The sequence below is a fragment of the Myodes glareolus genome, chromosome 5, assembly GCF_982192425.1.
Source record: "Myodes glareolus chromosome 5, mMyoGla1.1, whole genome shotgun sequence".
NCBI classification, from domain to species: domain Eukaryota; kingdom Metazoa; phylum Chordata; class Mammalia; order Rodentia; family Cricetidae; genus Myodes; species Myodes glareolus.
The window spans coordinates 114449441-114512177 of record NC_142030.1 but is presented as its reverse complement, the minus strand read 5'-3'; the positions used below and the strand labels follow the sequence as shown (position 1 = coordinate 114512177).

The 62737-nt window shown below is 41.0% G+C and overlaps 1 protein-coding gene and 1 long non-coding RNA gene across 3 annotated transcripts; one reads left to right on the top strand and one right to left on the bottom strand.

Annotated features, from left to right (window-relative positions):
• The first annotated feature begins 8071 nt into the window (after positions 1 to 8071).
• On the top strand, positions 8072 to 23598 carry LOC146895021 (uncharacterized). Its single transcript, XR_015001479.2, has 3 exons — positions 8072 to 8107; positions 11625 to 11872; positions 18849 to 23598. It is a non-coding gene; the product is annotated as an uncharacterized LOC146895021 (long non-coding RNA).
• On the bottom strand, positions 23216 to 46941 carry Serpinb12 (serpin family B member 12). Of its 2 annotated transcripts, XM_085688408.2 has the most exons (9): positions 46809 to 46886; positions 42459 to 42514; positions 33326 to 33511; positions 31078 to 31212; positions 30671 to 30808; positions 29533 to 29650; positions 25890 to 26032; positions 24765 to 24932; positions 23216 to 23881 (listed from the first exon to the last, which is right to left on the bottom strand). In XM_085688408.2, exons 3-9 carry the CDS (start codon positions 33491 to 33493, stop codon positions 23477 to 23479), a joined length of 1275 nt encoding a protein of 424 aa, XP_085544534.1. In that variant the 5' UTR covers positions 33494 to 33511; positions 42459 to 42514; positions 46809 to 46886; the 3' UTR covers positions 23216 to 23476. The 2 variants fall into 2 exon arrangements, with proteins under 2 accessions (XP_085544534.1, XP_048299680.1); XM_048443723.3 differs by lacking the exon at positions 42459 to 42514 and having other exon boundaries at positions 46809 to 46941.
• Positions 46942 to 62737: the final 15796 nt, after the last annotated feature.

Genomic DNA, 62737 nt, shown 5'->3' with positions numbered 1-62737 from the left:
AAACACTGTGCTAAATACTAAAGCTTATGAATGCTCAACAGCCCCATGGGGTTTAGGAAAACAATCTACAAAGTAGGGAAAGCTCGGTAGGAAACTGCACCTCCAAAATCCAGTTTTGCCAACCCTGGAACATTCCAACTAGTTTTACCAGTTCATCAAAAGAACAAGAGAAATACTGAAGACTGGTACTCAGCTTCAGTCTTAATCAAGGATGTGAGTTTGTCACGGTTGCTAAGCAACTGCTCCTGGGAAGACAATGTAGCTCCAGCAAGCCTGAAGAGCGACCTTCTGAGAGACGCGACCTTAAGACACAGCTCATGTACCCATCTTAATATTCACAATTGGCTTTTCTATTTCTTAAAAAAATAATTATTATTGCCTTTAAAGCAAATTCAAAGCAGTATTTAATTAGTTTCGCCTTTTTGTCACTGGAAATATGCAAGTTGAGTAAGGATTAGAAAGAATTAGCATTTAATTATAGTTAACCCTGACATCAGTAAAATGGAAATAAATTAGGGGTTTTAATTAATTATGGTTAACCCTAACGTCAATGACACAGTCATGTTATGGGTTTTGATGGCATAAAATTCTTGAGTGTACAATAATATTTCATGCTTTAATATGCCTATCCACTTTTTTGGATTGTTTTGTTTTTAATTTATTTTTTCTTTACATGTGCAATGGTGTTTTGCCATGGGTGTCAGGTCCTCTAAAACTGGAATTACAGGCAGTTGTGAGCTGTCATGTGGGTGCGGGAAATTGAATCCAGGTCCTCTCGAGGAGCAGTCAATGCTCCTAACCATTGAGCCATCTCTCCAGCCCCACCTATTCACTTTAATTCTGTAATCTTTTCTCTGTGGCTCCTATACTCACTGCCCCATTGTGTAGAGACTTGAAAATGCCCTCTGCTTCTATTGAGAAGCATTACCTCTGTTTTTGCAAAGAAATCTGTCTTCCCCTGAGATCAAACATTTCACAGTCTTCTCAGGGAAGAGTCATTCATATCCTGGTATCAGAAAGCATAGTTCATTTTGGCTCCATCCCATTCTTGCTACTTCCAAGCCATTCTCCCTTCACTTACTTTCAATGCTCCCCTTTGGACACCTTCACCATCTTTCTTGTACTACCCTTTTTCAAACAGTAGGTTCCTCTGGTCCTCTGTACCTGGCCTCTCTGTCCTTTCTAACTGCTCCCACCACTCCATGGCTTCTTTCTATGTGTCTTCTTGGCATCTCCCATTTCTCTGACCTTCTTTGCTGTCCTTTAGTGGCCTCCTTACACAGTCAGACATTAACAATTGCCATCCACAGGAACTGCTCCTATTATAGACTAGTAGACACTGAGATATCTCCACCTGGTTACACATTCCCATTCCATTTTCCCAGTATTGTTATAATCCTCAGTCGTGAGATTCCTTCCATATCTTCTACTTTATCGGTCTCTTCTTTCTGGTTTGAAAACAGCCTCAGTGAAGCAAATGTTTGTGCCAATGAATAAAACGATAAAATGGGCACACTGTGAAGCAGACCCCACTGAATTCTCTAACTTCTTCCACAGTTCACAGCTCTGTTACAGCATCTATTTGTCTGTTATTTTTACTTACGGCATTGTTCTTCAAGTTTATAATGCTGTTCTAGATGCTATTGATGTCTCAATCAGATTCATTACCCAGCCTGTACATCTACTCCTTCATCTGCCCTTTACTAGGGTCAATGATTCCTATCTGAATGGAATCTGATTACCAACTAGCTACTTATAACTCAACTGTGGTTCCCTAGAAAACAGGTGTGAAATGATAGTTTCTACCCAGTTCCTGACCACCATCTGAGGTTAGTGGTATTCAGCCTTCTTCTAAGATACTTCTTATTTCAATGAGTGGTGGTTAATGCAAGAACTTCATAACTAGTCTAAGTGTCAAGAAGAAAATTATTGTGACATGGTCGGCACTAAATGAGGTGTCTATAACTCCTTTCCAAGGTGCGGGAACACTGGGCCAGATGAGACAGAAACAATGTAAGTGCCAGAGGATGGGGAGATACACAGCTATCTTCTTGACCAGTTACGGCCACTGCACTCATGAACTTACTACAGCTCGGTTATCTGCAAAAGACTGTAAATAGCAGCAGAGCTTTTCTTTTATCCCTACCACCCAGTCCCAAATAAACACATAAAAGCTTATATTAATTATAGAATGCTTGGCCTATAGCTTAGGCTTATTACTAGCTAGCTCTTACAACTTAAATTAATCCATTTCTATTAATCTATATTTTGCCACAAACCTGTTCTCTAGTATATCTTGTTCCTCTGGTGGCTGGCTGGCATCTTCTCAACTCGACCCTTCTTCCCATATTTTCAGTTTGGCTTTCCTGCCTAGTCTTATTAGGCCAAACCAGCCTTATTATTCACCATTTAGAGCAATACACATTCACGGAGTACAGAGGATTATCCCACAACATAAGACCTTCACAAGACTGACCCTATCAACATCTCATCGTGAATAGGACAGGAGTCTGAGACCTCACCTCTCCCTGAGAGACCGTTGCTAGCTAGTGGTTAATGGGAGAAGTATTATCTTCTCCAGTGGCACAGTAACCAGTGCTCACATCTGATTATCTCCCACCCATGTTCACACAGTGATTCTAGTTAAACTCAGTGAGTCATGCACAAAAGAAGGCACGAAAGCAAAGAGAGACTAATGAAAAAAGAAAAGGGTTTGGTGGGAGGGAAGGAGAAATGAAGGAGGTGGTGGGAGTAAAATGACTAGCCCTCATCATACCCTTGCATGAAATTGTAAGCAATCTTTCCATGGGAATGAAAGTGCCCACCGCCCGCATCAGGCAGCACTAGCTGTTACATAGCCTTGGTTTTATACTTGCCATGTGGTAGCAGAGAAACAAATCTCTAGTGGAAACATGCTAATAATTAATGCTTCCCCTTGCTCCAAATTTCTGTTCTCAAAGCATCTCCTCCCTCCAAAAAAATTGCAAGAACAAAAATAAGTGTCTTTGGCTTTGCTTTTAAGGTTCTTGACCTAAGACAAACATGCTTTTATACCTAGTCCAAACACCACACTGTTTTTGCAAAATTTACAAAATTCTTCAGCGACTCATATATATATATATATATATATATATATATATATATATATATTTCATTTACATAAATTCTGGATTCAACAAGACTTATAAAATTCTTTGGCTATAAATTGGGATTATTTTAAATTGACATATTTTCATTTTTGCACCTTGTGCAACAAGTTTATTCTTTCATATTCCTTGGTAGTGCTTAAAGGGAGACAGAAACATATAGAAAGAAAGAGTTTTCTCCTTGTGATCAGAGAAAGGAAATTAAAGTGAAATATGACTTGAAGAATTTTTAAAATGTAAGATTTTTGTATATATCATTTGATCACTATAATGTTTTTCTTCAAATAACTTAGCTTTGATACACAGAATCTAAAAGAAAGAACTATGATCCAGATGGGAAATAAATACTATTTATATATACAATAAAAGGGAATGAAAAGACTGTGCACACTATCACTGCACCCATTCAAAACTGTATCAGAGATCCTTAGAAGTACAATAGAGATGTTAATTAACTGATAAATTAACTAATTTTTCAAAAAAATTATATTTACACTTACAAAGAATTAAAACAAACATATAATTAAAGGGCAAACCTAGAAAGATTACTCAAAGCAAGATCAATATATAAATCAAATATATCGACAACATGTATTACAAAATGTTAGTATATAATTTAAAGAGCATCAAAAGTTTATTGAATGCTGGATATGATGACATGTATCTCTAATCCCAGCACTCAGAAAACTGAGGCAGGAAGAGGAGCCCAGGCTAGCCGGACCATACTGAAATAACCTTTCTAAAGAAAAAGAGAGAGAGAGAGAGAGAGAGAGAGAGAGAGAGAGAGAGAGAGAGAGGTGTGAGACTAAATAGCTGGACACAGCCATTGCAATGCACACCTATGAAAATCATCATGTTGTACACAACACACACAATTTATCTGTCAATCTGTAAAACAAAATTTTAAAAATCATCATATACTAGGTAAATACAAGAACTGTATAAACTTTTAAAAGAAAAAATACAAATACTTTTAAAGGAGTTCAACAGACTAAGTAAGTGGAAGCATGTGTTTAATTTATGGTTTGAAAAATTCTGTATCTTAAAGATGTCCATTTTTTCCAAATTCATCACTGTAATCTTGGTCACAGTTCCGGTTTTACTTCTCAAAACACCCAAATTTATACCAAACTTAGAAACTAGAACTTATACCAAACTTATAAACTAGAAAAAGACCAAGAGTAGCCAAACAACCCTTCAAGGGTAGAAAGGAGGCCAGCGGAGCAATGCTGTCAGACAGGAGACCTATTATTACAACTGAACCTGTCTGGTGTGGCGAAGGCTGGGCTGGGAAAGTCGCATGTTCACACTTGATTTGAGCTGTTGCTGCAGGGCAATGAGGAAAGAATCGACTTTCCAACAATTATACTGAGTCCATCAGATACCCCCATGTGGGGAAAAAGAAATCTTGACTATATTCCCAGAATCGATATGCAAATTTCCACTATCAATAGGTTACTGGGCTACAAAGACACACAAAAGCACTAGCAATAATACTCAAGATTAACAGACTGTACTGTATAAAATTTGAACACTTTCATTAGTCAGAAAATACTTTTGAAATTGAACATATGTACCCCATGACCTGGTACCTGGCAATTCCACCTCAAGCAAGCATCTAGTTAAATGCATGCAGGGCACCAAGAGTCATGTGCACAAGGGTTTACAACAGCCCTATTCCCCAGGGCTCTTCTGAAGAGGCAGGCGGCTCCTTGCCTCTTCTCACTCATCCTCCTTCTCTCTGTCTCTCTTTCTCCCTTCCCTCACCTTTACGCTTCTCTCAATAAACTCCTCACTTAAGCTTTAAAACAAAACAAAAGTTAACTGTGATCTACTCACATTGTGGAAAACAGCAGAAAGTAAAATGAATTGGTTCACTAATAGTATTTTATAAAGTAGCTGAGTATCAAGGAATACTAGTACATGGTTGGGTTCTGTACGAGAACGCTACAAGCCTGTAGCCGAGGAAGAAAGACACCATCAGCAAGGGGCACGTGGCAGACATTTTGAAGAAATGCTTCGTCTTTTTACCTCGGTAGCAACTACAAACTCTCTACTTTCTGACAGTGTTTAAGCTATACTTGAAGTTTCATTTGCTTTTGGGTTTGTATTTTAAAACAAATTCTCTCTGTGTAACTCGGGCTCTCCTCCACTTTGCGGTTTGCCGACCTCAGCCTCTTGAGTACTGACTGAGGTTCCAGCATGCACAGCCATGTCCAACTACACATGCGTATTTTAATGGCCCCACATTGTTGTTATTCCTCAGGCTGGTGGTTTGAATGAAAACAGTCCCTATAGGCTCATAGGGACTCTATTTGTAAGGATTAGGAGATGTGGAGGATAAATTGAGGGAGGGTTGATGTTGGGCCTCATGAGGCCGGGGTTTGAGGCTCAGTGTGACTTCCTGAGCCTAACTCGAGTTTGGTGACCTGTCTTTGGCCATAACTTCATAACTGCGTATGAGTGACTCAGCACAGCCTGACCTAAGACTGCCTCTGCCCAGCCACCATTAATATGGTGAAACATTACTGGCCCTTATTCCCCTCTCCTCCTCACCCTGTCCCAAGACTCCCTCCTCCATCACAACCCCCTTCCTGAAACAATAAAAACGAGATCCTGCTTCGGCAGACTCCTGACTCCGAGTGTTTCTCTCCGGTGGCCGGGGGAGGTCTGGACCATTGATAGACACTTCACCATCCTGCTCAGCCCCAGGGAGAGACCAGCGGGACCAGCTCTGCCACTGCCCTATCCCGACAGACTGGTGCCCACTGTGAGGACGAGTTAATCAGTCCGTGGGTAAATGTGCCCTCATAAGAAATGGGGTAGTCTTCTTCTAGGCAGAATTCTGCCTTGGAATCCCTATGGGTACTGCTTAAAAGCAGAGGCCTCGATCTATCTGATAGCCAAGCCCTCCAGACATAGACATAACTCCTTAGGGTTGCTCCATGGCTTCCTCCGGCAACCTCTCATTGGAATATCTGGAACAGGGTAGAAATCCTGCTCCATAGAGCTCAGGTAGAGAAAGGGGAAATTCCCCCTCTGGGAGCCATTCCAACTGTCACTGCCTTAAAGGACTGCTTTCCACCAAGGCCCTCCAAAGAGAAAAAACAGGCCACGACCTTTGAGAAGAGTCAAGGAGAAGGGAAACAGACTTGGGAAAAGAAGGACATACAGGCACAATCCGAGCCTAGCCCGAAACTCCCCAACCAGCCTAGTCAGCATAGTTCACAGGTGCAACCCGAGCCTAGCCCAAAATTCCTGAGCCACCCTAGTCAGCATAGTTTGCTATACCCACCCCTTGATCCCTTCAATAGCACCCCTTGGCCCTCAAAGGGCCCTCTTCCGTGCCCTCTACTAACCCTTTCCATACCCATTCGACACCTCCACCCTATTGTGGAGGGAGCACATCTGGAAGGAAAGTAGCCAGTCTCTTTCCTGTAAATATCAACACCAGGGGTAACTGGCCTAACTGCCAGTACCCTGGGAGGCTCAGGACCTTAAAGAATAAAGGGCTGTTTCTGAGGATGGACCCAATACACCACGGGCTGAAACCATGCTCCAGGGGCTGGCCCATCAACCATGTACCGCAGGCGACTGGAGAGACCTTGTGAGAGCTGTACTCCCGAGTTCACAGTTCCGAAAATGGCACGCCTTCTTCAGGAAGGAGTGCCGGGTTCAGGCTGAAAGAAACCAGGCCACTAACTTCCCAACCCCCCTCAACTACAGGATGCTTCCTGGCACTTCTGACCAGTTTTTCACAGGCCTTCAGCAGGCCACCATTCCCGCCCCCATCAAGATCAGGCGCTGGGGCTGGCTGCTTGAGAGAAAGTGGAGGAGGGTCCCACTGAATCCCGATCGTGGGGATCACCCGAAAGTCTATTGAGGATGTGGCCTCTTTCATAGACGGAGTGTCAGAGAGCCTCAAGAGAAAATTTCCTCCTGGTGAGCTTCCCGTGACAAGTTTGTTAGAACACTAGTCTGGGATGGGATGAACACTGATCATAAATTGGCCTGCGCTGGGCTGAGAGACCAATCCAAGGGAAGATGGATCAAAGGATGTAGGCTCCACCACCTACCAAACGAGGGCTATGACATCTGTTATACAGGCTGCCCATAAGGAGGAAATGACCACCTTGGTCAACGTTCTTCAGCAGGTTTTAGTAGGGGAAAAGTAGATATGCTTTGAATGTGGTAGAGAGGGCCATTTCAAGAGAGAGCTCCCTAATAAAACCAAGGGCTCCTCGTCGGCCTCTCCAAGAGATGGTGCACCCTGTACCTCGTGTCCCTGCTGCAGAAAAAGGATTTTATTGGGCCAGGGACTGTAAGTCCAAGTTCAATCTCCAGGTGGAGCCTTTAAACTCTCCCAGGGGCCATCCCCAGCCCCATTAAATAAGAGGAAAAGGTTGGTCAAAGCACACTGGACAGTGCCTCTGATAACCGGACTGAGACCAAAGAAGGCCCTAACAATAGGAGATAGGACCTTTAGGTTCCTTATAGACACTGCGGCCAATCACACAGTCATCAGAAAAGACAAGTTTCCCCCCCCACCCCAGCGCCTCTACTTGGTGTGGGCAGGCAATCTACATCATGGGAGACAGGCTGCCCTGGGCTGATTCCGAAGGCAATTGCTGGGAGGTGCGCTCCCTAGTGGTCTCTGGCCTGACTGCTAACCTCCTTGGTCAGGATATCCTCAGGGAGACTGACGCCTATATCACTACTGACCATAAGGCCTTTTATCAAGGCTTGCTTGATACTTGGTGCAGGAGAATTGTCTGTATTCTGTCAATCATGTGTTTTAATAAAATGCTGATTGGTTCTGCAGGAAGAATAGGTGGGTCAACCAGACAGGAAGTAGAGATGGGGCAATGAGAACAGGAGAAGGCTAGGAAGGAGGAAGCTCCCTCTGCCATTCCTGCCCAGATCACCAAAGAGGCAACATGTGAGCTGTCACACTGAGAAAGGTACTGAGCTGTGTGGCTAACATAGATAATGATAATGGATTAATATAAGTTACAAGGACTAATAAGAAACCTGACCTAATGGGCCAATCAGTTTATAATCTTATGGAGTCCTGTGTGTAATTTTCTTTGGGGCTTGTGGGCTGTTGGGTACCGGGTGGGACAGAAACCCCAACAAGCTGGCCCTCATGCTACAGATACTGAGGAATATGAGCAACAATTTGAAGTGGGAGGGGCTGTCCATCCCAATTATCAGGATGATCCATATTTTGATAAACTCAGACAAGATTTTTCCCTATTTCACCCCCAGTTCTAAGGGCCACTACTTGCTCTCCAGTGCCAAAGATCCAATGGGTGTCTGGCAATCCCGTATGAGTTGAGCAGTGGCCTCTACCTTCTTTTAAGTCACAACAACTTGAGGCCTTGTTTAAACAACAACTGTTATTGGGGCATGTCTGGCCATCTGTGAGTCCTTGGAATTCCCCTGTTTTTGTCATAAGAAAAGCCAATGGCTCCTAGAAACTCTTACATGACTTAAGAAAAATCAATGGAAGAATGATCCCATTTGGGACCCTCCCAGAGGGAACTCCCCTGGATACCTGTCATTCCCAATACTTATGACCTGACAATTGTTGATATTAAAGATTGCTTCTTCTCCATCCCATTACATCCAGATGACATGGAGAAGTTTGCATTCTCACTGCTCTCAGCTGACTTCCAAGGCCCAGATCAGAGGTTGGAGTGGACTGTGTTGATAGGGGAGTTCAGTCAATCACATTCTGTCCGTGGGGCGTGTTGCCCTAAGGCAAAAATTTACCTATAAACCTGGCGCTTCCCCTAGCTCTCTCTCGCCTGGCTCCCGCATCCAGACAGATCGTTGGGATTCTGGTGTAAGCCTTCCTTCTGTTTATTAAAGCTGTATATTTTGTATTAAGCTAGTCTGGCGGATCATTAATTACCGATCGCACCGTGCCCCATCACTGTGTTATCTCAGGGGTGGCTAACAGCCCACCCCTATGTCAGTATTATATGTTACATATCTTTTCCTCCTTAATAGAATGTCTCAATATATATATGACATTATTTTAGGAAGCCCCATTTCATCAGGCCTTTGTGACCTCACAGCTAATTGCCTTACATTCTAAAGAATAATAACTTCAAGGTGGCTCCAGATAAAATTCAGTCTATCCTTCCCTTTAAAATTTTGGACTCCATTTTGTCCCTCAATTCAGTTTCTCCAGCCAAACCCCAATTACACATTCAGGATTCCTATACCCTACCTCATTTCCAAAAGGTACTAGGAGAAATAAATTGAATGAGACCATAGATATCTGTTTCAATGGAAGAGTTAGCTCCATTGTTTAAACTCCTAAAGGGCATCAATCTTTCCTCTCAAGTTACTTTATCCTCTCGCCATTGACAGATCTTATGCCAGGTCCAACAGCCCATTGACACAGAGGTTTGATCCTGACCTGCCTGTCTCCCTATATATCTTTCCTGGGGAAACTTTGTGTGCCAATCAATTAGCACAGGAGGGGGAGCCCATTCATTGGGTTCACTTCTTGGTGGGTGAAGTTCCCATGGTCTACTCCATGACCAATCAGATAGCCAATTGCACCATTAAAGGCAAGGATAATTCTGTCAGGACATTTGGCACAGAACCTCATTCCCTTATTGTTCCATTTAAAATCACTGATTTCACCTGGCATCAGAGAAATAATACCAGGATTGCTATAGCCCTTGATGGAGCCATAGGAAAAACTGATTGGTATTATGGCCCTCGCAAAAGGATGAACTCCTTTTCTGGACTGGAGTGGAAGCCCCTAAGCTTTTTCTGTCTCAACCCAACCTTGATTTTCTGACAGTGTTTACCAATGGGTGTAGTAAGAGGGGGAGAGTCACGTCCACCGGCTTGCTTAACCCCCGAAATAATCACACAAAAATTGAATTAATTAAATTACTGCCTGGCCTATTAGTTCTAGCCTCTTATTGGCTAACTCTCACATCATGATTAACCCATTTCTATTAAATCTATATATCACCACATGACAGTGCTTACCAGCAAGATTCTAACCTATGTCTGTCTCAGGCCAGAGATTCATGGCGTCTGCCTGTCTCTGCTTTCTTTCTCCCAGAATTCTGTTCTGTCTTCCCCACCTATCTAAGTTCTGCCCTATCAAAAGGCCAAGGGAGTTTCTTTATTCAACTAATGAAAGCAACACAAATACAGAAGGGCCTCCTATACCAGATGGGCAGGATCTAGGGACCTCCCTAGTCTTATGCCCACCTCTCCTGTGGGGGAGAAAAGCCAATACCTATAAAGTCCATCTCCCATGAGGTGGAGGGATCTGCACAGTTTAAACAATTATTTGCCATCATTATGGCATTGAATTCCATACCAGAACCATTTAATCTATTTTCTGATAGCCTTTACATTGTTAATCTTTTGCCCAGACTGGTTGAGGCCCATATTAAATTATACTTCAACCCTATATCTCCTCTTACGATTCAAGCTTGCCTTTTACTTAAAGAATCAATCTCATCTTCCTACATCATCTTAGAGGCCACCAAAACTTACCTGGACTTCTATTCAGGGGAAATCAGCTGTCTGTCCACCTGGCTTCCATGCCTCAATGCAATACTGTTATGGAAGCTACACACTTCCACCTTTTGACCACGTTAACTAGAGTAGCCTAAAGCAGAGGTTCCTACAGGTACCAGTTAAAGACTTCAATAGGATAGTTTAGACTTCTCAGTTCTGCAAGCCTTTCCTCCAGATTTCTCCCCTTCAAAATGTGGGGAGCAATTCCCAAGGGCTTCACCCCAATTATCTCTGGCAGATTGATGTCATGCATTATACTCCATTTGGAAAGCTTAAATATGTCTTTCTTTCCATGAATACCTTCTCCCATGCCTGTTGGGCGTTAGTATATGCTAGAGAAAAACCCAAACATGCTATTAGCCATATGTTTCAATGTTTTGCCACCCTTAGCTTACTTAGCCAAATTAAAACAGATAATGACCCATGCTTTATTGATAAGACCTTTATAGACTTTTTACAAACCTAGAAAATGTCTCATTCCACTGCATTCCATATAATCCAAGGGGCCAGGCCATCGTAGAAACGTACAACCAAACACTTAAGTCTCAATTACAAAAACAAAAGGGGGAGTCTCTACCCTGCATGATCATTTGAGATAAGGCACTATTGACCCTAAATGTTCTAAATATTTCTAGAGAAGATAAATATCTGTCTCCTTTTCAAAAACATTGGTCTTCATCAGTTACCTGCAGTTCTATCTGGGTTAATTGGAGAAACCCCCTTGACTGGTGCCTGGAGAGGACTAGACCCACTCCTTACTGTAGGAAGAGGGTTTGGATGTGTCTTCCCTCAAAATGAAAAGATGCCCATCTGTGTGCTGGCTAGAGATATTAAATATTTACCCCCAACAAGGAGATGATGATAATGATGTTTCCAGGGAGTGTGCCAACCTTGAGTGTATTTCTGCTTCTCCCCCAGAAACAATCAGAGATGTGGATGCTGCCACTCATCCTGATGCTGATGACAACTGCCCAGACTGGTGATGGAGGATTTGGAGACCCACAGATGCCATCGACATACTCAATAAGCATATGGGAAAGCCCTGTGATTGTCAAGGAGGAACATATAAGACCCAACCTGTAAGCGGGCAAGTCATCCGTGGCTCTAAGATAGCCACCAACCTAATTGTTACCTCTGGATCCATGGTCTCCTCATCCAACAAATGGGTATGTATAAAAAAACCAAAGATCATACCCCAGGTAGACGACAAGCCAGGACCTTGCTCTTGCACTGTCTTTTATCAGACTATCCATTCGGCATGTTACTCCACTGTAGAGCAATTTACATGTAGTTCCACAGGACAAATCTATTGGACTGCCAGAAGAAATGGTTTGATGTCCATAGGAGAAAATGAAGCTATAATGGGAGATGAGATCCAGGACCCCAATTTTCTACCTGCATGGGAGCCCCATGAGCCACAGTATGCTGGGAGCTCACCACTGACTGACAATGGGAGCTCATCATTGGCTACTCTGATGATGGGGGTGTCCAGGACAAGGTTAGAGAACAGGAAGTCCAACATAAGAGAGAGCAGCTTATCTTGGCCCAATACCCAGAGCTAAATTACCATCCCATTGCCCTTCCTGAGAGCCCGGTGATCTTGATCTTGATCTGAACACAGAATCTCTTCTCCACATGGCTTTTTCTATGCTTAACCAGACAACCCCTCGCTTTCAGAGAACTGTTGGCTCTGCCTCCAATCAGGACCCCCTTGGCCACTGGCTTTAGCTTTAGATACTACCTTTACTACACTTAAAAATCGCTTGCCATGTTTCCCATTTCACCTATGCCCCCTCTAATGATGTGGGATTTCCCTCTATGCCTTGGCCCTGTTGATAGGGCAGAACTCAGGTAGGCAGGGAAAGTTGGACAGAATGCTGGGAGAAAGAAGGGTGGAGTTAAAAGATGCCATGAATTCACCACTGGAGATAGATGTGTTGAAACTTTGCCAGTAAGCCACTACCACATGGTGATACACAGATTAATAGAAATCGATTAAATTAAGATGTAAGAGTTAGCCAATAAGATGCTAGAGCTAATGGGTCAAACAGTGATTTAATTAATACAATTTCTGTGTGATTATTTTTGGTGTAAGCTACCTTTGCAGTCAGGAAGAACAAGTGGCCCCCTCCCTCCAACACTTTAATTCTTGTATCTGGGCTCCTCCCTTCTCTAACAGTTTTGGCACAGATGTGAGCTACGTTTATCCCTCTTTCTATGATCTAAACATAACAGCATCCAATACTTAGTAATGCCCTCCTTCTGGAATAATCTTCATTTGTGGGAGGAATGGCCTATGATTTCCTGCCTGACAATTGTACAGGCCTTTGTGCCCCTGCCATGTTAATCCCTGATGTAGATATCATCCCTGGGGATAAGGCCGTCTCTGTGCCCTCCTTTGACTACATAGGAGGAAAATCTAAAAGAGCTATTCAAATGATATCCCTCCTTGTTGGGCTGGGGATGACTGCTGGTATGGCTACAGGGGCTACAGGGATAGGCCTGTCCTCACACCTTTTTAATAAGCTATTTCTTCAGTTAATTGATGATGGGAAGGCCATCTCCAGTACCATCCTTGACTTGTAACACCAGTTAGACTCACTAGCAGAAGTGGTCCTCGAAAACAGAAGAGGACCAGACCTACTAACTGCAGAAAGGGAGGCATCTGCTTGTTCTTTCAGGACAAGTGCTGCTTTGATGCCAGTAAGTCGGGAATCATCTGAGATAAGATCAAAAAACTCCAGGAAGACCTGGAAAGGAGACCTTCAAGACCCTGTGGATGGTCCTTCACACATGCCTACCTTACCTCCTTCCCCTACTCAGACCTTTTCTTCTCCTTATTCTCCTCCTTACTGCTGGACCTTGTGTGTTCAATAAAATCACACAATTTATTCACCAAAGATTGGAGATAATTTAATTACATCAGGTTGAGGTACACTATGAGAAGCTGACCACTCAGGAGTCTGGCCCCTCATATGACTGGTTATTCTTCTATGAGTGCCCCTCCCTGCCCTCCACTTGACCAGTGATGAGAGTAAGATCTCAGACAGACTGGAATGACCTAAGACAGGTCTTGGAATAGATTCTTTATAGATAAGATACATGGTACTCAATAATAGTAAAATCTCCATGTGGGAGACAACTTAAGACTGGGGCCATGTCTTCTATCATGTTGGGCCTCATGAGGTTCAGTCATGAGGCCCAGTGTAACTTCTTGAGCCTAACTTGAGTTTGATGACCTGTCTTTGGCCATAACTTCTGCAAAGGAGTGACTCAGCACAGCCCAACCACCACAAACATGGTAAAGTATTATTGGCCCTATTCCCCTCTCCTCCTCACCCCATCCCAAGACTCCCACCTCCCTCACAACCCCCTATATAAGTTCCTGCCTGATACAGTAAAACAAGATCCTGTTTCGACAGACTCCTGACTCAGTGTGTTTCTCTCTGGTGGCCGGGGGATGTCTGGGTTGTCAACAGACACTCATCATCCTGCTCAGCCCCAGGGAGAGACCAGCAGGACCAGCTCTGCCACTGCCCTATCTGCCAGAGGTCTCTGCAGGTTGAAGTTTCAAAAAGCTAATTCCAAGTCCAGAATTCCTCTCTTCCTGCTGCCTGTGGATCCAAATATAGAACTCTCAGCCCCTTGTCCAGCACCATGTCTGCCTGAATCCTGCCATGCTTCCTACCAAGCTAATAAAAGACCAAACCTCTAAAACTGTAAACCAGTCCCAATTAAATGGTCATGATATCTCTTCACAGCAATAGCACATTGACTAAAATACCAAAGCACTTGATTAGATTCATTGGCAAGTACATCACAGGTTTTTTTTTTCTATCTTATGAATCAGGCTGGGAGTTTTCCATCATTTACTCAACATTTGAGCATCCACTCTACATTAGATCCACAGTAGGTACAGTAATGGATCTGATTCAAGGGTCTTTTATCATTAAATTCACATGCTTTTGATAAGATATCTACAATATGATACCAAAAGACTGTTTCTAATAGACTGCAGTGTTATAAATTAATTAAAGGATTGAATTTGTAAAATCATTGCTAGTGAGTAATCTTTTTGCAAGGGATAACTCACTAACCACTTTGAATAATTCTTTCTTACTAAATTTACAACTTGTTCATAAGCATTTTTCAAAAATGAGTTATAAATTATCAACTGTCGTCTTTGTATCCCTTTACCAATATTTATTACTGTGATAGAACTGAAACCACTTCACTTCAGTCTCAGTGAACATAAATTCAGTAACAGCAGCAGTCTTGAGAAAACCACACACACACAAACACACACACACACGAGGTTTAGATAAACGTGGACGTGGGGCAACGATTCCTTCATTTCCTCTCAGTTGGAGTCTTCTTTGGTGTTACTTGAAACTGACCTCCAAGAATTTTCTACCCTTGCTGTGAAAAGTCCCACGGGAAAATACCAGCCCTGTTCTAGAATCTGAAGGTAGAAATACCCTAGCTACAGTTTTTGCTCTGTTAAACTGCTGGCTAGCTTTACTTCCCCAGTAACTGCCAACCCAGGAATGACTTTCTGTGTTCTTTACCTTTAAAAGCTCCCTGTAAAATGCATTCAAGTATGCTCCTTGAAACCATGCTTCTCTGCAAGCAGTTGTTGGCTAGCTTAATACTAATTCTAAATTTGGACTTTGGTCAAGCTTGGTGGTCTCCAAGTCTTTATTTTGCAACATTTTTTGTGTGTGTGTGTTTATTCATGTATGAATATGTGTGTATGTATGTATATATAGTCCAAAAGTTTGAACTCTGAACCTCACACACACTAGGTACTTAACACATACTAGTACTTAACTCTCCTGAAGGAACTACATCAGCATATTCTGGGCATCCTTTCTAAAACCGCACTTGTCTACACAAACAGAAGAGGGCAGTCTTGAACCAAGAAAAACAAAGTAACAGAACGTGTCCCCTTTATAACATGTCAATCACTTCTAGCCTGAATATATTCCACAGTTTAGCACACACAGGCAACTGTATCTTTAAAATCTATTTTAAAAAATCAAAACTAAAATAAATTCTAAATCTAGACATTAAAAACCCTGAGAATATGAACCTGGGGAAATCTGACAGAGAATAATGAAGTCTGAATCAAGTCCTGAAAATTAATAGGTGGGAAGCAGCAAAATCAGCATTTCTGGACTCGGGAACACCGCCCAGCAAGTTGACCACAGGAGGAAAGCCTGAAGTCCAGAATTTCTGAATAACATCTGACAAGAAATAAGGATGTTTAGGATGCCCCCAAACATGATTTGGAATATATGTGAATAACAAAAATAGCAATAAAAAGAAAGCTATGAAACTGCGGTTGTCTTAAACTAAAAAATTAAGTTATAGAAATAACTTCCCAGAAATGAGATGAAATAAGTTGCCTACAGGGTGCAGTACCATAAGGGGGATAGAGGAGAAGTAGAAAAATAGAGAACAAAAACAAAATATGGAGTTAAAAGGTCAGATAGAACAAAAATAAAGAAAACAAAGAAGCGTTTAAAATGTGAAATTGTAGTCTCTAAAAAACAAAAATAAAATCTTTGGGCAGAAATTTTATTTAAGCCTGTGATCCAAGAAAATATTTCAAAAATAAAATAAATCTTGAATCTATACATAGAAATTGCCTAGAAATATGTACTGGGAAAACTGACAGCACACGATGAAAACTAAGGTAAATCCAGTAAGTTTGTCCTTTAACATTTCCAGAGAAAGAAAAAAAGAGAAGGATTGGGGGAGGGAGGTTTAAAAGAGTCATCCATTATAAAGTACAGAAAAGTGACTTTAGAATTCTTGAAAGCAAATGGATATCGATGGAATGCATGAATATTATACAGTGTGTGTGTGTGTGTGTGTGTGTGTGTGTGTGTGTGTGTGTACACGCGCGCGCGTGTGAGCGTGCACACACGTTGGGGTTACAGATAATCAGGCCCTCTTTATGAGGTGCTGGGGGTCAAGTCCAGCACTCTTGCCTACTATGCAAGCCCAACCACATCCCCAGCACCTCAGAGGAACAGCAGAGTTTAAAAAACTCTACACCAATCATTCTACACCCCAACAAGTATTCTTTAAAGAAGCCGGTAAGAGGAGTCCTGAACTGTCAGCAATTTAGAGGACGTACTTTTGGACAAGAACTTATCAGATTAATTTGAAAAATCAGATTGCAGAAACTTCAGCAAGAGTGGCACCGGGAGTAACATGTGCTACAGTTGCACGGCTAGCCTGTGACAACGGAGCTTATCTATGTCTTCAGCGTGCACACACAGTACGTGGGCCTTCTCCAGGAGCAATTCCTCACCGAGCATTTTCTCTACAATCATCTGTGCTCCATGCCTTCATCCTCTCGGTTCTGTCTCCCTGGAGAAACCTAAGCACCGCCTGTCTCCTCTGCATAGTTTGCCGCCAGATCCTTGTCACTGTAACGCAGCTTATCTTTCACCCGACCAACACAGCTCAGTCACTGCTTCAGCCAGTCCCGTATGGACGTACTGGCCACTGTGTGTCTGTGTGGATACTCCGTGTGCATCCTTCTTTGTTTTTCAGTATTCTTTTTCTAATAGTTTTGGAAATGATCTCAGTTCTTCAGAGATTATCCACAGTTCAATACAAATCCTGTACTTCATTTTCTATTAATTTCTAGAATTAAATTATTCTCCCATTGCCTCTCAAAATATAGCAGTAACCCCAAAGGTTTTCCCTCCGCCCCTCTGCTCTCTCTCCTTCCCTTAGCATCACTAGTGCTGCCGCACACCACCTCTCACGTCCAGATCACATAACTGTAACTGTTAATGCCTTGCAATTCTTTCCTTGTAATTGCTAATTCTACTTTAATTTGAAGCCATAGTTTCTCCTTTTGCTATTGTTACTCTTATGTCTTCTTTTTCATAACTTCTGCATTTTTAGGGTAAAACTTCTAAATTCTTTTGAAGGTTGGGGTTAGCAAATAGTTAACTCAGAGGCCTTCTTTGGTGCCTTCGACCTTAAATAGCAGTCTATATGACAAACATATTAGTTGGTTTTGTTTTTTATTTTGTTTGATGTGTTTGGTTGTTTTGCCTGCACGTTTATCGCATATCATTTACATGTAGTTCCTGCAGAGGCCAGAAGAGGGCACTGGAGTCTCTGGGCCAGGAGACAATCCTGAGCTTTCCTGGGGTTCTAGGAGCAGACCTGTCTTCGGGAAGAGCTCTTTCATGCAGTCTGCCTTCTCTTCAACCCCAACATAAACCCATAATACTATTCTGTGTCTACAAGACCAAAAGACCAAAGGAAATCCTGGTTTTCATTCTCTTTTATGAATTATTTCTCTTAACTATAAGTGCTTTTAGAATGCTTTTTCTTTTTCTTTGATCTGTGTAATTTTGCCGCAGTATGGAAGTTTAGGTTCCTGACGGGACAGTTCTAGGCAAATGTTCCTACCATGGAGCTCAGCCCCCGGTTCTGCAGATATATTTCTTATGCTTGCCCTCAGTTCCTTCTTCCCTTATTCTTGAAATGCTCGGTGATGGATGGTTATATTTCTTAAACCACCGTGCACATGACTCTTAGCATTGTTTCTGAGACAGGATTTCACTGTGTAGCTCAGACTAGCCTCAAACTTACAGTGATCCTCCTGTCTCAGCCTTCTAAATGCTGGGATTGCAGACGTGAGTCACAATGCCTGATTACCATTTCTGATTTCTTTCCATTTTTATTTATTTACTTTCTGCATTGTGTTTTATAGATGGCCATGGAGCTCTTACCTGACTGACTCTTTAGCCCAGTCTGTTACCCTGTTCAGGTTGTTCTCTTCGGTAACACTAATGAAATTCATAGGAAGAACGAACCCTTGGTTAGTGAGTGTTAGGACTGCCGTTTTTATATTTTTAAGTCTTTTGTTTGATCTACAAACTGTGTTGAAGTTGTTTTCCCTGTCTGAGTATTTCCCTCTAGTATTGGGTTGGTCTAGGGGATAGACTGATCTTCGCATATGTGATCCCTCATCAAACTGAAAGAGTACCCTTCAGGGCTTGGCCTCAGCCCGCCTTGGAGATTTAAAAATGGGAGTCATTGTGTGTGTTTCCATGTAAGTGTATTGGTGACTCATAAGCTTTCTTGAAACATCTTGTCTCCCTTGAGATTACCAAGTACCACGGAGGCACCACAGCTCCAGCTGGCGCGCTGACCCGGCCTTGGCAGATGGGCCTGTGCCATTCGCTGTCTGACACTGCAGTCCTGAATCCGGCAACCACAACGGAACTCTGCACATTCCTGAATGTTCCATCCCGGAACTTCAAGAACACTGGCACTGCAAACCCAGACCCTATTCCTATACCCAAAACTTTCAAGTGAGTTCTGAGCTCTCCTAGGTCAAGTGAGTAAAGTAAAGAGATGCAAGTGAATGATTCCTTGTATCCTCGATTTTTTGCTTAGCAGAATGCATAGAGCAGTGGCTGTCAACTAAGAGACAGAATCAAATCTAGATTCAGGCACTTTCTTCCTGCTTGACCTTGCTGAAATTATTGAATCTCATACCCCAGTTTGCCACTTGCTCTCTGTGAATAATAAGATTGATGTGGATCTCAGAATGAGGGAAAGGCACGAATAGCCGATAGTTTTATGGAATGGAGACCACCAATACTGCAACACAATCAATGCAAGAAGTATTAGGCTTATCCTAATTCAGACAGTTTGTGACTGCACTATCATTCTGAAACTTGAAGTTCACCCCAAACATGGATCCAACATCTAAAACCCATAGACAAATGGGAAGAGTTATAGGTGCTTACAACTATTAGGGATGCAAAAATTCTCAATAAGGAGTTTCTTTTCTTCTTACGATTGTAAATTGAGAATATATTTTTACTGAAAAAAAATTCTTGGCTGGATTTTTGAGTCTTTTACTGCATTAGAGTCCACTCAAGCAACACGTGTTTCATTTTAATTTTCCTGATCTTTGCAGCACAGTGTCAGGTGTTAGGGTTAAACAAACCCACATTTACATACACAGAAATATAAGAAAAGAATTTTCTATTGATTTGTACCCAAAAAAAGTCAACTTGGATTTGAAAATTTTTAAATGTGTATTTCCCTTTCAAAACTACAGACTAGGTTTAATTATTCTCCAAAATACAACACAAAATAACGTTTTAACCTGTGAATGTAGTTGGACAGAAATTGAGGGGAGGCAGTAGGTTGGGTATGATCAAATTTTATTTTAGTATGAAATTCTCAAAGACTAAGGAAAAATATGTTTATGTTTTTATCTTTTATATATAAAATATTTTAGTCACTATTTACATCATTATATCTTTCTCAGACTCTTGTTTGTAAAGTTTCTTGGCATTGCCATTTTTCAAGAATATCATAATTCATGGGTTTGCTTCCTTGTGTCTGTCTTTACATCTCTGTCTCTACATCTCTGTCTCTTTCTGTCTTTCGTGTGTGTGTGTGTGTGTGTGTGTGTGTGTGTGTGTATGTGTGTGTGTGTGAAAGGACAACTTCAAGTGTTGGTCCTCTTCTTCTTGCTTGTTCTGAAACTGGGTCTTTTGCTGTTCTCCAATATGTTGCAGAAAATTAGTTGAAGATGTACTTCATTTGTTCATGGTGTGGTGCATTTGTTTAATAATGCAAAAATGTGTTGCATTCTTTTATGTTACATTTGTTTAACTCTGACATCAGTGTTACTTTGTCTGCCTAAAGCACCTAATTTGTCTAATCAAAAGCTGAATGGTCAATGTTAAGTCAGAATAGGCAGGCAGAGAGAATAAATAGGAGGAGAAATTTGAGAAGAAAGATTAAAAGATCAAGAAAAGGCAAGAAGAGGGCATCAGGGGCCAACCACCCAGCTATACAACCACCAACAGAGTAATAAAGAAAGAAAGGTATATAGAAAAGAGAAAGATAAAATCCCACAGGCAAAAGATAGATAGAATAATTTATGTTAAGAAACACCAGCTAGAAACAAGTCAAGCTAAGGCTAAGCATTCATAAGTAAGAATAAGCCTCTGTGTGATTTATTTGGAACCTGGATGGTACCCCCCCAAAAGAGTAAAGCAAACAACAACAACAACAACAACCACTACACACACCACACTAGCTACCCTAAGACCCTGGGATTCTTTTCCATTTCCTATTGTGAAGTATAAGCAGTAGACTCTAGATAGACTACTGCTGTGTGTCCAGTTGTCTGTGTATGAAGATCCTCACCCTTCCACGACAAGTGCTTTACCCACAGTGCCATTTCCCCAACCTCCATTCTTTTTTATAGGTGTCGCCTCCAGAACCCTCATTTATATCTTCAACTCCAACGTTTCCCATAAATTATAAGAGTAACATTCTTATTTGACTTATTTCACTAACTATGTTTTCGGGCTGGTTATTTTTCTTTCCTTTATTTGTAGGAAATTTTGGAAGTGCATTAGCTGGGAACCGACTTGGGCCTCCTGTATAGCACTCCCACTGAGCCACGAATGCTGCCTCTTGCCACCTCTAACATCTACTTAGTCTTACATTACACTTTTATCTCTCTAGCAACTTTATATCTCAGCACATTTTATCTTTGAGTTCTGCTTTATTTGGAACTGTCTCTCAACTGCAGATCTAAGAAATCCACCAAAACAATGTACATCTCCCTCTCAGCTTCCCAGGTTGAAGCAGTCTTGAACTAATGATAGACTGGCTTTTAAAGTACTACACATGTGAAAAAATAAATAGTAATTATATGAAGTGACAAGTTCTGGTTTGCCCAGATCATGAAGAAAATTTGAGGAGGTGTTTGATGGGGGAAAGATGCAGTAGTCCAAACAGGAATCAGAAAGAGGGGGTTGGTCAAAGTAAGATCATGGGGAGTCTGAAGCACATGAGAGAGAGATAGGGCTATTAAGACCTCTGTAAGATCATGACAAGTCTGAAGTACATGCAAGGCCTGTTAAAGTCTCTGAACCGAGAGTTTTCTCACAAACACGGTAATGGTGAGAGAGGAAGCAAACGTCTATGAAGGACATCTCCCATCTGTTGCCCCCATCAATACTGCTGGGCTGAGGGAACTGCGCCCTGGGAAACAAACCGATCGTCATGATTATCATGACCTACTGGGCTTCCTAGCAGTCACACAACTCACTGATCTGAATGTTCTTTCTGCCTCTGGGGAGTGAATCTTATTGAATCCTTCCTAGACCTGGAGAGATGCCCCAACAGTTCAGAGCACTTGTTCTTCCAGGGGGCCTGGGTTTGGTTCCTGTCATTCACACGTTAGGTAACAACCATCTGTAACTCCAGTTCCAAATGATCCAGTACCCTCTTCTGATCTCCATGGGCATTGTACACAAGTGGTACACAGGCATAAATTGCGGAAAAAGCACCCATATACATAACATTTAAAAATCAATCCTTTAAAAGAGTGAGCTCTTTCATTTCAAGCATTTAAAATTGTTTTGTTTCATAAATAAGCATACAAGATGAGAAGTATGTATAAAAATGTAAGGATTGTTCCTCACAGCAATGAGAAGTCACGAGGAAGGGAGGACGAGGTCAACATCAGATCAAGCCAAAGTGATCAGCTTCCTGAAAAACCTGCTGCAGCCACCCTCCCCGTGTCATGACAGCTCGAGGAGGAAAGTCACAGTGCAGGGTAGGGAAGCTGGACCACAACCAAAAAGAGTCCTTATTAAAGTAGAGCCTGACATATTCCCCATTTGGAAGTGCCAGTGGCCATTCCAGAACACCCAGGTAAAGTTGAGGCCATAAACTCTAAAAACGTGGGCCCAGAACATACATTCATCCATCTTTTAGCAGCTTGGAACTTGACATGGAACCAACAGTTTTCCTGAAAAGTCTTTTATATACATGGTATCCATCCAGTCAAGGACTGTTCTCACTGAATGCCCAGCAATAGGCCTCTGGAAGGTTAAATAGCAGAAAGAGCAAACAGAGGAGAGGTTCTCCCAGCCATTTATAATGGTGGCCAGTCTTGTCCGAGCCTCAGCACTCTGGTCTTCAGGATCAGCTAGTAGTAAATGGGTATTCTCTGAGGGAGAACAAAGAGATAGAGGGAAGCTCATGGTAATGATGCCTCAGAGGCATGATTATAAAAGAATCCCTTATAGAAAACTGAAACCAAACCTTTAGAACAGACTTGCCACTTTCCTGGATTAGGGTCAAACACATAAAAAAAAAATCACTCTCCTGGTCAAATGAGTATTGGCTAGGACATGCACACATCCTTGATCCATCACTTAAATAAGTCTCTAGCTTGCATTGTATCTTCTCTGGACTGAAAAGATATCACAAGACATTTCTGTGCAGTACAGCACACATAAAAAGGGGTCAAGAGTCTTGCCTAGGAGGTACCCATGATTATAACTGCCCTAGAAGCAGAACCAAGTTTTCCAAATGCATTGAATCACATTCTGAGTTTTCAATCTCTCAGAATGATTTAATGGCAAACTTAGAATATTTCTTCATAAGGAAGGAGGTAACTTAAATAAAAGCAATAACAGTCTGTGTTGTGTTGACCTCCAAATCATAGAAGGTGAATTTATATGCTTAAAAGTTTAGGGTAGTAAAGATTAGAGAGACAACAAGGCTACTTCATTCACAGACAGGGGAGAGTTGACTTCTGGCGGCAGAGGTTATCACCAGAACTCAGGGGAGGCTTGAGGGTCTGGGCATGCAACTGCACCAGAAGGCAATCAGCTTCTGGCAGTCAGCAAAAACACAAGTGCCCAAGTTTAAAAGGGGGAATAGTGTGTATTGCCAGAGGGCATTCAAGGAGAGTAGACCCTGCCACAGAAAAGAATTGTGTGGGTTGGATTGTGACGAATGAAGAAGAGAAAGGGGTGATTGGCGTTAAACTCCACCCAGGATGGAAGGGCCTTCTCGGCAGCGACAGCCCCACTGGCTGCCGCTGCCTCTGTGCCCATCTCATCCACTTCCACAAAGCTCTTGTGGATAATTCTGGACAAATACAGATTGGGACTCTTGGAGATTCCACTCAGGTCAGCCTTGGATTCATCAAAGATGTCCTTAATGCCCATGTCTTGTAGAACAGAGTTGAGATCGTAGCTGTCTTCCATGATGAACTGGGGGAAAGAAATGGCTACTGATTTTTCCGGCATATTTTCTGAGCTGCTCCAGGACATGATTTTTTCATGGTTTATTTTGTTTTCAAGCTATAATAAAAAAAATGATAGTTAAGGTCAGATTACAAGCCAGCAAAAGTATCTCAGTTACTTCAAAGTTCCCAAGTTAATTTGTTTAATAGTCAGTTACATAGACTCCAAAGACTTTCTCTAAACTTCAAAATAGGTTCACTTCAATCTTTCCTCTCTAAACTTTGTCTAACTTCCCCCCTTGAAATTTCAGGCCAATCGACAGCCCAGTATGTTTTGGTATTCGACAGATTCATGCTCAAAGACCAGAAAAATTCAGTGGGTAAGCCCAGGCCAGCCTGGCCACTGTGAAGTAAAATTTCCTTTTCCATAAAGCAGAGATAACACGATAAGGCTCTTCTGAGTACCAAAGTAATGTGTGTAATGCGCTTAGCATACAGTAAAATAATGCTGGTGTGTCTTGTATTGTGAACAATGGCAGTTACTATAACTGCCCTGTTGATATATTTCTATTTCTATTTATCTGTCTCCCTATCTTCTCTTTACCCCTCTTCCAAAAACAGAGATATCTGGACTTCCACAGCATTAATTGATTCCTTTCTGTTAGTATCAGTATTTCTACTTCTACCAAATGGCACGTTTCCAAAACACTTGTAGCTAAAATGTCAGATATGGCAAAGACCAAAGGTCAAGCTACTTTAAGAAGAGGAACTGTTCCATCTGTGGAAATTCTCAAACTACTTGGCATCCAGATTCTTGTTCTGACATTCCTGGCATTTACTCATTGCGTTGAAACAAATAAAAAATGGATATCTATTCTCATTCAGATTCCACATGTCTCCAATGTCTCTACTAGCTGAGATAGCATCCTCCCTGGATGACGGGTGCCAATACTACTCCTCTGTGATCTGGAATCTGTGCAGGCATGGCGAGGGAGCTGTACCTCTTGCAGACTCTTCACATTGTCTTCTGAGCAAGATGGAAGCAGGACCAACATGCTGAGCTTCCCCATGGTGTACTTCATCTCCAGAATCTGTGCCTGCAGCTCCTCAATGAAGCCAATTCTGAACTTCCCCTTCTGATTCATCATCTTTACCGTCTTCTTCTCATTCTGCATGACATGGAGGTAATCACAAAAGGTCATGAAGAACTCCACCCATAACCTCAACATCCCTGAGAATGAGGGAGCTTCAAGAATGGAAGAATCTACCCCAGAAGTCCAGAGTCAAACCAGTGACCCAACCTCCGACAACCCTCTGCCTACCAATCAATGAAGCAGCCCTGGCTTTGCCAACTCTTTGTCCTCCCATACCCTTCATCAGTTCCTTAGCTCACAAGACTACTTATGTCTCCACAAATGTCTCCCAAGCCCTAATTCAGCCCAAGCAAGTCCAGAAAGAACAAAGTCACCAATGTACGTCCTGTTAATATTCAGGAACGACCTGACTGATCTGCTCTATTTCCTGGACTGCCTACAACACCCAGACCACTCCCCCGCAAAAGCTCATTGTTTACAATCTCTGACTAGGGGATATAGGATAGATAAAAATTGGGGGAGATGGTCAGGGTTGGGGACAGAAAATTTAGAGTAAGTTGAATTGTCTCATGTGTTATCTATCTGAGATAAGAAGCAGATTCAAATGAATAGACCTATCTCTTTTCTTAAGTGTATACATTTGTTTTGTTTTATTTTTTATGGCAAGGTCTTAATATGTAGCTCTAAATTTGTAGTATTCCTTGTGTAGATAAAGCTAGACTTGAACTTGTGGGGATCCTACTGCCTCTGATTCATAAATGTTGGGTCTTTAGACATGTGTCCAGCTTTTAATTAACAGATTATATGCATTTAATATGCATGTAAAGCCCTGAAATGTATGTGTATTGTAGAATAGCTATATTTAAAATGTGCAGAGAACTTTGGGTACTGTCTTTTGTAAACACAAAATGGTTTATTATAGTTGTAAGCCACAACTAACAGGCATCAGGTTTGAGTCTGGACACTACTGATCACCATTAGAGAAAATTAGGAGTGGGCTACATAGAGACCACAACCTAATACAGTAAGTACCTCACTTAGAGAGAAAGGTGCATCAACTGTGTTTTCACAATCAAATTCTTTCTCCCACTTGGCCTTGAAGTAAACCGCATTCACTAGGACCAGCACAGTTGAGTCATCAATAGCCTCCTTGCTGAACAGCTCCTTGATTTTACCTAGAAAAAAGGTGCCAGAGAATAACCTGGGCATGTGTCACATGAAAGATACTCATGGAGACGTAGGACAGTGTCTCACTCAAGAACTTACCCAAGAAACCTAGAGGTTATGGGTGCTTGAAGCAGAGTGAAGTTGTTGGGGGAGAAGGCTCACTCCCCTAGAGGAATATCCAATTCAGAGCATGGGAACAAGAGCATCTTCTCTGATTTTCTTGGTCACTTTTGGTTACAAATTGTCACCAGACATTTATGATTTGTTTCATATTATATATCTAATCACCTAAATTTTATAATTTCTTGGATAGAATAGCTACAGTATAAACTTCCTTTCTCTAGCATTTATTAAAGTTCAACATATGCTCTCACATATAAACAGATAGATAGATGATAGGCAGGTAGTCAGCTAGATAGATAGACATATAAATAGATGAGAGAGAGAGAGAGAGAGAGAGAGAGAGAGAGAGAGAGAGAGAGAGAGAGACTAGGCCATAGTATAAAGCTTACTCTGTAGAAGTTTCTACACTCTCTTTCAGCTTAAATGAAGAATTCATTAACACATAAATTCATTTGTAGAGCTACCTTCTAAGCCCCACATAATGATTAAGCCTTCTAGAAATACTGATAGCTTTCCATTCTTAATGGAATAATTTTATGTAAGTAATAAAAGGAGATGCCCAAGAAGCAAAAACAAACAAGGTGAGTTATCTTTGATCCTGGGACCTTCCATCCCTCAGACTAGCTCTCATCAGGCACCCTCCATTCTAAGATAATATTAAGGAAAATGGGAAGCATCCCTAAAATTGGCAAGAAGTGGTCCTTGTTGTCATCAAGCACTAGTCCATTTCAAGACACATCCTTTTCTACCTTACATCACCAGCCACTTTAGCGCAGGCTGAGGTCTTAATGAGGGACGTTAATTTACATGGAGAAAGGCTGTATATAGATTCTATAATACATTATGTCAATATCAACTATACTTAAAATATATTAGGAAAGCTAACTTTCCAAAGACAAAATATATTAGGTTTCAGTTAGGATTTCTTTACCAAACAACTACTGTCTTGATAACTAAACGGAACCTTGAAAGAGCAGGAATTCTGTGGCACACAGAAAAGGAAGAGTAAATATTTGTGGGATTTAAACGTTTCCCCTACAAAAACACTATTAGTACGCTGACCTTAACTCCATGTTAAAAGCACAGCAAACAATGAGTATAAGCATCCAAATGAAAGGAAAACTAGAAAGTATTGCACCAAGTACCAAAGACAACTAATAACCGAACCATGGCGGTTCCCTGCTGACAGTCACTCAAGTGTGCAAGTCAATGTCTCACTTTAGATTCCACCTTTCCTTCATGCTCGCCAAAGTTCACTGAGCAAGAATGCCTCCAACAGCACTCACAATCATCAGCTGCCCCCTTCTAACACTCAGGCCTGACGTAAAGAACCAATGTCTGTCTGTAAAGTATGCTTGAGCAGGTAAAAAGGGGTTCTTCACTACCTTGAGATTCAGGCTGAAACCCTGCCTTCATTCTTAATGAAGGCCACATGTGACATCCCCGTGACTGGAGGCGAGAACTGGTCGGAGTCTACCATAGTAATTGTGGGGACAGTCGAGAGGCTGATGGGACAGGTGCAAATGAATAAAGAAAAAAAATGGATAAACCACTTGGAACAGTTTAGGCTTTTCCCTTATTGGCTGAGTTACAATCAACTGAAAAATAAAGAGACCCAACTACTGTTTAACTGATTTCTTATTAGAGTGAAAATCTGCACACATACATGACAGTTTTATTTGATCATAAAGAAGAATGGAATTATGTTATTTTCAGCAAAGTGGATGGAAGTGTGTGTCATCAAGGTAGGCAAAATGAGCCAGGCTCAGAAAGACAAATAGCCCAGGTCTCCTCTCCTGCTGGGTTTGAGTATGAAAGGTGGGCACGTGAGGGCAGAAGGGGCTCTAAAGAGACAGGGCATGAAAGGGTGATGGGTAAGGAATATAAAACGCTGCCTACTTTCTCTCCTACAGAGAATCTGAAGTCCTATAGATGACAGGGTGTGGAAGCAGGAGGACTGGCTGTTCCAGGAGAGGCGAGGGGCTGGCAAGGTAGGGGGGAAAGTACTAGCAAATTGCAACCATATATACACATGCATACACACATACAAATGCTGTTATGGAAATGTAAGTCACTTATCTGACTTAAACTCCCTAGTTTCCCTTCATTCTTAACATATCATGTAAAATGATGCTAAAAGTATATATGCATAGGTAGATTCTTATTAAGTCAGCATATTTCTATATCAATTCTAAGTATATGTAATGCATTATGAGTGTTACTATAGTGTTCAACATAATTTCTCAACCAAAAATTTTTAAAGTTTTATATAATCTTGTTACATGATAGATATTGTAAGTAAAAGTAGAGTCCTTGATAATCTGAATATGATGAATGAACTACAATTTTAAATGGATATTTTGTAGAAAAGATGAGCTTCGATGCTATGTACAAAGTTTCACTCAGTGCTGCAGACATTGGTGTGTCTCCAGAAGAGAGAACGACTCACTGACCATTCACAGGAAAGCCCATGATGAAAGCCCTGGGAGCTGAAACATGCCTGAAAAGTCATGGGCTTGCAAGGTGGCTCAGAGGGGGAAGCCACTTGCTGATAAGACCGACAATCTGAGTTAAATCATAGGATCCACATGGGAAGAGAGAACTGGCTCCTGCAAGTTGTCCTCTGACATGTGCGTGTAGAGCTCATGCCCACATGAACACACACATACATGCACAATAAATAAATAAGAGTAATTTCAAAAGTCTTTAGAAATCAGATATCCCAATTTGTTCACTCTCAGACTTAATATTTCTATTTTCCCTTCTGTTTCTTTCTTTTAATATTTACTTTCTCAAACTTTTCATTTCCTGTAGACAATACAAATGTGTACACGCCTGGGTTTCCATTGAATTTCATACTTAGTTTGCTACTTAAAAATACTTTGATCTCTAAATTTCTTCTCATTCAATTCTTATAATAGATCCTGTCCTCAAAACTGTTCTCATTTTTAGTAAAAATTTCATTTGTTTCTACATAATTTTATGAAACATTAATAATTTAAACTTACCTATTTTGATTCACTAATGTTTTGATTGACACTTTGATGATAAAAACACTAAACTCATACTACCATGATTTAGATGAAGTAGAGTTAGACAGAATCATCATCCTAAGGATTTAGTTTATTGAGAATAAAATGTTACTAGTTAAAAAAAAAAAATCAAAGATCCTAGAAGGAACAAAAAGCAGAAACAAATGATAGACATGTAAGTAGCTACCACCCTGGCTGTGCCCAGTCTCGTCCGATGCTGTCCAGCAACGAGCTGTGAACACACACCACATATGAAAACACCAGCCGCAGGAGAGGAGCAACCTGCCGAGTGGGCCCACTGCTTTTCTTTCAGAGGGAAAGGAATGTCCGCCTCACTGTTAGCCCTTCCTTACCTTGGCATTGACTTTCAACCCAGAAGTTGATCTCTTGTCTTGACTTCTCAGTATCCTCCCGGAAATCTACACTTTCAACCGTCGTGTGGTAGAATTTAGTTACACCATCGAAGTACTCCTGTCCAATTCAAACATATGGGGAAGAGCATGACCAAATCATGTGGAGGTGCTGGCAATTAGGATGATATGGGGATAAAGAAGACCCCAAAAGAGAAACCCCTGGTCACCTAACATCAAGGAGTGGCCACCTTAATGTTCACAGGCTTTCTTTTTGTGAGATGGCAAAGTTTCAAGAAAAGCATAATAGTTAGTTGTAGATATAGTTAATTCCACTTACAAACAAACTTTAAAATGGTTTATATGGGTATTTTATTTGTTTGCATTTAAATATAATTTTAAATAAATAATATATTACCAAAAACATTGATTTGTACACTCTCTAATAAATGAATTGCGTGTGTGGATTTAATTCTCAAAAATTCTAGGGTTTTATAAGCTGATGTAAGATACCAGCCAGCTAAACTAATTTATTGTGACGTAAAGGAGGACCTTAGCACCCTTGACTAATCCAATTCACCCCAGCTGTGCCACATCTGCCTCTATTCACATACATCACACTTATTGGCAATGTGACTCACTTTCTTGACACTGGATCCTAGTTGAAGCCTAATCTGCTCCATGTGAAAACTGCTTACCCACAGAAAAAAAGACCTGTGGCTTTGAGGACCCAATGGGGTCACCTTTCTTGGCACCATGCACCTTCTGCAAAGCGCAGTCCCCGTGGGAACTATCTAACTGAGACACAATAAAGGTTCTTAGACCAGCCTTCGGGACAGCCAACAGGTAGAAAAGCCACGAAATGTGACCACCGTGCACCTTGATTGGGGAAGACAGTCAACTGAGCGTCTTTGAAAGTCATGTATGTGCCAATGGGCTGTGAATCACGTGACCCTCCTGTCCATGCTGTACCAGTTATAAGAGGACTCCTAAACCCAAAATGAAAACTGGGTGGAAGGAGACAGAAGTCTGGGACCTCAGGAAGCAACCTCTAGTCCATAGCCCCATGGACTATGAGCCATTCACCTACTCACTTACTTACGGAGCATGCTCTGTGGACACCTCCATCCCTGTAACTCACCGGGCAGATTGGGAATCCCTGCTCTCCATAGAGTCTGTTAGCCATACTCAGAGTGTAATACATTTTGGCTCTGTCTAATCTGGAGAGAAGTTTCCCAAAGTAGCAGGCAAGCAGTTCATTCTCATCTGTGGATTCATCCTAACAAAAGAAGAAACACATGCTTTCCTAAAAACCGGGACGTTAAGCACCACTAAAGAAATCTTCACAGGAGCAAAGCATAGCTGGCCAGGCAGACCTCATTGTCCTGTGTTACCAGGTTTGGGGAAGCAGAGAGGACTGGGAGACAACTGAGGACAAAGAACAGGTATTCTTCCAGCTGACTGTGAAGCCGCCCCACGCTGCAGAGTAAGCAGGAGAGCACAGGCGCAGTCAGCAGATAGTCAAGAGCACAGTATGCAGAGACTCGCCTGCCGCTCCTGAGACGCTGGTGCTTGCTTCTGCCCTTCCAGAGAGCTGTCAGACAAAGCTTCTCTTCTGCTTTTTGAGCAGGGATCATTGGGTTCCTGGCTTCCATTCGTGGAAAGTTCACTGAAGTGCAACACCTGTGAGGTAATGATATAGGGCCTTTCAGATAGTGTAAAGAATAGGGGGTCAACAAAATAATGGACAGTAGTTCCCATAAGTGGGTGTGGCTGGTAATGCCCTCCTGCTCTGACTACAGGGGAGAAGAGCCCAGGGGATAGAGCGCTTGTCTAGAACACAGAGCTCCACACTCCTTTAACCCCAGTGGAAGCAGGAAGATTAGGAGTTCCAGATTATTCTCAGCTTCATAGAAAGTTTGATGTCAGTACAGGTTATATGACACCTTTTCCAAAACACAAGCAAAGAAAGGAAAGAGAAAAAGTAGAATTAATATAGTCAAATCAAGGAACAGAAGGAATTCATGAGCTATGTGCCATTACTATCACAGTCTGAATTGGGTGCAAATGTACAATACACATGAGGTCTTAGGGATAGGATAAAAAATAACGTATAATATCTCATTAAAATACCTATTGATTATATATTGATTATGTGTTGTGGAAATGTTGAATTATCTAATTTTGTTAATAAACTTAGCCTTGTCTTTTGAAAACTTGTATGTGACTACTAAAAGTATTTTAAGTTTTCATGTGGATTTAGTTGTATTTGTATTGGACAGCACTGACCCAGAGTTTCACATCCATAAGGAGAGTGAGTATAGCATGGGGCAAGCTACTCAGCACATCGGAGGAAGTGGGGAAGGACAGGCACACCCTGCACTGCTCAGATCCACATTATGGGAGCTGCATGGAGAAAGAACACCAGGTGGTCTTGGAAGATACAAGCCCCATTCTACCGCTAAGTGTTGCTTATGAAACAGGAAATAATGGTAAAGCAAGTGCAAGTAAATGTAAGAGCATAGTGACCCCCAAACAAGTGTGCCTTAATTTGTAGATCCAGCTCCTCCATGTGCCGATACCCAGCCTTTGTGCGGTGTGTTAGAGCTGAGTGAAGGGGTCGGAAGCACTTCTGTCGTGTGCACTCACTTACTCTACAGGTATCTGTGGGGGCTACTCTGGGCTGGTGCTGCTGTAGGACAAAATCTCTGGGAGATCATGCAGTATTGCAGAAGGGATGAAAACATATGCACAGCAATTGGTTACTGTGTGTACTGTGATGAGAAGTACTGTGGGTAAGTGTGCCAGGCTCATTTACGGGAGTGGGAGCTTGGGTGGAGAATTAGATTGGAAGACTGGAGTAAGACTCTCAAAGGTAGTAAACAATGATGAAGGAGAAAGGAAACCAAAGTGTTGAGTGTGATAGGTTGAACAAAAGTGGCCCCATAGGCTCATACATTTGAATACCTGGTCTCTCATTAGTGGGACTGTTTTGAAAGCATGAGAACGTGCAACCTCTTTTGAGGAGGTGCATCACCGGTTGTGGGCTTTGAGGTTTGAAGACATGCACCGTTCCTAGCGTGTTCTCTCTGCCTCCTAGTCCTGTTCTGGACATGCACTCCCAGCTGTTCCTGCCCCCGTGCCTTGCTGGCCATCGTGGACTCTAACCCTCTGAAACTGTAGGCCCAACCAAATGGTTTCTTTTACACATTGCTGTGGTCACAATGTTTTGTCACAACAATAGAAAAGAAGGGCAAAGGAACACAAAGACCCAAACATAAGACTCATTTTCATTTCACAAGGGAAGCAAGTATTAGAAACATACTGCTAATGGTAGCAGTGTAGGATGCCTTCACAGAAGCAAACCAAAAGAGATGATAGAGTTCAGAGCTCAGGGAGTTCAGAATGTCTGGATTGGGAGGTTTATCAAAAGAAAAGCCAATGGAATTTTCCGACAAATGAAATTAGAAAGTCCAGAAGGATCTTAACCTATTGGATAAATATCTAGGTTCTAATACACATCCAGTTAATAGAGGAAAAAGAGAAACATACTCATATTAAAAGCTACCAATTGGTAGTAATAACTGTAGAGAGAAAGAGTGACAAGCATGAAGGCAGAGATGAAGAGATCAGGATGAACGGGAAAACTATCAGGCAGGGAGGATAGAGAAGTCCCATGTGAAAGACAAATAGAAATGAAACCTTAGAGACTTTCAAGCCCAAATGCTGGGAGCAGAGAGCAACTCCAGCTCACATGAGAGTCAGCTTCCTATTCAGCACCCTTCTGGATACATACCTCATCAATCTGACGTGCACTGTCACCTCTAGCTCCCAGGCGCACCATGCCAAAGGCAGCTGAGAGACTCAGAGGACAGACAAAGATGTTTTTATGAATATCATCTTTGCTTATCTTTTGGAAAAAATCGAAGCAAAATTTGCTATTTGCTGCAATAAGAGAGTCCATTGCAAAACTGGTTACCGTCTAAAAGAAAATGAAAAAAGTAAATAGGTAAACAACCAATTCTTATTTCTAATGCCTAAGACATAACAATGCATAATTATTCAATGTGTTTGTGAAGAACTATAAAATTGACTTGGAGGGTAGCTCAGTGGTAGAACACTTGCATAAGTAAGATGAAGAAAGGGAAGGGAAGAGGAAGGAAAGATAAAAGAGAAGAGGTGGAAAGAGAGAGAGGGGATCGGGAAGGATAAGAAAAGGAAAGGCTGGATAGATATGGGATCAGGGAAGTATATACCTCAACTAAGGGAGTCATTTTATGGTTTACAAGAGACTTGAGTATAAAGGGGATCCCAGGTCCAAGGAGAGATCCCCAGATTGTTCTCTGGACAGAGGAGAGGGTGCCTGAACCGGCTTTGGCCCACAACCATACTGATGAACATTTTGCATATCACCATAGAACCCTCATCTGGCGATGGAGGGAGATGGAGGCGGAGACCCACGTCGAAACACTGGACCTAACTCCCTAGGTCCAAACGAGAGGCAGAAGGAAGGAGAATGTGAACAAAGAGGGCAAGAGCAGAGGAAACCTTCATCCGACGTTGGATGGCGATACAGACGGAGACCCATATTGGAGCACCGGACGGAACCCTCCACGGTCCAAATGAGGAGCAGAAGGATGAAGAAAATAAAAAAAGAAATCAGGACTGCAACGGGCGCCATCACCCACTGATACAAGGAGACTGATCTAATGAGAGTTCACCAAGGCCAGCTGGACTAGAACTGAATGAGCACGTGATCTAACCAGATTCTCTGAATGTGGCCGGATTCTCTGGATGTGGCTGGCCCGGAGTCTTTCTGAAAAGCCATTGACAATGACACTGGGACTTGTTTCCTCTGCATATACTGGATTTTTGGGATCCAGTCTGTTTGGATACTCACCTTCCTGGACCTGGAGGGAGGGGGGAGGAACTTGAACTTCCCACAGGGCAGGAAACCCTGACTACTCTTAGGGATGGAGAGGGAGGAGGAGAGGGAGTGGGGGAAGTGGGAGGGTATTGGGAGGAGGGGCGGAAATGGAAACTTTTATAATTTAATAAACTTTTAAAAAAAAAGAAAAAAAGAAAAGGAAAGGAAAGGAGGGAATTAGAGGGAGAAAAGAAGGGAAGGAAGAGAAGGGATGAGGGTGAAGGAAGCAGTGTGAGGGGAGAGGGGAAGAACTAGAAAACTAAGCTATCAACCTTCTTCCATATAAATAACTGACTTGCTAGCTATATTAATACAGATGGAAGTCTTTCCACTTATAGGCTCAGCAGAAAACAATACCACTAATCAGTAGGCTTAAGAAAGAGGAATTTACTATCCCACAATCCTAGAAGCCAAAAATCCAAAATCAAGGCATCTACTGAGTCAGTTCCTCCTGAGGCTTTTGGCAAAAATTTGCCCCATGCCTCCCCCATTTCTGTTGTTGCCAGCCATCTCTGGTATTCCCTGGCTTACAGAAGTGTCTTTCCACCTCCATCTTCACATGGCATGTATATCTCGTCTATGGATGTGCACATACATGTGTCCACATTTCTTCTTCCTCTGACTCAGGACCCTGAACCAGCATGGCCTCCTCTAATCCTGATTACATTTGTAAAGACTGTGTCCAGATGAGGTCACATTTACAAGAGCAGAAGTTAGAACTCAAAACAACAAGTCCACTCAGTCCTGCCACTTCATTCACGTCAAATAAAGCAAAGGCTAGCATCAAGTCAGCAGTCACAAAGACTGATCTGCCTCTCCCTCCCCTGGGATGTTCCTGGTTCTGCCTAGTCTTCTTCCTTCAGAGAACTGTGACTGAGAAAATGTCCAGCAAATCATGTGGCATGTACTCCGTTAATGACCTTTATCTTTTGGCAGACTTTAGCCACTCATCAACATTTTTCAGGAGGAAACAGAGCTTAAAAGCTGCTATGGGTATAGAGTCTATTGACTCTAATTCTTCTTTGACACAACACCACAGGCAAAATAGAACTAAACTTGGAGACTGACTTCCCTAGTAACGATTCCTTGCCTCACCCTCAATGTTCTCTAGAAATACCAGCAGAATAGTGTTTAGATCTCAGCCTTCCTCTAAAACAAAACGTTTTTCCTTCTTTGCTTTGCATATGGATCTTGCGTATTTCCAACACACAAAGGTCAGACACTGAACACAGAGTAAGCCTTGAGAAATAGTTACTGCACTGAAGGCACTGGTGCACGCTGGCTCTAACAGCTTCCCAGTTTCTTAGACGGTCATTATGCTCATGAATCACAGATCAAAAGGATTCTAGCAATTTAAGACAAATCTGCGTGCCTGACAAGTGTTAAATACTTCACATCCTGGAATTGCACAAAGTAAATCCCATCACTCCTCTGATACAGAGGAGAACTTTGAAGAAGTAAATCACACACATGTTCATGTTCACATCAACGCTGTTACACTGCCCTGTTTTAACCGCGTCACCCCTTCAGAGGTCAGGTTGATCACACACACCGCTGCACACCATGAGTTCACTACCCTTTAAGTAGAAGTCTTTAGTATTATGATTCCTTTACCACATAATCTGTAACAGATTTGTTCTTCCCACTCCTGCTCCCAACTTGGGGTTTGAGATAAACTTTGTATTTTACACTATCTGTGGCTGAAGTGGTCAGCCCAATGCCCGTGTGCACACAATAAATACTAAGTGAACTCAGTAAGATCTATTTGAAGAGGAGGCCATAGATCTGAAGGGCAATGGAGCACAAGGAAGGAGTGGAAGGGCAAGGGAGAGGTGGGCATGAACAAAATGCCTTGGACCCATGTGTGCAATTCTCAAAAAGTCCAATTTTAGAGGCTATTTGAGTTTGGTTTTGGTTTTGTTCTTTTCTTTTCTTTCCTTTTCTTTTTCTTTTTTCGGCTTTGTTTTGTTTTGCTTTGCTTTTCAGGAGCTATTTGCCCTAAAAGTAGACATTTTTTTCAGACAATATGTGTTCTTGGTTTCTCAATAAAGTCAAACTGCCTCAGAAACCTGTCCACGCATTTGCTGGGAAATATCTTTGTATTCATTATAGTTACTTTAAATTCAGCTTCCATTAGCAATTTTGTAGCAAGTGTACTGGTGAAGTAAAGAAAGGAGGCTGGTGGCCTGAGTTAAGGGGATTTCATGGACTTGATTCAATCAAAACATTTTTTTAGGAAAGAAATAGCTTAATTCTTCCAAAACCTCAATTTGCAGCATTTGACACAGAGATTATCTTCAGTGTGGGTAGAGGAGGTAGCAGCCACTCTGGATGTCTATTCACAACTCACAAAAGAAGACAGTAATGGCAGAAGGAAGGGCTCAGAGGGGACAACAAATCTTCTGACCCTGACTAGCAAAGTCTCAGTCTGGTGAATGGCCACTCTGCAGGTGGAGGTGCACTACACCTCCTCTGGCAATCAAGAAGGGTGTTCATTCCCAGAGTTAGTGCACAGAGAGCCAAGGGAACTGAGGCTTCTCTGGTTTATAGAAAACATGACTGCTCATGTAGACCAACTCCCTTCTTCTCAGAATAAAAATAAACTGAGAACAGATGAAATGAAGTGACTTGCACACCACCATGTGTGGGCCAAGAGAAAAGCCAGGCTACGGACCTCGTCACGCCCAGGCTTGATCTCTGTCGCAATGACTTGTTTAACTAGCAAAATTCTGCACTTGCTTCTAACGCTCATGCTGTCTTGCTCATATTGTAAATACCCTCAAACTATCTCTGCCACCTCTGCACAAAACATCTGAAGGTTTTATGAACTACTTTTTGTGATACTCTTGGCCTGACTGCTCATACCCCAGCTTTATTTTCTGAATATGAAAGGCTTAGAATGCCACAGACTGGCTTTTGTCCCCTTGTGCAATCTGGGTGGCTTTAGCACTTCCTTTCAAGGAAGAATTTGTAACAGAAAATGGCCAGAAAAAAAGAAACAGCAGAGTTTTGTCACAACACTAACAAGATGTAAATGCCTACAATATGAAGGTTCTTCCTGACTTTACACAAAAGTTTAGAAGATAAAAAAGAACATATAATAACTTTATTAATATGTCATCCAATAACCAACTTCTCAAAGTCAATCAGTTGGTTGGTTGGTCTATTAGGAATGCAATTCTCATATTTAAAGATATCCTAATTATTCAATAGCTATTTATAAAATTCTTGTATTAAATTAGACAGTGTGAAAGGATGAACTGAAAGAGAAGCAATGTTTGCCTTTGAAAAATATTAACAGAACATGTAACTTTCCCAAAAACACTGTATGGTTTCTTAAGAAGAGTTACTCTTGAGGGTGGGTTTGGAGAACAGTGGTCAGTCTCAGGTAGAAACATTAGCGATCTAACAGAATGACTCCCAAACAGAACAATTATAGTGCTTGATAATTTCTGTGGTGTAAATGCACCCACTGTGGTAAATTTCAAACTGCCAACAAAACATCACCATACCCAGGTTTGGGGGAGGGGAATAAAATCTGCATGAAAAGGAGGAAAGAAGTTCCAGGAGGAGGACCCTGGTCCCCGAGCATGAAGGAGGCTTCCAGATGTGCTCATGGTCTCTTTCCTGATCTGGGTGTTATACACTCATGTGGATTTATATATAAAGATATCTTGCATTAATATATATAGATAGATATATATTTCATTATAAAAAAGTATCGTAGACGTATTATCAGGCAAAACAGTTTGTGTTTGGTACAAGAATGAAGAATATCGGAGAACTGAGACACAATACCTCACAGTGAAACTTAGGCTACACAATCAAGCAAGGTGTGCTCTCCAAGCCCCAAGAGGAAGTGCTTCCCTTTGCCTGGGGCAAATATTCACCACTCGAAGTGAGGTTGCTTAAGTCTAAAGATGATTGATCGCTAGTACAGACTGCCTCTTAAGCTACAACTTGAAAAACTTGAACATGATTTATCCCAGTCATCACTATTTCCAAACAAACCTGAAATAATCTTTTAAAACAGCAAAGTTCCCTTAAATCCACTCAGGTCAAGCATTTAGAATACCCTCACACACAATGATTTTAAAATTTTAGACACGGTGTACTCAGTGTTTTACAAATATTGTCTTTAATTCTCAAAAAAAAACCAATATTTTTTTCTGTCTGAAATTTATTAAATTATAAAAGTTTCCATTTCCGCCCCTCCTCCCAACACCCTCCCACTCCCCCCACTCCCCCTCCTCCTCCCTCTCCATCCCTAAGAGCAGTCAGGGTTTCCTGCCCTGTGAGAAGTTCAAGTTTCTGAAAAGCCATTGACAATGACACTGGGATTTGTTTCCTCTGCATATACTGGATTTTTGGGATCCAGTCTGTTTGGATACTCACCTTCCTGGACCTGGAGGGAGGGGGGAGGAACAATCTTTTAAGATTAGAAATTCACACCCTCAAAGTAAGCGATCAGTAGCGTGTGAATTAGTCACCTGGGTCTGGCAGCATGTCCGAGCCTTGCCTTCTATGTTTCCCGGCCCTCAACAAAAGCTAGCACCCGAGTGCCACATCCTGGGTGACCCATCACCCACCTCTCTGTTATGACTGGTTTGTGTCTCTCACCAAGGCAACTACTTGCAGAAAGAATTCCCAGCCTAGAGGGTCCATCTTAGCACTTCCTTGAATGGCTTCCATGCCAAAGGGTGTCTTAGACTCCAGTGTGTCCTCACAAGACTCTGGTAATCATTGCTCATAGTATTTAACCTTGTAAAATGTTTTTCATACTGCATTGAAGCCTGTATGATTACAACCAGAAATTGAGATACCTAGACTGCAAATAACCTTAACCTTAGCTGAGATCCTCTTGCATAACTGCATATCTGCTGTACCTCTTTCTGATCATGGCTATATAGAGATGAGGTAATGGGTAACATTTATTCAGAAAATAAAATGACCTATTTGTGTCAATAAAACTGTCACTTTTGTCAACATTTCCAATTAACTGATTTACTATTTCACTTCTAAAAGAATATAAAGAATGCGATGATATAAAAGAAATTTGATTCTCCAATTCTAAGTCGTCACACAGACGGAAAGATGATGACAGTGAGAGCTGTGTGCCCACAATATTCATGGCCTCACTGGTTTTGTTTCCCATGTGTTTTCAGGTCTTGCAATTTCAGCATACACTTCATATGTGTGTGCATGTGTGCAAATGTGTTGTGTGTGCATGTGTGTACATGTGTTCATGTATATATGTGTGCGTGCATGTGTGTATGCATGTCCATGTGAGTTTGTACATGTGTGCATCAGTGGACACACATCTTCACCACTCCTCACTTCAGATTGTGTCTTAAGTATGTGGTTACAATGTAACTGTTTTTATATTTTTCCTTTTAATGTTGTTACAATTCAATAAATATATGCACATTTTAAACTAATGTCTTCATACTGACCAGTTTTTATTAGTTTCCCATCTTTCTCTATTATGAAGTGAACATCTATATAAATACAGTTTTCTCCTCTTTCATCTTATTAACTTATGATACTTCTCAGCATGAGATTTATATGTCAAACAATATATGAGGTTTTATCCTTCGCACTACATCTCAGGGCTACAGATGAAACACGTGAATCATAATCTATCATCTGATGACATCACTGCTTGTCATAATTATTTCAGATATAAAAGTAGGGTCAGGATAGTTCAGCTGGTAAAGGTCCTTGCTGACAAACCCGAGGACCTGAATCTGATCCCTAGGACTCAAACAGTGCAAGAGAGAAGTGACTCCTATAAGTAGTCCTGTGAAATCCATTTACACACGGTGACATGGGTACATGCACATGCATGCACATACACACACACACACACACACATAAGCAAATAAGTAAATAAATGTTTTTTAAAGTAAATATATAAAAACAATAATACTATATTTAGTTAATATTTCATTGACCCTTACTACTGTGGAAACATTTGACCACGTGTTTTCTCCATTTAGAGATCTCTGTTAACTGTGTTCTCATATCTACGTGTCACCTATTAAAGTCATAAGAATCTACTGATTGTTTACATTAACACTTCATGTTATATATACATTATATGTTTCACAAAATCTTTTAAAGTATTTCCCTAGCTGATGCTGCATTCTTAATTTTACTTTCTGTTATTACTATTGTAGAAATATTTTTACTCTTTTTTATTTAGAATTCTCAATATTTTGGTGCTGTTTTGTCATTTAAAAATTAAAATTAGCACATTTTAGATAAAATTTTAAAGTATTAATTTCTAATCTTTACAAGAAAATAAATCTCAGTTGTATAGTTTTATCTATATCTTGTGTACTTTAAATTCTTAATGTCTTTTTCTTTTATTAAGAAAAGGACCATTTAGCCAGGTGGTGGTGGCACATGCCTTTAATCCTGGCACTCAGGAGAAAGAGGCAGGCAGATCTCTGTGAGTTCGAGGCCAGCCTGGTCTACAAAGGGGTTTCAGGACAAGCTCCAAAGCTACAGAGAAACCCTGTCTGGAAAAGCCAAAGAGAAAAAGAAAAGGCTCCTTTTTAACTTACTGTTGTTTGGTTTGGTGGGAGAGACCTGTTGATTTACTGCTTTATTTTGTTTAACTTTTTGTGGTGCTAGAGCCAGAACCAAGGGCTAACCATGGGCTCTACAGCCATGCTGTATTCCCAGCCTTCATAGATGGTCTGAAGACTACAGATCTATCTCACCTATTGTCTTTCTTTCTGGCTTTTATGTTACATGCAAGACCCTTCTATCCTTTCCTTCGCCCTCTTCTCCTCAAAGGTCGGTCGGTCCCCACTGCGTGTGAAGACCACTGCATTTATGTCCCTTTGCTTGTCCTTGTTACCCACAAGTACTTGATCTTTATACTTCTGTCTTCACTCGCAAACATAACTCTCTTGTGGGTGAACTCAGAGTTCGTATTCATCTCTTTACTTTGTCAATAGAGAACATAGTGGCAGTGCATAGAAGCTGTAACAACTGTTTATGGATTCATCTGCCTTGTTCCCATAGTAGACAGTTCTTACACCTAACAACTATAGTAGAGTCAGCCTTTGATTAATTTTCTATTACATTAGAAGCAGCTCATGTGTTAAATTATGCTTTCCTTGACAGGGAAAATGTAAAAAGTTAAAACTGGATAGAGGTCCTAACAATTCATAATGTTCTGAATACAATTATTCTTTCCTGGTTGACAAGATGACTCACAGTGTTAAGAAAGTGAATTTTAATCCCAGGTACAAGGAAAGAACCAATTCCCATAGCCATCCTCTGACCTCCACACAGGGCTATAGAACATACACACACAAACACAAACACACACACACACACACACACACACACACACAAAATGTATTACTTAGAAAAAAATTATTATTTCCTGTATACAATAGGAAAAAAACTTTATAGCCCCAAAATATCTCAGGTCTTATAATTTCTATAATTTCCTCATCTAATAACCCAGTAATGAAACTGCAGCTCCACACAGTTAGATACTGTTCTACTGGAATTGACATCCAACCTAGAAAACAGCAAGATACATAGTAAATTATGCCTAAAATTAAAGAAAGAGTTGTGAAAAATAAAATCAAAAGTGTTTTCCAATGAATGATATAAATTATTCTTAAACTTGTATTGTTTAAAATACAGACATTATAATAGCATGCCATTTTAAATTTTAGAAATAAGGTACTAAAAGATGGGACATAAACTCAAGGATGTGAAGGTGAAAATATTCCATCAGTCACATCTTCTAAAGACTCAATCAGACACATCAACTCCCTGATGGGGCAGCCGGGGCCTGAAGAAAAGAACATTTGTTCCTCTATCTAGGGAGCATTGCTATAGTTCTAGAAAATCTAAACCATCATAAAACAAAGTGCTGCTTTTTTAAGGGCATCCTTTGGTTTTCTAGTATTTAAAGTGGTCTTACAGCGAGGTCATCATTGTTTAAAATGATATTAAACATGAAAGCATTTACCTTCTTGCCTTCAGATTTGCTGCTGAGCCCTGGCCAGGGAAGTTTCAATCCACACCCTGTCAGGAATGGAAATATATCAGCACAGCCCCTCCCATGCTGGCACTTTTCCAGGTGCCATGTTGAAATCTAGAGTAGAATTATCATTGATTGAGAGGAGATGAAAATGTGGCCATATTTCTTAGAGCGAACTTGAATGCCCTATGCTTTCAATTAAATTCAATATTTGACATAATATGTTTATATTTTTCCTTTTCTATTTCCAATTGTGTCTTTTTACAAATTTCTAGAAAGAACATCTGTCCAACACCCTTCACCCTAATGTCTACAGGAAAAGGAAGCACGGTTTAATTCATGTCACATATTCTTTGTCCTGGATGCCATATATCTGATTTTTAATTGTTATAAGCTTCTACACACAACTCATCATAGGGGCTCGCAAGGCGAGTGTTAAGCTATCCCCGATGTGGGATGTTTTCTCACAGCGATGCAAAGGGGGGATGAGGACTAGTATTTGATTACCGGCCAGAGGAGCTGAACATCCAACAGATGATAGAGGTTGTAAGAGAATCTGATAGAGAAATATGAATGAGAGAGGCAGAGAAAGCACCTTCTAGAAGAAAACTCATTATTAGGAAGTAGAGAAACACATCAGACATACACCAATATCACTGAAAAGGCTGGCTGTCAACTGTGGTTTCTTCAGCTCTGACTTGTTTGCCAATTTATGATATGTTTACTCAAGGAATTTCAGGGGTTCTGATACCTCCACTTTTCTCTTATAAAACTTCTATAGATGCTTTCATTAAAATATATCCAACAACGTGGTGGAAAGGAATTTTAAAACTGAACCCAAAAAAGTTCTGATGTTATTACTTCTAGCTCCTGCCTGTGAACTGTAGGTCATCTAGGAAAGACTGAAACAAGAGAGCTGTGGGGGTCGCTGAGACCAACAGGATTAGCAACACATGAGGTTCCCCCATTCTTCCATTCACTTTTGGGGGTGGTGGGAGCTCCTACATCTTATTTTACTAACTTCTTGTCAGATATCAATATTGTTTGAGCTATCATGCCACAAATATAAGCCATGGAGATACGGGGAAATTCAAATGAACTGTTTTAAAATGAATCACTTTTATGGAGAATATAAACCACTTATGCATCTAGTATCCAAATACAGCAAGTTAAACCCATCTTTACAGCATAAACTGTCAATCAACTGGAATTAGAGGCTAAACAGTGAGAGATTTTCTCTAGTCTTAACAGTAACAAGAGAAAAAAGTTTCCTAATAATATGCTCCCCTCCCTGATCACTTGAAACGCGAATCTGTTTCTTTTTCTACAATTCCAAACACCCCTTAACCATTGGTAATGATCTTCAGGACAGTGGAAAATTTAACATGTGATTCAATGAGTGCCTCATACTAACTGGTCACTGGCTGCTTTGTCTGGGTGTTCACCATTACAGTCTTTTACAAAGGTCACTCTTCAACCTCAGCTTCTCACCTATTCCCATGGATTTGTAATTTTCTCTTTTGTTATTGCTGTATGTTGATATGGCTCTGAGATTCTAGGCACCTCAGCAAATTCAATCTCATTTGATTATCTTTAATCTAGGATTGCATTTGTTTAACCTCCAGGAAAATCCAACCAAAAAAAAATCTGATTACAGATGATTGCAGAAAAGCATAAAGACTTGGGGTGGTGAGACAGCTCCAACAGTGGGGTCAGAATCCACGAGACACAGCTGCATCCTGAAGCCGCTCCACACTGCCACTAAAGACGAAGGAGCATGTCATGAGGTGTCTGTGACAGGCATTCTAAGGATGTCACACACAAAGTCTCATCAGAGCAGCTGAAGAAAGTTTGTCACTAATGTCAGTGACCTCAAGCACAAAAGAATTAATGATATTGAAACATATGTTAAAATTTTTGATCTCTTTTAAATCATAACTTTGTTTGTAGAATTTGGTGGATGCATTTAGAAAAAACACATACTCATTGTCATGTGATCAAAGAATTTTGGAGGTCAACCAGCCTGGGTATCCTGTGCAAAGTAAGGTAAAGAGAAATCAAAAAAATCTGTCACCACACCATAAAAAATAGTGCCTGCTTCATCAAGCATGGCTTCCTCCCAGATATGTTACAACTCATCATGAGGTATAAGCCAATAAATTAACCTTTTGATGACTAATTAGACTTTTCTGCCTGGGATTAAAAGTCCAGGGACACAGAATGACTCACCAACCAAAGCCATTGTCAGCCGCTGATACAAAACAACATGAGCAAGCTCCCTGTTGGTGAGAGCAGCGCATGCTCCATGCTGTTAAGAATAAGTTCCAAATCTAATTTTATACCTCAATACTAAGAAAACAAAACATATTTTTAGAAAAAAATGTCAGAAGAGACACTAATTTAAAATTGACCTTAAAATACCAATTCTGCTGGGCATGGCGGTGCATGCCTCTATTCTCAGCATTCTAGAGACAGAGGCAGGTGGATCTCTGTGAATCTGAAGACAGCTAAGGCTACATAGTGAGACCCTGTTTCAAAAACCAACAAAACAAGCAAAATACCTATTCTGTTTCCCATAAAAAGCCTTCAGTTCCCTCAAAGCATAAATTGAATCAATCAGAGACTGGAAACATAACCATCGCCTGTCTAGGTCTGAATGAGAAGTGGAGGCCAGAGACAGCCAGAGAAGCAGAGAGATGCAGAAGATGAAGGCACATGGGGGTCAGGGCCCAGGTCTGCCTGAGCTGTACTGCCTGGGACCTTGAACAAAACACCCTGTGAATGTAAATATTCTCATCTGTAAACAAGTATAAATCAGTCTTTATGAAATATATTTATGCTATTCCAAAATTGTAAAGCAGGGCTTCACTTCACTCTTTAATCAGTATTGACAAAAGCCCCTGGAAAATTCAACCCATTGCATTTATATATATATACGTATATATATATATATATATATATATATATATATATATATATATATATATATATGTTTTTTTATTGAGTTCTAAACTTTTCTCTACTCCCCTCTCTGCCTCTCCCCTCCCCTTCAACCCTCTCCAGGTCCCTGTGCTCCAAATTTACTCAGGAGATCTTGTCTTTTTCTACTTCCCATGTAGATTAGATCCAAGTATGTCTCTCTTAGAGTCCTCATTGTTGTCTAGGTTCTCTGGGATTGTGAATTGTAGGCTGGTTTTCTTTGCTCTATGTTTAAAAACCACTTATTTGGAGTACATATGATATTTGTGTCTCTGGGACTGGGTTACCGCACTCAGAATGATGTTTTCTAGCTCCATCCATTTGCCTGAAAATTTCAAGATGCCATTATTCTTTTCTGCTGTTTAGTACTCCATTGTGTAAATGTATCACATTGTACTGTGCACATAGCACTTTCTAACGTTGTCTTTGCTCTACCTTTGCAGACTTGGATAGTTGTGAAGAAACGCACGTCCTGCAAAGCCAAGATTTATCACTTAACATTTTACTAAAACGTTTGCTGATCCTTGTTTTAAATGATGGTCCATTATTATAACTTTGAAGCCTGTGAAGTATTTATGTTCTTAAATACAAAACTTAACCTCACACTGACTAAATGTATATCACACTGATAAGAAATACAGATTCTTTCAATAAAATGTGGTTTGGGCTAGAGATGGAGTGCCTAAGAACACTTGTTCTTGCATGGGACTGAGTTCAGTGTAGCCATGTCAGCCTGCTTATGCCTGCCTGTCACTGCAGTTCCTTGAGATGCAGCATCTCTGACCTCCATGGGCACCTAAACTCACATCCATGACCCCACACACATATATGCAATTTAAAAATATGTTTTTTTCTTGATTTCAATCCCAGCTAAAATTCTAACCTCTTTTAGAACTGCTGTAAAATAATAGCTCGAATGTTAATTTGTTGAACAATTAGTTATAAAATGACAGTTGTGTGGCAGACAGTAGGTACATGAAGAATGAGAACGCCATTGCCCCTGTTCTCATGACATCTGGCATAGTCGAACTCTATAGTACAGACTAGATCGCCTGTGTTTAGATATGGAAATATTAAGATCTTATATGTGGTAGTCCTTTTGACATCCATCATTTTATTCAGGCTTCCAATAACTTGTAGAAGATGTCACTATCTCAGCGTGACTTGAGAAAACGTTAGAACTCAGAGCAGTTCAGTCATGCTGCTAGAAAGTGACAGAGTAGATGGCAATTGAACATCTACCTGCTTTCCATGAGTCCCCAGAGTAAAGATCTATAGCACATATGGCTTTCACACCAAGACAACTGGCCCCAAGAGACATCACTACTTCCAGTAACTTGTCTACCTCTCAATGCATACCTGTAAGCCAGTGAGGGCCGTCTCCAGCTGAAGTCCGTGCTCTGATGAAGTCAATTCAATACCTCCAGGTAAGTGCAGCCAAGTTCTACAACCTGCAGAGACTGGTAAGGAGTGGTGTTGAGCAAGTAATTCTGCGACTTTTAAATAATGATCATGAATCAGATTCTTCTCAAGCTGGCACACTGCCTGTTTATTTCCAGAAAGCCATAGATTAGGGGGAAGAGCCTTTAATGATTTGGTTGCTAAAAGGACCAGAGCCTGGGATCTCTGTTCTTTGTTCTCCCTAAGCACTTTACATGGCCCTTTGAGCATAGTGTCACATCACAAGTTTATAATCTACACGCGGAATACATCAAATCCAGTCGAGTATTCTCCACAGTCTATGCCAACACAGCACCAAATGATCTGGGTACAGATGGGCCTATGTGGTCAGAAGCCACGTGGAAAGCTAGAGCTATAAGGTTTGTCGTCAACGTCTCTTCTCAGTGCTTCTGTTACCTCCTCTGTCATGACCACAGATCCACAGTTGTCTAGAACAATCTTTCCTCTGGCACCTCAAACATAACATAAACAGTAGGCAAAAATCTCCCCTCCTTTCTTTCCTGCCCCAGTTCCTTCTCTTCAACTCTTTCTTCCTTATCTCCTCTATTTTTTTTTTCATTTGACCCAATTTCTCCATCTGTAATTCCCTTTCCCAGTATCTCCCCTTTGTCAGTAAGGCTCCAACAGATGAATTAATTCCCCTGAACCATTCAGCAGATACTATCTAGCAACATAAAACACTGGCTCTTATTCAAGCACAATTTATATTTTTAAGGATAATGACATCCTTGGAGGTGCTTCAAAATATTTGAGGCCATTTGGTTTGATTTATAGTGTGGAAATAAAGTTGATTTTCAACAAAAAGACCCTTTGCCAAAACTGAGGACGGTTCATCATTATCTATCTATCCTCTAAGACATGAGAAAGCCCCCATTGGTGCCTGTGATCAGAGAACATGAGATCAAAAAGAACTTCAACTAATGCACCAGTTACAAATTAAAACCAAGCTGCCATTAGACAGGTCTAACCCACAGAGCAGCAGTAAAACCAGGAAGATAGCTGTAGAAGCCATAACTCTAACCCATACAGTAACAATATAACCAGGAAGATAGCTGTAGAAGCCATCGAAGTTTTAATGAGGAGATATTAAAAATAATAGGTGACAGTAGAGTATCAGTGAATTTTTAAAAATGATGTCATTTGAAAAAAGTTAATAATCAAGAAAATAAAGATAATTTACAAGTCCAGAAAATCTATCATTTTCTCTTCACTTGTATGCTCTTTTTACATAGTTGAGATCAGATTACATTTGTGATTTGTGTCCATTTTCAATTTAATACTTCAATATAAACATTTCCCCATATCTTGAAATTCTATTTAGAAGAACTACTGATAAATTAGTCATCTATCTCTTGATTTAGCATTAAGGTGGCTTCCAAATTTACATATATGGTGTCATTTCAATCTTTTATTATTAATCTTCTGAGAGGTATCTCAAATGCTCCCCTCTCTCCACACAGATGTGTGGCTGCTGAATTATGAGCATGGTTCATGAGCGTTTTATACCAGAATGCTTCATCAAATCTACTGCGGGGAAATCCCACCATCAGTGTATGAAAAACTGTGCTGTTCCACTGGCATTGAAACCTTTTCTTCCCCAAACAGAGACAAGACCATTTATCTCCGGAGGGAAATCCCCCAACAGAGGGTGAAAAATGACCCCTGTGTCTCTTGTAACAAAATTATTGATCTACACAAGTGTACAAGAAACTACTTAGAGAGTCTATGGTTCTTTCAAGTCAGGGTGTAAGAAGTCTTCCAAGTAGTCTGTCACCGTGGGGTGGGGACAGGGTGGAACTACCTAATTTTCTGCGTATTCTTAAGGGAACAAAGACAATTCGGAGCCTCCCTGTGACTCTCACAGAATTGCAAGTCCCCATAACCTTGCGCTGAGCTTCTCTGGAAGAGGGGCTATTTTAAACACCTAGGAAGAAGGTTCCTCCCATGAGCAATCCTATCAGTAGTGCACTGAATGGGAACTGAAACGACCCAGCACACGTGGAGTTGGTCCACGTGGCCTGTCTCCTCATATCTGCCTGGCTATCCCTCCAACCTGAGGGCTTTGGGGAGTGTGGTCTCTGTGAGTGACAAAGAATGTAACTCCTTTTAGAAAAATTCTACTCCATACATCAGTGTAAGGACCCAAGTAGAATGACAGGATTTTGATGCTCTTTTATTTAAAAGTAGAAAGTGGAGGGTGCCTAGGCAGTGGAGGGAAAATGCTAGAAGGACAGACAGTAGTTCCTGATGAGATGTTTCCCACTGTCCTCTGCTCTTTCATGTCCTAGAGCCTTGCTTTTATTCCTTACGGTGTTCCCACATGTGCCCTGTGAGTGTGTAACAGCCTGACTCTTTTAAATTTCATCCTGGTTTAGGACACCCTGAACTTTTCTTATTTGTTTTCCATCCCCCTTTGAATTCTCGAAGCTGCCTGTCCTGCTGCTCTCAGGGACAGATGGCCAGCAAACTCTTGTAGAATCCCCACTCTTGAAACTTTGTGTTTCTTTTCTTAGATTTCCTGATTACTATGACGTCAAAATTTAATTTTAGTCTTCTTTAGTCATAGTTCATTTTCAAGGTCTCAGAGAAAAAGATAATTTTTATTATTTGACAGTTTCATTCATTTACACGACGGATTTTAGTCGTGTTCACCCATCCTCCTCCCTCATCCCCTCCTCTCACCCTCTTCCCGCTCCAGGAGCTCCCTCCTCCCTCATCCACTCTTCTCACCCTCTTCCCGCTCCAGGAGCTCCCTCCTCCCTCATCCACTCTTCTCATCCTCTTCCCACTCCAGGAGCTCCCTCCTCCTCTCCTGTCTTCATGGCTCTTTACTAGAGTTGTTGGTTACTTAAGGAGGCACTTCGTACACTTCAACTGCCTGATGTTCATCTTTGCTCCCCAGCTTCGTTCCTCCTCCCATCCCTAGGGCTCCCTCATGCCGACTGGGTTTTTATTTCACAGTCAAAATTAAATCCATTCTATTAATTCTCCTCCTGTCAGTTTATCCATCACATCTTTGTGCTATTATTATGCCTCAGTAATGTAAAGTTATTATTTCTTTTTATAAAAAAAGCTGTAATTCACAGGTAAGTTGGGCAGATTCAGAAAAACATCCTGAATGAGGAAACCCAGACTCAAAAAGGCAAATATTATATGTTTTGTCTTCTATGTGGATGTTAGCTTTATGCCTTTGATATGCATGCTTTTACAATCTGTCTAACCACAGAGATTAGGTCCCTAGTAAGAGGCTATGGAAGTAGGGATGGATTCCCCCAAGAAAGGGGAAATAGAATGTAGAGTTATGGAGAGACAGGGGAGACTGGAATGGGAGCATTAAATGTGGAGGGAGAGGGAACAGAGAAGTAACAGAAGGACAGGGAATGGACAGCTAAGACTGAGGGCCGTTTGAGAGCCAAATGGAAACCTACTACTTCCTAAAATATACACATATATAAAAGAAATCTAAACAGAGTCACCAAATACTGGGGGGACAACACCCCAACTAGACATCTTTCACTTCCAAGTGAAACTTCCAGTGCCTGGAACTGGTTACACCTAGTTGAGTTATTAGCCAAAGGGGCCCCAGGACAACTCCCAAACATCTCAGGCTATTTCCAAGGCAATTGGTTGCTCTCCACAAACTGATGGTTAGGCCCTATTGCTGAAGACAGCACCCACATAGCTCACTGAACACAGAGAAGTTGAGTGAGTGCCTACCTAGAGGCTTCATCCCTATTGACTAGTGTTGCTAGTACCAGAATGTACTCTGTGTGCTACCAGAGGACAAAGCCAAACACTAACCCAGCCACAAATCTGCGATCTACAGTGGTGGTCTGCCTGCAGAAACCACGGCACAAGTACAGTGAGAGGAATCAACCACTCTCTGGTTGTATTTAAGGCAGGCAGGCAGGCAGGCAGGATTCTTGTGGGCTTTGCTTGTTTGATTGGTTGTTCTTGTTTGCTTGCCTGCTTGCTTGCTTGCTTTGTTTAAAGAGAGAGAAAACAAAAGGGCATGGAGTTGGGCAGGTAGGGATGTGAGGAGAGTCTGGAAGGGAAAAGAGGAGGGGAAAAGTTTGATCATAATATATTGCATGACATTTTTTTTTCAATTAAAAAAATAAAAAGTTGAAACTTCTAAAAAATTAGTTTGTTTATCCTTAACACTAATAAAATCCACAGCTATTGTACCGAGGCTTTTGTTGGAAAGCTGTTCTCTCCAGCACTGAATTCTCTGTGTGCCTTGTAAATAACAACTGGCCATAACTGCAAGGATTTACTACTGGATTCTTGATTCCCTTCCTAACCATCCTCACTGTCTCACTGTTTTGATTATACATATAAAACAATAAAGGTAGATCTTCCCTGGCACCATGCACAGAAATTAACTCAAAATCAAACAACGACTTATATGTAAGAACCAAAATTTATCGCATTACATTTTTATTTATTTATTGTATGTTCATATATGTATGGGCCATGTATTGCCATGCATGTGTGTGGAAGTCAAAATACAATTGCTGGAGTCAGTTACAATATTCTGCCATGTGGCTCATGAAAGGTCAAATTCGGGTAATTAGCCTTGGCCACAAGTTCTTCACCCTCCGAGTCACTTTGCCAACCCCAAAGGGACAAAATTTAAATCTATAGTATCTCTAAAGAAAATAGAAAGATAAACTTTATGGTTTGGGGATGAGTGGCATGGTTTGTTAAATATGATGAAAAGCTGAAAAAAAAACTAGAATTCATCAAAATTTAATTTTATTCTATAGGAGACACTATCAAGACATTGAAAAGAGCCCACAAAAGGCAAAGACATGTGAGCTTTATCTTCACTTAATAACTTGTTTCCAGGATGTAGAGATACCTCCTATGGCAACTCAATTCAAAAACAGGGAGAGTAATTGCAGTCAAAATCTTTCTAAAAGAAACATGGAGGTGACTAATGGACACATTTAAGATGTCCAGAGTCTCTCACTATTGGGGAACACAAATCAAAGCCTCAATGACACATCACTTTATATCCACTGACATGGCAGCGATCACAAAGAAAGCAGTAACATGTGTTGACAGAATGGTGGTCTTACCAGAGCCCTCGTGCATGGCTGCTGGTACTAAAAATACTCTAGCAGTTCCTTCAAATGCTGCATACAGAGTTCCTAAAAGATCTAAAAATTTTGTTCCTCGGTATATACTTAAGAGAAATGAAAGCATATGTCAACTATAAAAAATACCTTCTATATGTGTGTTCATAGTGGTTTTACTGACAACAGCCCAAAAGTAGAAATAACTAAAACATTCATCAACTGACAAATATATAATTCAAAAATGTGTCCCATTCAAATAATGGAATATCACTCAGCTTTAAAACTTATATAAAACACAGTATGAATGGATGAGCAATGAAAACTGTGCTAAGTGAAAGAAGCAAATCACAAAACAGAGGTGGGTATATATTTTATTATTCCAGGGTCATAAATGTCCAGCACATGAAAAGAGAGAGAGAGAGAGAGAGAGAGAGAGAGAGAGAGGGAGAGAGAGAGAGAGAGAAAGAGAAAAATGTAACAGCCTAATGTTTCCAGGAATGGGGTGGTAGAGTGCTCGCTGAGTACTTTGGAGGGGATGAAGGTTCTAAGCCTGACTGTAGTCGTGGTAGGGACTGCAGTGCTTGCTGAGTACTTTGGCGGGGATGAAGGTTCTAAACTTGACTGTAGCCATGTTTTCACAAGTCTAAAAATGCACTGTACACAACAAAGTGAATTTTCTCCTATGAGAACTATATCTTAATAAACCAGTTTCCTTCAGAAAGTTTCAGACATGCTGTTTGAAGCAGATCCAAACTTCACATGGGTGTCCAGACACCTGAAGACCATCCATTTGGAAGTTATATGTCTATGTTTTTTTCTTTTTGAGACTGTCCTCAAGCTTTCCTGACTTCCCCTCCCTCGCTGGGATTGTTGGCAAGCAGCACCTTGACTTCATGTTACTTTCATCTTCAGTTATAAGTGAGCAAATCATCATTGAGCATGGGCTAAGGAGGTGATTCTGGAAGTTAAGAAGACAGACCTAAAGTTAAAATTCATGGAATTTCAATTTAAAATGGAAAACTGTCTCTGGGAAGTCCCAGATCATCAGTGTCCTCATTCACTTCCCACTAATCCCAATTGTTTCTTCATGCTCTCAATTTCATTTCTAAATGCAAAAGAAGCTTGCCATTTTAACTAACAATGGAATATTATTTATGTGTAAATTGATAAAGGTTACCACTCTTCATGAGTTTTAACCATGCCAAGAAGTTTCCTATATGAAAACTGCTTCAAATGTTAGCATTTGCTGTTTCTAATTGACCCCTTAGGAAAAGCAAAACTCTTTGGTTTGTTTTAATCTCCCAAATAACAACCTGCAAGTAACAATTTTCTGGACATACTGACGCAGTGTGTCCACATTCCTGGTGAGTTTGGAAATGTGGGTGTAGATGTCAGTCAATTGAATTGTCATGCAAGCATTACATGCTGCAACTCTATCATTAAAACGACACGGTTTTGTCAGGTGAGGAGCCTGACTGCTGGACCTTTCTATTATTTTCCTTTGGCCACACCTAAATGTTACTCTTTTATTTATTCAATCAAAACAGAAAGCAGAATTCATAAAGTGTTAGCAGATCCAGGATCCTATTTCTTCCCTGGAGGAACATGTGGCTTATTGGAAGAGAGGACACAGTTAGGAGCCTGCGAACCTCTGCATACCAGTTCCTCAACAAGGTCCCGCCTGAGTCAAAAACACATCTGGCAATGAGTCTTTGATGTGAATATGTGCTCACTGGTTCTGGCAAACATGTACTCATGGTAACAAATTCAATCTTTGTTTGGTTATTTCTTTCATTATTTTATATTGATAAAGTTTCTCCCTTTGAGAGAACAGATAGTTGTTAATCTATATCTTCTAGACTTTGTTTTTCATTCTTTCTAAGTCTATCAAAAATTCATTTTGGATTCAGGCATAATGAGTACTTCAGAGGCAGAGGCAGAAGGATCATAACCATGAGGCCAAACTTGGACTATATGATAAGTGCAGACTAGTCTGAACTCTGTAGTGAGGCCCTGACTAAAACAATAAGTAAAGTATTTATTTCGGTCTATGACATGAGGTAGGGATTTTCGGCCATATTTTTGTCTGAATGTCTAGCCAATGTTCCGAGAACTAAGTGGAGAATTGTCATCTTTTCCCCTCTTTGTCACTGCTTCTGAGAGTCTACAATGATGGAATGTGGGCGTATGAAAGTGGGGTCGCGCGGAGGAGTACGTGAAACACCACTCACGCATAATGCTGGAGCACACACAGCACTCAGCACAGGAAGCCTTCTACGGAGTGACAGTGGAGATGAGCTTCTGCCCAGCTAAACAGCAGTCTCTGGGTGGGGACGGTGGGAGTGAAGACAAACGGAAGTGTCAGCTGTCCTTACGTCTTTCTTAGGCATAAAACACAATTTCCCCAATCTCAGTTCCGCTAGCATTGGGTGAAGTGGTAAAGAATAGAATCCTTCTTGTTTTAACTTGTCTTTCTTTGACTGGTTGTAAGTTAATATCATTTCATATTCTTTAGCGTTAGGTTTTATGTCTTTTATATCCTAATGTTTTTTAATCCATTGATAGCTTTAAAAGTTGAATTATCTTGTATTTGTTATTGGCTTACACATACTTTTGATGACAGACATTTTAGTTGTGGATCCTGTTTTGACAGTTCTCTGATCATTTGGTCTTCAAATTTATTGTTATTTATTTCTAAATCCAGACTTTTTACTTTGTTAAATCAAGGATCTTTATGACTTTTCTGAGAGAACTTTTGGTTCATTATCATAATCTGTGTCAAGGTCTAATTTTAAATATTGTTAAGATTATTACAAAAATTACAATATAACCTTTATGCAGATTTATAAATTATTAACATTTTGTCTCATTTGGTTTATAGTTGTCTCTCTAATAGACATAGGCATACATGCATGTGTATAAGAACTGTTAGTGAGTTAAGTTAAGAAGATATCGTGCCTTTACTTCTAAATATGTTGTACATTTCCTAAGAAAAAATAAAATTCCATTATATTACCATAGCACAATTATTGAAATCTGGACAGTTAATAGAGTTCACAGTACAAATTTTAGTTTCCTCAGTTGTCCCCAAATGCTGTTTAAATCCCTTTCTTGATCCATTATTTAATCCAGTATTTGGGGTTACATTTTTATAGCCATTTCTCGTTTGTCTTTTGGTCTAGTAAACGTTCCCTGCCTCTCTTGACTCAAGACTTTTAGCAGTGTACAATCAGCTATTGTGTAAAACAGCCCTGAGCTGGATTTTTTAAATTTCTGCATGATTGGATCCAGGTTATGTATTTTGGACAAAAGTGACATGTGTGTAACTCTGTGCCCTTACAAAGCACTGAGCCGTGTTTTGTCACCCATTGCCTCTGTGACTAGTTCTCCTGCCTTTGGTCACCTCACTGGCGATGTCCACTCTAAGCACTTATTGCCCCTTTTAGTGTATAAAACCATAAAGAAACACTCAAATATATATTCTTAAAACAATTCTGAAATTTAGTACCCTTTAATGATTCTCATTTAGATTATAACAGCAACAGTTGCAACGTTGTTACTTTTTAGTACAGTATTCTGTTTATATTTATTAATTGTTGATCTTGGATCTCATTCTTAAAATTAACTTTGAAACTTATCCAAAACGGTTTAAGAAAAGTTGCTTCATTTCTGTGAGACATGGACTTTGTTACGGAAAGATCTGAATGTGTCCCTTATGAAACCAATTTGTTGGTCACCATGTGCTGTGAATGGGTTAGGCAACTTTGATTTCCAAATACCTTGGGTCCCAGGCACACACCTTCCTCACTACCTAGTCATTATGCCAGAAGCAAAAAAGACAAAAGTACTGTTGCAAACTTACCAAGACCAAAAAAGCAACTTGTAAGGCAGGTCAAGATGACTAATGAACAGACACACCATAACAGAATGCAAATGGGCACCAGTCTCTGCGAGCTCTGGTTGGTGGGTTTCTGCCATCAGAAAGAAAAGAAGAAACCTTTTGAGAAACCTTTTGTGAATTTCTGGTTCTTTCCATATTCCGCTAGACTGATACAGGACCAACGTGTCGAGTCAAAGTCAGCAGAGCCTAACTCCTCTGTGCAAGTCAATATCACACTTGTTTGTGGAAAGTTCAAGGCGTGTGTGTTTGTGTGTGTGTGTGTGTGTGTGTGTGTGTGTGTGTGTTAGTAAATAGCTTGGAAGACTACATGACAAGACCATACTATGATGAACTCATGTTCCTCTAATATAGTAAGTCTAAACAGCTTTCCACATGTGAGTCTTCAAGTAAAAATAAAAAGTATTGATTTAACAGCTGTTATTGATGACACAATTGGGCCCCATTGCTTGATTTTGTATTTAAATGGTGAACCTACTGGTGAAAAGATGTTGGTTAGGAAGTGTTGAAGTGTTCTCCGGTGAGGATGTGGGTCGAGTGAGCTAGAGCCAAAGATGTGCTTCCAGGATTTCAATGCTGATGTTTCTCTGCATTCCAAAGCCACTTCACACAGCACATCTTAAGCAGACCTCTGCGCTCCGATGCCGTCTCACTTTGCTCACTTTTCTCTGGAGTCTAAAGGCATCATGGAAGAGGTTATTCAATACTCTCTTCATCGAAATTTAGAGCACAGCCACCTAATTTCATGGGCCATAAATTTTAGTGCTGAAAAAGTAGCAAAGAGAAGAGAGAAAACCCATTCCCTATTCCAGACATGTGTGTCTCCCTCCTTCCTGCACAGGTTTCTATAGTTCCATCTTTGTATATCTTTTAAAGAGCTGGGAAGGTTTACTATGAGAAAAGAAAGAGCTTGAAACATGCCATAATGGATAGGGTTATGCAAACTAACTGATCTAGACCATCAATGACAAAGGTTGGAGCCTGGTTACCATGGAGCCACCAGGGAGTCTGGATTAATATGCTTTCAAAGGACTTACTAGCCTTCCATCTCATTTGTCTGCAGCATTAAGGATTCAGATAAAGGGAATTGTGATTCCTCCCAACTGTGAATGTCACTCCTGACTGGGGGTAGTGGAAGGAATGCTGTATTTGTTCACACAAAAAATAAAGGGATGGACAATGGCTGGATTAACCAGAGATTATATGAAGATGACAAGGTAAATGACATTCTCAAATGCTATCTTTATATTCTATCTTATACACTCCTCCCCACCCAGATTAGAACTTAACTTTTGATTCATAAACATGGACTGAGTGCTTACTACATGTCAAAGACTTATGTAACAAGAAGAATCCTGTCACACCGAAGATCAGTTTTTTCAAGCTTAAGAAGGTTTGGACAGCTGAAAGCGTACCGTACGCACACTCCTGTCCACGCCGCTGTCTTCTTTTCCCCTGTTTTTATTGTTCTTTCATTTCAGGCATTATTCAGATAACAAATTTGCACAAACTCTTTGCAGATGCACCCCTAAAGGCAGCAGCTCTTCAGCAAACTTTCCAGCTGAATTTCAAGAAGCATTTGCATCTACCATGGAGACAATCTCTTTCATCTTTACCAGCCCTGCCCCTAATGATGAGTACAGGATGGATGAAAGACAGAAGTGTTGAGCCGGAGAAAAGTTACTGAGTTTATGCCTCTACATGCAACATTCGCACCACTCCTATGGACACCCAGCCTGGAACATCACCTGACACCAATCACATTCTCTCCAATCTGCCAAAGCCCCAGTATTCAGGTTTGATGAGAATTTGGTCTTTCTCTATTACCATGAAAGTAGGAAATACCAAAAGCTGATCCAATAAGCTACCGGTAAATAAGAAATTCCTATAGTATTTGTGACCTCTGAAATCCCATGACCACCATGTGCAGTCAGTGGTATATGGCTTTTTGAAAATATTCAAGTATTTTCAGTAATACGCAAGAGGATAGCAGGATCTTGGCAAACTTGTAAGTAGAAAAAGAGAGGTGAGCAGCCCTGAGCCTTTTTAGTTAAAACACACAAGTCTAGCCTGTATCTGTGTGGGGTTCTTGCACTAATAGAAGTCTTTTGCCTTTCACAATGGGCCGTAAGAAACAGGCAGAAGTACAGGCTTCAGTTCTAAGGGCCTGGAGCACCAGTTGATGGATATGTGTTGATTATAGTGTTACTGCTGTGAGATCTCAGAAATAACCTTTAAACCAATAAGAAGTGTTGTGAGTGCATGGTTGCTGCTTGGTGCGGGGCAGTAGTCCACACTTCATCATAGTGACAGGAGCTGTGTCCAGCTGTCCTCCCTCAGTGCTCTGAGTACCACAATTTGGGCAAAATTTTACACACTGTAACCGTATGACAACCTTTCCTCCACAATGAAATCCTAATAGATATGGTTTCTTCATTTAAATAATCTCTTGAATCCTTGGTGCTTGCTTCAAGTTTTATAATATATATCACTTAATGTTGATCAGAAGACAGAGAGTATTATTCCAATTTTGCAGATTAGGAAGTGGACACTAAAGATGTAGAGTAATATGCCCATAGTCACTGAATTTGCGAATGCATGATTCAAACCTTCAACTTTCTTGAAGTCTGTGCTGCCTCAAGAACTGTGTCTGCCTGAGATTTACACTTAACAAAATTCTTGCATTTCATCGTGAAGCCCATGTTGTGGTCCACACCTTTACAAGTGAAAGTTACAGACTTGCCCTACGTCTCTGACATCTTCTCCTTCTTCCTTGTGTAATCAGTATAGACTCCTAGCCCATAAGTTGGCTAGAATTTAAGAAAATCTTCATCAACTCAAGCCAAAAACCCCAGGAACAGTACAGAGGGGAAATTAAACAACCCTACAGTCTAACCAAGCCCTTTTAGTCAGGAAGACTGAAGAAACTCTTCATAGTTGAGTATCTGAGATTTGGCAAAATACAATGGCACGCCTTGAAATTCATATTTGAACAAACAGTTATACAAGGTACTGACCACGGTATCATAAAGGGAAGTTAGGTCCATGGTGCTTGGGTGACCTTTGGGTTTTAAAGACTTGGTTGGTCCTCCTTGCCATGTGCAGTATGTCTAAGTATAACTTCTCTTTGTCAGTGAAAAAGCTAATGTACATGAATATGTCTACGATTTAGTCTCTGATCTGTAAATATTTTTAAACAGGAATCTGACTTAGCATACTGTACATATCTACTGCCTCTGTCACCCTTTCTCAGTTAGTTGAAGCCATTTCCAGCCTGTGCCTCCCACTTAAAATTCACAGTTCTAATTATTGTCTTTTGTAACATACTTCACTTAATGATATGCTTTCCTTATGGGAAGACCAGAATCTGTGAGTGCCTGTGTTAATATAATCTGAGCATTTGACAAGTGCCCGCTAACTGACTATGCTGTGTGATAAGATCTGATATCGATCATTAAAGGTCAGTCTTTAGAAAGAACGATTCCGGAGGCAGCAGTAATAGAAACATGGGAGTTTGGCCCATGTTACTTAGGCCAAAAGCAGAGCAGAGGAGTGATCCTCATAGGATGAGAAATGCAAGGCAATATTTTAAAGAGCTTCCTCTACTTCAAAATCCGAGACTTGGAAGTTTAGAAAAGAAGGGTAAGCCCAGATCTGGTCATCCTGTGATACCCCTTAAAAATAGCAATAAAGTCAGGTGGTAGTGGCATATGCCCTTAACCCCAATACTTGAGGGGGCAGAAGCAGGCGAATCTCTGTGATTTCCAGGCCAGCCTGGTGCACAAGAGCAAGTTCCAGGACAGCTAGGACTGTTACACAGAGAAACCCTGTCTCGAAGGAAAAAAAAATAGCAGTAAAACCAAACATGGCAGTGTATGCCCAGAACCTCAACATTTGGAAGGCAGAAATAGGAAAATCAGAGTAGTAAGGCCATACTCAGCTAAGTAGCAAGTTTAAGCTAGTTTGGAATACACAGAAACTTTGTCACAAAAAAAGAAGAGGAGGGGGGCTGGAGAGATGGCTCAGTGATTAAGACCACTGCCTGCTCTTCCAGAGGTCCTGAGTTCAATTCCCAGCAACCATATGGTGGATCACAACCATCTACAATGAGATCTGGTGCCCTCTTCTGACCTGCAGGCATACATGGAGGCAGAACACTGTATACATAATAAATAAATAAAATCTTTAAAAGAAGAAGAAGAAGAAGAAGAAGAAGAGGAGGAGGAGGAGGAGGAGGAGGAGGAGGAGGGAAGAAGGGAGAATGCCTGTGAATGCGCAGAGTAATGCAGGTGATAGCAACGGGAAGCAAAGCGTGTAGAACACTGGCCTGCGATGGGGAACCTTCTAAACTGAAGACTTCAACGGGTTACAAAGACACCTGAGGCTCTGCTTCAGTGTATGCGACACTGACCCCTGCACAGCAGCTGAGCTGTGATCTTACAAGCCCAGGGCACTCAGACCTCCCAGCAATGGAGGACGTGATGCAAGCAGGTGCTGTGTTTCTAAGCAAGAGTAACAGAGATAACAGAGAAAGATGGCTCTGCAGGCTTTTTCATTCTGATAGACATTTTATTTTCTTCCTTAATGTTCTAGTGCTGTCATAATTGGAGTGGTTCCTTGGGACCTATAAGAATCTGATCTAAAAGTTAGGTGGGAGGGAGTTCCTGAAGAAGGAAGAAAAGCACGTAAAATGACTTATAGCAGAGTCCTTTAATTCAAGTTGAGTGAGCAAAAACATAACCCAATCTGTGCCAAAACAGATGAATATTTTATATATCATACATTTGTGTAATTCTGTTTCCATGGATTTGAACTTCTCCTACTCAAGGCATATGCACACACACACACACACACACACACACACACACACACACACACACACAAACCACCACCACCACCATCACTACCACTTTACTCCACAAGTTTATATAATAAAATCTTATTGATTACTTTCTCTAATGAGAAACTATCGAAACTATCTCAATATATGAATTTATATTGGAGCACTGAAATCTGGGGAAATAGACAACTGTGCACTGCATAGTCAAAACTTAATTCAATTGAGTTCCCCAAACCATGTGTCTGCCCACAGCTGGTCAACCAACCATCCAGTTGGTTGGAAATCTAGGAGGTGGCATTGAATTTTCCTCCTGTTTGCCCACTGTCCCCTTACACTGAGTGTCAAGCACTTGACTTTCACCTGGTTTCTGTGTTCTTCCCTCTGGTGTCAGGCTCTCCCACTGCTCTCCTGGGTAAAGCCTTTGGGGTCTTTGTTCTGAACTATAACCACCCATCAGCATGCCTATTTCCCACTGAGACTGCCTGTTTCCATCTGTTTCCCAGACTCCCTTGGCAAATCTGTTTGCAAACACACAGCTCTGGCCAGTGTGGAAGACTGCTTCCTAGTATGGATCTCCAGAACCATCGCAGGGACACATCCCTTCATCTTCCCTTTGGCCTATGCTACTGAACCACCACTTTTTTATTGCTATCACCTTCTTCTCCAGGAAACAGCTGTCACCCCACCCTTACCCGGCTTGAAAACTCCTTATCCTCCTCCAGGGTGAGGCGGGAGCATGACTTCTGCCACTATTGTTCCAGCCTGGAAACTCTGGTACTGAGTGTGCTCCACAATTAAGGCATTAGATCACTCAGAGCCTACAGTGAGCATGGGGTCACACCCTTCTTGAGGGAATGGGTCTCACCTGCAGGTGGAGGTTCTGTGAAGAGAAGTGTGTTTACATGGCATCCGTCTCTAGGGAAGAACCAGATCTTCACACTTGAGGGTAAGACTCAGGACCAAGGACTTTTTGAGCCTTTGTGTCCCAGAGACTGAGATCTCTCTGAGTGGTCATTTTGTATGGAGAGGAAAGCATGGAAACCCACAGGGGTGCTGGCAAAGTGTCTATGAAGGTGCAGCTGCCCTGTGGGTCATGAATTTCTTAACTTAAGATCCATGGAAACTGGATCTTAAGTACCTGGAGTCACATGTACTTCCTTTAGAATGGACTAACCTGTGTGGGACTTTGGGATATGCATTTTTCAAGATTCCATCATGTATTTGTTATTCTTAAAGACGTTTTAAAGTTTCTATCTTATTTTGTGTGTATGTGTGTGAGCTCATGAAGGTCAAAAGAGACAATGGCTCCCCCTGGAACTTGAATTACAGACAGTTATGAGTAACCACATGGGTGCTTGGAACTGTACTTGGGTCCTCTGCAAGAGCAATAAGCGCTCTTAACTGTTGAGCCATCTCTCCAAAGTCAGAAGTAGGGGACTGTGTTCTTAAAAAATAAAAAAGACATTGGTCAGACTTTCCTAAGACCAACACTCAATGCAAAATAATCCTGGAAGTTGACAAAAACTCCTAATGGGGACAATGATATGTTGAATAGTGAAGGGATAAATCAGACTCAGAAAAGCTGATATTAGAAGATTACTAACAAGTCCAATAAAAATAAAAAGGTGTTAGCTGTGAGGCAAAGTACCTGATCTGCTTTGTCTATTGCAGTATTCCGAGTGTCTTGGTCTTGTCTTTGTACATAATAGGCATTCAATTAATAATTGCTGACCTCAACGAACTGAATTGAATGTAATCAACACCCTTTCTGCCCTTTTTGTTTACCTCTCCTAAATCGATACCTTCTGCTGAGGGCATTGTCTCTATCTCATCAAGGAACACACGGAACAAAGATATAAGCTCACCACTTGATAGTATTGCTCTGACCCCATTATTGGTTCAGTGGGTTCATTGAGTTTGTTCATTCAATAAACGCTCACTGACCACTTACTATACCTCAGACACTGATGTGGGCAATGGAGACGCTGTAAACAACAGAAAGACT

Coding starts and splice junctions, on each gene's coding strand:
- Serpinb12 (XM_048443723.3), bottom strand. CDS start 33,493: ATGGACTCTCTTATTGCAGCAAATAGCAAATTTTGCTTCGATTTTTTC. Junction 29,651..30,670: donor AGGGATTCCCAATCTGCCCG/GTGAGTTACAGG, acceptor TGAATTGGACAG/GAGTACTTCGATGGTGTAAC. Junction 24,933..25,889: donor CACCTTTCTCTCTAAGTGAG/GTACTTACTGTA, acceptor CATGTCATGCAG/AATGAGAAGAAGACGGTAAA.